Source organism: Chenopodium album, chromosome 9, assembly GCF_948465745.1.
Source record: "Chenopodium album chromosome 9, dcCheAlbu1.1, whole genome shotgun sequence".
Lineage (NCBI taxonomy): Eukaryota > Viridiplantae > Streptophyta > Magnoliopsida > Caryophyllales > Amaranthaceae > Chenopodium > Chenopodium album.
Window position 1 is genome coordinate 25,872,342 of NC_137842.1, and position 72,089 is coordinate 25,944,430.

General features: G+C 40.1%; 2 non-coding genes across 2 annotated transcripts; one reads left to right on the forward strand and one right to left on the reverse strand.

Moving 5' to 3' along the window:
- Positions 1-29,147: 29,147 nt before the first annotated feature.
- On the reverse strand, positions 29,148-29,254 carry LOC145560945 (small nucleolar RNA R71). The gene has a single exon (XR_014093536.1). It is a non-coding gene; the product is annotated as a small nucleolar RNA R71 (small nucleolar RNA).
- A 15,529-nt stretch (positions 29,255-44,783) lies between these two features.
- LOC145560924 (small nucleolar RNA R71) lies at positions 44,784-44,890 on the forward strand. Its single transcript, XR_014093516.1, has one exon. It is a non-coding gene; the product is annotated as a small nucleolar RNA R71 (small nucleolar RNA).
- The last annotated feature ends 27,199 nt before the right edge of the window (positions 44,891-72,089 follow it).

Here is a 72,089-nt window from a genome sequence, read left to right on the forward strand (position 1 = left end):
TACGAGCCAGGGTGGTGCCGGCTCAAGTTATGGAGGAGGCTACCAGTGGATGAATGAGGATGATGACGAGAAGTAGCTTCTCCTAGTTACACTACCAAGTCAATGAGGGCATTGCTTGGTTTGGCTTGGGAAGAGATATCTTGTACATATGGTAACTCTTTCTCTCTTTTATCTATTTATTGCTTTCTAGTATAGATTTTATTGCTTTCTAGTGTAGTTTTTATTGCTTTCCTTTAAGAAAAATTACAAAAAAATTCAAAAATATAAAAAATTCAAAAATATGTTCCAATGAATTGTAAATCATGCATCCCTGTGTAATACCGTCCATTCTGGCCCTCATATGATTGGAGATGTCCCGTATGTGCCTACTCATGCTTACGGGCATTATTCTCCTCACTTCATGCAGCCGGCCTTCTTTGGGGGTCAGGCAGCATATCCAAATGTCCAACCATTGGACTGGCAGCTTCGTCTGCTGCGCCTGGGTGAACAACCTTCTGCGTTCACTCGGGAGATAACCGAGGCGGCACAGCCGTCCAAGGTTAAGAATGTGTTGGTTGGTACCTATGATGGCACCACCAATCCGGAAGACCACCTCATGGCTTACACCAACCTCATGTATCTGCAGGGGTTGGATGATGCCGCTTGGTGTCGATGCTTCCCGGCTACATTGAAGGGCATTGCCCAACAATTGTTTGGCAACCTGCCAGCCGGGTCCATAGACAGCTTCAGGAAGCTTGCCTTCCTGTTTGCATCCAACTTCTCAATGAACATCCCTGCTAAGAAAACAAGCCTTGATTTGAGCACTATTAAGCAGGGAGAGAAAGAAGGGATGCGCTCATATGTCAGGCGGTTCAATCTGATAAGAATTCAGATTCAGGGATTGTCCGACGAGGTAGCTTTTACAGACTTTTTCAAGGGTCTGAGAGACGGGTCGACTTTTAAGTTCGACCTCGTCAGAAAAGGGGCTTTTACCCTACAGGCGGCCCTGAGGGAGGCGGAAAGCTACATTCAAGCTACCGACCTCTGCTCGCCTGGTAGCCTGTCGGACTCTAAGAAGTCCGACAAACAGAAAGTCAGCCGATCAGCTCAGCCGGCCAAAAACAAAGAAGAAAGCAAGAAAAGAAATGAAGTCTGGGCGGTTACTGAGTTTGACCAACCGTCCCAGAAGAAAAAGAAAGAGTTTAAATCGTACGTCCCCAAGTACGAGTTTAACAAAGATTGCAACTCCATCCTCATGGAGGTAAAGGACCGGTTGTCCATTGAGAAGCCGAATCCTATGAAGAGTTCTGTCCAGTCACGGAACAAAAATAAATTTTTTCAGTTCCATGAGGAAGTTGGCCATGACACCAACGACTGCTTTAGTCTTTAGCGGGCGTTGGACCGTCTGGCTGACAAAGGGCTGCTAAATTCCTACCTTTCTAAGTCCCCAGCCGGGGCAAAGAAGAAAAACAAGGGTCAGTCCTCCAAGACTACCCCCCAGCCTGCTAGTAGTTCGGATACCGACAAGGAGCCGGTCTACACCATAGCAGGCGGGTTCTCCTGTGGTGGCCCTACCATCCGGGGTACCAAGAGCCATCTTCGAAAGATGGACAAAGATGATGATGAACAGGCGGAAGCCGGCTCCTCCTTCCCAGACGTGTTGATCACTAAGAAGGATAGGGGCAGCGTCCGCCACCCGCATGATGACCCGGTGGTCATTGAATGTAAGGTTGTCAATCAGTTGGTTGGACGGATCCTTATAGACACCGGCAGCTCATCAGATATCATCAGCCTCCGGTGCCTGCAAAAGCTGAAATACAACGTCGGCAGCATGCATCCGGTCACCCATCCCTTGGTTGGTTTTGGGGGTGAAATGGTCTACCCAGCCGGGAGAATTGACTTACCCATCCGGCTGGGAGAGAAAGGCCAGGGACGACATATTGTCGTCAGATTCTTGGTCGTTGAGGAGCTGACCGCCTATAACATCATCCTTGGCAGGCCAACCCTCAACGTAGCCAAGGCAGTAATCATCCCGTCCCTCATGCGCATCAAGTATGAGAGGGATGACGGCTCTGTTGGTTCCTTGAATGGGGATCATAAGACGGCCCGAGAGTGTTATCTCTCAGCCGTTCGAGATACTGTGACCCCAGGCGGACAGGAACCAATAAACCTTGACAACGTCAAGGATGCCGACCCAGCTCCTGCCCCATCAGCAGCCGGGAAGAAAAGAAAGGCTCCCCTGCTGGTGGAGGTGAAGAAAGAGAAAAAATAGCAATCACTGACCGGTGAACGGTCAGATGAGCTCCGTCCCCAACCGGCTGGCAAAAGCATTGATCTCGTTCTGGACGACAGCCGTCCAGAACGTACTGTTAAGGTTGGGACGGTAGCTCATGCTACCTTGGGTGCAAGCTTGCACCTTCTGCTTAAGGAATTCAAAGACATTTTTGCCTTTGAAGTGGAGGAGATGCCAGACGTCAGCCCGGATCTTGCTGTCCACAAACTCGCCGTGGACCCCAAAAAGAAGCCCATCCGGCAAAAGAAAAGAAATCACGGCGAGGAAAGAAGTCAGGCGGCAGCTGCCGAAGTTAAAAAGCTGCTAGACGCCAGGTTCATCCGGCCCTGTAATTTTCCCGACTGGGTGGCCAATGTGGTCCTTGTCAAGAAACCGAATGGGACCTGGCGCATGTGTGTTGATTACACAAACCTCAACAAGGCGTGTCCAAAGGACAGTTACCCTCTTCCAAAGGTCGACAGTTTGGTCGACTCTACAACCGGTCACGCCTTGATGAGTTTTATGGATGCCTACTCCGGCTTCCATCAGATACCCCTGTGGAAGAAAGATCAAGAGCAGACGGCCTTCGTTACTGATCAGGGGCTATTCTGTTATACTGTGATGCCGTTTGGCTTGAAAAATGCGCCTGCCACTTTCCAACGGATGATTAATACGGTCTTCATTAATCAGATTGGGAGGAATGTGGAGGCGTACATTGATGACATGATAGTCAAATCCAAACAGCAGACGGATCACCTTGCTGATCTCCGAGAAACATTCACCACCCTCAGACGGCATAAGGTTATGTTAAATCCTAAGAAATGCGTCTTTGGTGTTGAGTCTGGGAAGTTTTTCGGATTCCTGATTGATCAAAGGGGGATAGAGGCTAACCCTGAAAAGATACAGGCGGTGATAGACATGAAGTCATCCCGTTCTGTCAAGGAAGTCCAGAGACTCACCGGTTGCCTGGCCGTCTTGGGGAGGTTCCTCAGCCGGTCAGGCGACAAATGCCTCTACTTCTTCCAAGCAATCAAGAAGAAGACCAGATTTGAGTGGGGGGATGATGCTGAGGCGGCGTTCCAGAGGTTAAAAGAGCATTTGCACTCTCTGCCTAGGTTGGTCAGTCCCTTGCCTAGAGAGACGTTGTACATGTACTTAGCCGTCTCAGACCATGCCCTCAGTGCCGTTCTCCTTACTGAGCGAGACGGCGTGCAGCTCCCGGTTTACTTCATTAGCCATGTTCTTAAAAATGCTGAACTCCGGTACCCCATGGTTGAGAAATTTGGCCTTGCTTTGTATATGGCACTTGAGGAATTACGGCTGAATCAGGTGCCCAGGTTGGAAAACAACCAGGCATATGCATTGTCGAAACTGGCATCTTACGCCTGCCATGATACGCCTCGGTCAGTCTTCTGGGAAGTTATTGAAAAGAGAAGCATCTATGAGGATCCCGTTGGAATTCAACTGCTTGACTATCCGCCTGGGTAATACTTAGACGGATTCTCCATTTATCAAACTAAGTTTGATACTTGCCTGTCCGTCTGGGTAATACCCAGACAGACTCGTTTGCTTAAAAAACTAAGTTCGATACTTAGTGTAAATTCAACACTGATTAAGAGACTAAGCACAAAAACGTTTAGTGGCTACACAACCGGTCTCAAACAAGACCAGAGGCTAAAATGGTCGGATGGTTGCTCTTTTTATAAAATCGCATGTCCCAACATGGACAAAGGCGTCCGGCGACACCCCTCCCGGTGCAATCGTCGCAGAGAACAAATTATCTGTCGGTTCTACGTATCCATGCAGACGGCAAAAATTGAACGGCCAAATTGGTCAACTCATAGCCGTTTAACCGAAATAACCTATGAAGAACGAATAAGTTCCTAAATACCGGATGCCCATAGGCATCAGTCGGTCACCGGCTGAAGTTCTCACTTAGGTTATTTATTCCAAAAATTGCACCTCACCCCAATTGGGGCAAGAGTTCAACGGCTATGAAATCTCTACCAAGACGGGCATAAGCCGTCTGGGTAGTGACTGAAACGCTTGTTGGTGTACGGCTGTGCACTTGGTTTGGGGCAATCACTACTGTGATTGATTAACTTACAAACATATCATGCTCTTTGCAGCATCAAACGTTTTCAAGTCAATCAACCAGCTCCAATTGAAACCAATCACACAGCCGTCCAGGGGCAAGGACAGCCAGACTATTGACTAGTTAGGCAAAAAATCACCGCATGCTTTTCATAAGATAGGCAAAAATTAAAAATTCAAATGCAAAATAATCAAAACCGACTAAGTCATTGCAATTCATAAAAGTCCATCCAACCAAACGGTTGTAATGGATCAAATGTTAACCGGACCCCGTCCGGGAGAAAGAAATTGTTAATTAACACGGCTCCACAGCCGGTAAATACAAGAATACTCGGCACGCAGGCCAGAAAAAGAAAGTTTTGGCATACAGCCGCTGAATAAAAAGGAATTAAAAAAGCAAAGACTGGCATACTGCCGCTGAGGGGTCACTTCTGGCCTGCAGACGGAGCCTCCTGGTTCTCCCCCTTCTCCTCATCATCTGAGAGAATTTGGTGCGCTTCGCCGGGACCAGGAAGCTCAGGCGCGGTCGGCTCATTGTTGCTGAGCCAGGCTTCAAAGGAGGAAGGCTCTGGCTCGCCTTGCTCTCTCAAGTACACCACGTACTCGGCATAGCTGTGTGCCATTGTCCAGATGATATAATCAGCGTCTGGATACAAGGCAGCCCAAGCAATCTTCATACGGGCGTCGTTGTCAGCATCACTCTCAGCAACAAGGCGTTTTTGCTCCGCCTCCAGGGTTGCTGCAAAGTTTTTCTGAGCTTGAGCAGCATCCTTCTCCAGCCTCTCAACCTTGGATTTCAGTTTGCCAAGGTCCGCCTGGGCCTTCTTGAGCGCCTCATCAGCCTGTTTGGCGCTCTCGTCTGCTTTCTTCTGGGCCTCCTCCGCCCCCTTCTTGGCCGTCTCAGCATCCGTTACCCGCTGGTCGGCCGCCTTCAGATCTAGCTCCAGCTGCTGGATTTTAGACGCCTGTGTCATAATTATTGCTTTAGTTTCAAGTTCATTTACGATAGTTGAGTGGAAAGCAATATTATCAGCTTCTATGGCGGACTTCTTGGCCCTTTTTACCTCTTCCCGTTTGCGGGAATAAGGACGTTTGAGCCCGTCCACCCGCAGCATGGCCTGCAAAAAGCAGGCGGTATAAGAATTACAGGCGGGATAATTACTTGGAAAAAATAACATGGAAGTGACAAGTTTCTTACCCCAGCCAGAAGGGATAGAATGCGTTCAAGATTGAACGTCTCTATCCCAGGGATATTGTCCTTATCCCTCTTCCGGACGGCATCAAGCATGGCCTTGGCGTGCTTCTGAACGTCTGGCCAGCGGGGAGATTGATCTGCACCACAATCAATACGTGATGAGTGCGAAACTAAGGCAGCACCTATCTGTTGCCGACCGTCTGAGGATGACGTCTGTAGGGAGTGGGATTTCACCCGTAAAGGCCACCCCAGCTCAAGCGGGGATTCAAAAGGGTTCTTACCTTCAGAGACGGCCAAGCGGGAACCGCTTGCAGGCGTGGTGAACCCTGCGGTTGCTGAGGGGATGACAAGATCAAGGCATAGGCTGCCGCCTACCTTCTCGAGTCGCCCCGCTATTCGCATCGTTTTAGCCCCGGCTGTGGCGCCAGGAGTGGACGTAGAGGCGGACTTTTTTATTTTGTTAAGAACGGCTGGGGCCTCCTCTCTAGCCCGCTTGAGGTTCTTCTCAAACGATTTCCCAACTTCTTTCCCCTGTGAAAATAAACAAGTCAAGGTTAGTATCCGGGATAGACAGTTTATAAAATAAACTTAAGAAAGGGTCAGGCGCTCATTACCTTGGCCCTGAGCTCGGCCGCAGCTTTCTCCGCAAGATCTTTGCGGATGGTCGCAGAAGACCTCTTGGGGGTGTTCTCCGACTGCAACATGTTTAGCGCTTCTTCTGCAAAAAGAAAGAAATTGGTCAGAATTATAAATAAATTCCGATAGAAAAATACTACAGACGGTGTGAACCCAGGCGCATACGTTTATTAAACATGTGCCCTAGCCAGCAGGCGGCTAGGAAACATTCAACCCTGAACGAGGTGCCCTTGGGAATCCAATTCTTAGGGACTTTTATTGTTTCCCCGGTTGACAGAGTTGCGTCTGTGAGGCCGAAAAAGTCTGCCCCGATTATTTTGTCAAAGTCTTCCTCTAGGATCCGGGGAAGAGCGCACTTCTTGCCCAACAAGTCAGGCTTCTTATTGTACAGACGGAATTCATAATTTTCCCGTCTAGTTGGGGCTGAGATCAGGTAGAACCTGTGCTTCCAGCCATCGAACTTTGAGACCTTGTCCAAGGTCATCATGTATTGCGGCTGTGTGGTTAGGGTATACCACGCTCTCCAGCCGCCTGGGCTTCTGCTGAGGTAATACATGCTTGCAAAAGCCTCCCAGCCGGGGTTAAGCCCTTGGAACTCGCAGGCGGCAACATACCCCAGAATGTTGGTACAGGAGTTGGGGGTAAGTTGCCAGAGCCCAAGGCCGTAGCCTCTCAAAATTGCCTTCACCGCCTGGTGAAGGGGGAAGCGAAGGCCGGCTTTGAACGCCGCCTCATAACAGCCAAAATAGCTGTTGGCGTTCTCTTGATCATCCCCCCAAGCGATGGTGCCCAGCTCAGGCGGCACCCGGATCCTATACCCGTCTCCTAGCGGGTGCATTTTCTTAAAGTTCTCTAAGTTCCCTCCCATCTGGATTCGGTCCTTGAAGGAGACGTGGATGCTGAAGGGATCGTCCTTCTCACTCCATTTTTTCCTTTCTTCCTCCTCGCTATCCGGAAGAGGGGGCAAGTCATCGCTGCTCTCGGAGGTAGAGGCGGAGCTGTCGCTCTCCGTCTCCCCCTCGCTTTGGTCTATGGGGGCAGAGGCGGCCTTGTCGCCGCCTCGATCGCACTCTTCCAAAAAAGAGTCTGCAGGGGTTGAAGGGGCGCGCGGAGGGGATCTCTCCAGAGACGTCTGGTTTCCCTGACCAGACGTTTCTCCCTCAGGCGTTTGGCCGCCTGAGCCTTCGCTCTTTTAATTCGGGTCCGTGGCCGTCTGCATTGTCCGAGCCATGTTGTCCTGCACAGACACATAACTGGTCGGAATCTATGGCAAAGGGTGGTCCCAACACCCCGAGCCGGCACTCCCAGTCCTAGACTCAGCCGACCCTGGTGACCGGCTGGACTCTAACCTAGGTCGTGCCGTGTGTGTTGGTGATGCATCCATTTATTGCAAGAAATATGTACAAGCGGTGAAAAAAGAAAAGAGCTGAGAGAGACAGAAACGGTACCTTTCGAGTTGGTATCTGAGTGTAGGCGGGACCGGCTGTATCGCTGAGGAACAAGCTTTTTGCTCACGTCTGACTCAAACAAGTGACTTCTGCTCTCTCAAAGTTTTTCTCTCTTGGAAATTTTTGTAAGCGTACAAAATTATGAGGGTAAAACGGCTATATATAGAGGGTAAATTTGGGGGCATTTCCGTAATTTACCAAGAAGGTGAACAGTTACTTTGTAACGGTAAAATTACCGCCAACCGGAGCGTGACATGTGTCACAGATGCCACGTGGCGTGCCACGTCACATCTGTGAGGGGCAAATGATTAGGGTAATTTTACCCCGCCACGTGGTTCAATCAGAGGATGACACGTGTCAGCCTCAGGATGGCCCAAAGTGGACCAATCTCTGCTTGACACGTGTCACTCAAGAAAAGAAGGGAAAAAAGGCGGCCTTCAGGCCCAAATCCCGAGAATGCCGCAAAACGGCGCTGCCCACCAATGATTAGGGTTCAGTGACCTAATCAAGGGCACAACTCCCAAAGACCCTATAAATAGGGAGATACCCCTCATTTTGAGGACAGAACGTTTTATCATTTAATACACCTGCATTCTCTTACATTAGAGAAACACCTGAGCTTGGAATCCGAGCAGATACCCACCTAAATTTCCGTACTCTTTATTCCTCTTCAAGTTACTAACTTGATCGTCGGAGGCGGAGCACCACCCAACCGGTGTCTCCGTTTGTTTTGCAGGTACAGCTCATCCCGGATCAGTCTTCGTGTTGTAACTCTCCCGAGGGAAAAAAACACCCAAAACACCTGGCATGTCAAGGAATTTGAGTACTGGTTTGCAACTATTATTAATGTTTGTATGGCTCAATATTATGCACATTGAGGAGGACAAAGGCATTTGTTCTCTTAGGTAGCTTTTAGATGATATTAGATACATTTGTTCCCTTCTTACTACCCATGTTGTTGCTTGTGCCCTTTTTATTAATTATTTACCCACATTACAAGCCTGTATGAGCCCTATTGGTTACTATTCACAAGCTTGGCTTAGGTTGGCTTAGGTTGGCTTGGGGCCGATTACCATTCGGGCCCGAGTTGAGGTCGAGACATCTCAGTTCAGTGCTAGGGGGATTCGCCGCTCGACTCTGGCAGCGGCTTTCGATGATGATGCGACCACCCGAGAGCAGCGGGTGCACATCTTTGCGCTGATTTCGTTGTCAGGGACATTCTCCCCTAACAAGGGTAGTACGACACTTCTTTACTACCTTCCTGCTGTCCGCGATCTACCCCGGATCGGGACTTATGACTTGGCCAGCTTGGCCTACGCTGACTTCATTCGTGCACTGAGGGACTCGTGTCGACACCGGTACTTTGGGACGAATGTTGCTTTGTCCGCCTTTTGGAGGGTCATAGAGGTAAACATTATTCCCTATAAAGTTTAGCTCTACAATTTAGCTAGCACTTGCTTATAATTTTAACTCCTTGCAGATCTGGTTCCAAGAGTACTTCCCTTCTGCTGCACCGGCGAGACCGTCGCCGCACGGATTTCCAGTGAGTGCTTCTTGGGGCAGCCGCCGTGTGGGGATGTCCACTACATATGTCCGAGATTGGATCATCGCGGTACAATTTTTTCTTATTTGTCATTTTCGTGATGCTCTTTGCAGGAGCCTGAGGTTGTGTACCGGCCATGGGTTGGCTAGGCAGTCCCTGGGTTAGCCGCACAGTACTCTGCTGAGCGTCGCTATTTCCTGGGGACTTACGGAGCGATTGCGTACTTGGGAGAGAGGGTTAATAGACAGCATTCCTCTGATGTTTTTGTCATTCCTGCTCCTCCACCACATCACATGTTTGACGTCGCGAGGTTGTTGAGCATGTCAGAGGGAGCTGGCACCTCTTGGCGATCTTTCACGATCCCCGGGCGATGCTATGCGGAGGACCTACTGCCGTTGTTAGCTCCAGCCCCTGTACCGGCTGAGGATGTGGGGGTAAGATTTTTCAGCTTTTACTTTCCGTTAAATAGCCCCCAAGTAGTGCTTTACTGATTTTGTTTTGCTTTATTAGGACGATGCTACTGAGTTCGTGCCACCCCGTATGTCTATCCATTACCAGGGAACATACGGGCCGATTCAGGAGATGATTCCTCCGGCTCCCGAGGAAGAGCGCTTCGTAGAGCATTCGATTCCTCGCCACCAGACTCGGGTAAGCTTATTTATTTGCAATTTTTGTCCATATATATTATGCATGTTTACTGACTTATTTCTTTTGACAGTTCTCAGGCGAGGTGGTTTTGGCGATGGCACGATGTATAGATGCCTTCCAAAGCAAGCTCGTCCGGATGAAGAATGTGGCTACCTACCGTCGGGACGACGCCGTCCAGGAGGTAGTCTTTCTTTCATATGTTTTTGCATTACCGCTTCGATTTTGCCTTGTTTCTGATTTAATTCTTTTTGTAGGGTCAGCCTATTGCTTCTCATACCCGCACAAGACCTGTGGTGCGGAGGGATCCGGCGAGGTCTTGCTCGAGACGTCGCCGCACTACGTCAGGGGGTAGAGGCGGTCGCTCCGAGGTTGCCCGTACCGATGTGGCGGAGGGCTCGGGTTCTTCTTCTGAGGGTTCTCACGTTGCACCGGTAGGCCAGGGAGAGGCTACCTTGGCTTTTAGAGGTGGTGGGATGTACGAGGTTGGCTCGTCATCGCAGCAGCCTTTGCAGCCTTAGCCTCAGGTTGATCTTGGGTGGAGTGCACCCACGTTGAGTTTTCCTCCTCCTGCGGAGACTGGAGCTGGAGCCGGAGCTGGTGGAGAGGTTACTCCTCGTACGGCGCATTTTTATAAGATGATGGGTGTACGTCCCCCAACACCGTAGTTTGTTCTTGTACTTTTTTATTATTTTAACTTTGTATAGAACTTTGCCTTTTAGTTAGACTCATTTTTTAGACATATTTTGTATATACATACTATTACTAGTTTATTTTAATTATCATGTTTTATTTTCATTTTTTATTATTTTCATTATTATGTGCATGTTTGTGTGTGCAAGAAAGTGTGACAAGTAATTTTGCGCAAAAATTCCAACATTTTTATTATTGATGGAGGGTATCCGACTTTCTCCCCCAAAAAAAATGAAAAAAAGAAAAAGTCAAATAAAAGCTTGGGTTTATAAAAAACTTGGAAAGTAACCTAAATGAAATCCAAAAAAGAATAATATAATAATATAATAGCTATGTTAATTAAAAAAAGAATAAAAGATGTTTGGAAAAGATAAGGGAGTCGTAAAGTCAATATCAAACATGAATCAAGGTAAAAACGCGATTTTAGAAAGTGTGCATGACGTGGCTGATTAGCGCCAGCTGACGCCACGCAATTGGGTGTGGCGCCAAGCTTTGGCGTCTGGCGCCAATCGCGACGTCTAGCGCAAATTAGTGCTGGCTCCGTATTCTACCCTAATTAAAACTGCTCCTAAATCGTGCATAAATAGCCCCCTGCCCAGCCGATTCTTTTCATAATTTCAGCAAATAAAAATAATATCATGTCTCTAGACACCAAAACTTTAACCCAATACACCAATGAATGGTGTCGGTCTCTTAATGCCAGAGAAAGAAAAGAATTAGATTTGTTTCATTTGGGGGGAATTTATGGTGTTAAAGGGGTAGATCTTGACTTAGATTTCATTCATACCGCTCTAGAATATTGGAATGTTGATACACATTGCTTTATAATAGGGTATGATGAAATTAGCCCTTTGCCGGAAGAATTTGGTTCTATTTTAGGTTTCCCTGCAATAGACCTCATAGTAATCCCTAGAATAGATGCATATTATTACAAGGATTTTGAACGCTTCTTGAATTTAAAATAAAGGGATTTATCAAGAATAGTAGATGGAAACATAGTTAATTTGAAAGAATTTGCTCGCCATTATTTTGATAAACCTCTTTCTGAATCTTTTCTTATTTATAGAAGAAGGGCTTTATTATTTTGCATGCTTAATCAATTTTTTCTTAGTAGTGGTAAAAATAATGACGGTCAATCAATTATAACCACCGTACTAGAACAAATTGAATCAGGGAGAAATCCAATGCCATTGATAGTTGGAGAGACTATGATTAGTCTTGATGAATTGAAAAGGAACCTAAAAGCACCTTTTCGAGGCTCTCCAATTTTATTACAGGTAGAAAAATAATATTTTTATTTACAGAAATCAAAAAATATATTTTTGTATAGTAATAATAATATATTTGCGTTGTAATTTTTTTTTTAGATGTGGCTAATGGAAAGGCTAGAATTAATTATCCCTCCGGACAACATTGAGAAGTACACTCCAAATTGCTTCGTGAGGAGGAAGAAACACTTCTCTAAAATTGGGCTCCATGAGTGTAGAAGGGTCTTTGAATCTCGCAATTTTGCTATCAAGTGGGTCGTCCCGTGGTGGAAAATAGAAAGGATGGTTGGTGTCAGCAAGCAACCTTTCTATCGTCTTCCAAGTTTGTCTCGTATGACTTACTACTATCCCTGCAGGGTAAAAAGACAATACGGCTTGCTTCAGAATATTCCTTCCGGAGATCTTCGTCCTCCCTACGAGTACCCTGACTCCCAGGAAGTAGACAGATTTGATGCTTATTGGAGTACAAGACCTTTATGGGAAGTAATTACCCAAAAGGTTCCTCCTTCATTGCCCAATGATGTGAAGAAGTGGTTGCTGAGGAAACCCTCAAAGGACTAGAAGAAAGATCAGGGTAAAACCGATGTGAAGAGTCGTCTAGGTGACAGGGTGATTCCTACCAAGGAACGCTTAGGTGAAAGAGTTGAATTCAAAACACCTGCAATGCCTAGGAAGAAAAGTACTACAAAAGATAAGGGAAAAAGGAAAGTTGACACCACAGATTAAAAGGTTTGGGTAGAAAAGAAGCATGGAGTCCTAGCTGAAGGAAAAACTATCTACTCAAATATTGAATGTAGGTCCTCTAAAGGATGCCTACTAGCTAAGGTTATGGATGAGGAGGAGGAAGCAGACAAAAATTGGAAAAGGGCTAGGAAAGAAAAGAAAGATTAGGAGCATTTCTTAATTTCCAATTACTAGACTTAGTTTATATTTTTTATTTAAAGTTAATTTATTTCAACTTTATTAAAATTCCATCAATAATGTAATTTTATTTTATTAACGAAATTTCAGCTTTTAATTAATTATTTACTTTAAATTTATTTTATTAAAGCAATAAAACCAAAAACAATTAATTTTCCAGAAATTCTTCAAGTACGGTAGTCGAAAATTTTTCGAAAAACACTGAAATATGCAAAGAATTTAGCTGTGAATTGGCGCCGCATATTTGCGACTGGCGCCGGCCACAACGGTCTGGCGTCAGGCGCAAGTGCCGTCGGCTGGCGTTGATGGTTGTTAGCTTGCGCCAGAATTTTCTCTGTGACGCCGATATTTCGCCGATCTTCTGTTGAATTTTTTATTAATTCTGGGACCCGAGAATGTCGAAAAATAAAGTGGTCGCACCCGTAAAGGGTTGCCTACGTATCCTTTCTTAAGGAATTAGGCCAAACGTAGCTCTCTTGAGTGTCCTACTCAAGTAATTATGGGTAGTATTTCTTAAGTTGGTCAAGATTTGTCATGTTCGAGAACTCATTGCCATCCATATCAGTTAGTTTTGCTGCACCTCCTGACAGGATTGTTTTGATAATGTAGGGTCCAGACCAATTAGGTCTAAATTTTCCTCTTGGATCTAAAACATTTTTCCTTAATGCTTTTAACCCAAGTCTCCTACTTTGATGTTTCTTGTCTTGACCTTCTTATTTAAATGCCTAGCCATACGAGTTTGATAACACTGAGTGTGATGTAGAGCTTCTAGTCGTTTTCCATCGAGTAAAATTAGCTCTTCATATATTGCCCTAGTCCATTCAACTTCATCGAGTTTGCTCTCTAACGCGATACATTGAGATGGAATTTCTAGTTCGACAGGTTGTACGGCATCCATTCCATATACTAAGGAAAATGGCGTATTTCTTGTTGATGTACGGATTGACGTGCGGTAACCCCACAATGCGAAGTGAAGTTTATCAGGCCTATCTTTATAATTTTCCGTCATTTTTTCGATGATAGTCTTTAGATTTTTGTTAGCTGCCTCTACTGCTCCATTTTCTTGAGGTCTGTAATGGGAAGAATGATGATGTTGAATGCCATATTTTTGTAACAATTCTTCACATTCGGCTTGAAAGTGTGTTCCGTTGTATCCTATCATTTCATGTGGGACTCCATATCGACAAATAATATTCCTCTCGATAAAGAGTGCTACATGTTTTTGCAGTGAGTTTAGCGTATGATTGTGCTTCGACCCACTTTGTGAAGTAATCAATTGCTACTAATATATATTCGTGGCCTCCTGTTCCTGGCGGAGTGATTTTGCCGATGATGTCAATTCCCCATGTAGAGAATGGCCATGGCGACATATAGGTGTAGAGTAAGGATGGAGGAACATGTTGTAAATTGGCATAGATTTGACACTTAGGGCATCTTTTTGCATATTGATGGCAATCCCTATTCATTGTGGTCCAATAATATCCTTCTCTCATTATTTTTTGGACTAACATTTTGCCATTTATATGAGTGCCACAGATTCCTTTGTGGACTATTCTCATTGCTCTTTGTGCATCCTTTTTTCCTACACACAAGAGAACTCGACCCTTAGGTACCCTTTTATGTAGCTCGTTGCCTATGAGTACATATTGGAAAGCCAAGAGTCTTAATGCTCGTTTTGCTCTTTTGTCAGCATGGGGAGGATATTCTCCTTTGGTGACATAATTGAGTATATCCGTGTACCACGGTTCTTCTTCTTCTTCCTCTTCGTCTTGGACTACTTCGTCGTCTTCTACAACCTGGATGTATGTTGGTTTGTGCCTTTTCTCTATAGTTAGAGGCATTTGCTCGATTTCCGTGGGAATCCTAACCATTGAGGCTAGTCTTGCCAAGGCATCAGCAAATTGATTTTCTTCCCTAGGTAGATATGTGTATTCTACCTTCTCTAACTGATCGGTAAGAGTTTCTAGATAGGTTTTGTAAGGGGCTAGACTTTCGCTCCTTACTTTCCACCTTTTAGATATTTGATTGATAATCAAAGAAGAGTCTCCGAATATCCTTAACTTTTTTACTCCCAATGCCAAAGCTGTTTCAAGGCCTACCACGCACGCATCATATTCAGCAGCATTGTTGGTAACGTCGAAATAAAGCTTTATGGAGATTGGAACATGCTCTTCTTTAGGTGATACTAGTAAAACTCCAACGCCACATCCTTTTTGGTTTGAGGCTCCGTCGAAGTATAAGGTCCAGGTATCATCTTCAGTGACCATTATGTCTTCATCTGGAAATTCATTGTCTTGTATTGGCGTCGAGTCTTCTATTAGGAAATCTGCTAGAAAGTCTGACACCACGGATCCTTTGATAGCTTTTTGTGGCATAAACCTTACATCAAACTGGGCTAGATTGACTGTCCATCTCGATATGCTTCCATTGAGTGTAGATTTCTCAAATAGATACTTGAGTGGATCTAATCGGGAGACTACGAAAACGGTATGCAATAGGTAATGTCTTAATTTGGTTGTGGCCCACACCAAGGCGAGGCACAACTTCTCGAGTGGTGTATAGCGTTCTTCGTATTCGAGCATCTTCTTGCTTAGATAGTAGATTGCATTTTCTTTACCTTCTACTTCTTGTGCTAGCATAGCTCCTATTGTCTCTTTGGTAACCGTCAAATATAACCTAAGAGGTATTCCGGTAAGTGCTGGTGCTTATACGAGATGATTTGCAAGATAGGCTTTGATTTCACAATAATGTCGTCGACGTATACCTCGACTTCTTTATGCATCATGTCATGAAGTAAGGCAGTTGCTGCGCGTTAGTAAGTAGCACCCGCGTTTTTTAACCCGAATGGCATTACCGTGTAGCAGTAAGTGCCCCATGGTGTTATAAAAGTTGTTTTCTCCATGTCTTCTTCTGCCATGAGAATCTGGTTGTAACCTGCGTACCCATCCATGAACCAGAGGAGCGCGTGATATGCCGTGTTATCTACCAGAATATCGATGTGTGGCAAAGGGAAGTCGTCCTTTGGACTTGCCTTATTTAGATCTCGATAGTCGACACACATTCTTACCCTTCCGTCTTTCTTCAGAACTGATATGACGTTGGCGACCTATTCGGGGTATTTGGATACCTTGATGAAACCTGTAGCTATTTGTTTTTAAACTTCTTCTTTTATTTTAAGAGCTACGTCGGGTTTCATTCGACGTAACTTTTGTTTTACGGGTTTCATTCCTAGAATTAGTGGTATAGTTTGTTGAGCTATTTCTCTATTAATGCTGGCATATCCTCGTATGACCAAGCAAATACATCGATAAATTTTTTAAGTAAGTTAATTAAATCGGTTCTTTCTTGTTCATTTAGTGTTAATCCGATTTTAACTTCTTTTTTATTGGTTGAATCATTTGAGATATCAACCTTTTCAGTTTCTTCAATTACCGGTGTTTTCTTTTCGAGTGTTTCCATTACTTTAATAAGTTCTTTGTCTTTTTCATTGTTAGTTCAGAAATACTCGTCATCTTTTGTTAGAGAAGAACACAAGAAATAAGGAGAAGGAGAAATATTATTATACTCTGAGATCATTATATCAAAGAGTGATATGTCCTCAGGGACTTGATCACTAACTAATCTAGGAAAAGAAATAGGAAGGGAAGGTGCTACTACTAAAGACCTAGAAGACTCTATAGGGAGAGAATCCGACTCAGACGACTCTTCAAACATTGGTCCTTGCCTTGTTGTTATGGATATTATTCTTCCGCTTGGAGTGGTCACCTTGATAATCTTGCGCCACCCTTGTAATGATCCTTCAGCTGGAGTGATTAACTTCGAGGGATTGAAGTTTTCGCTTTGTAGGACGGTTTGAATGAGCGAGGAGTTGTGTTCTTTGTAAGTTGGCTCATTCTTTTATCGCCCAAATAGTAATCCCATGACGTTAAAGTCAAAGCATGGGGGTGCTTTTTCCTTATGGACAAGAGTTGGGATTTCATGAGTGAAATAACAATCCATGAAAATCTCGAATCCCGGTTGCCTTATGCTGTTTACAACGAATGGCTCGGGAAATTCATGGCATGGATAGTCTTATCCTTCTTTTATAAATTGGCCATTAAGTGTAAGAGGGTACTAATCCATTGGGATTGCTTTCTTTTGAATACGAGCATCTCTACGTGCCTTTGACTTTTCCTGGGCTCTCTTGAGATCTTTCCGAGTTGGTTCGAAACCAAGTCCGAATGTGTCTAGCTTAGGGAGGCCAGGTGACTCCAGCGATTTTGCTATTCCTTTCTTCTTTCCTAGGGTCATCCCAAGAAAATGTCCTTGTTTCTTCAGCTTAGCATTTACAATCATGTTGGAATGGGGGTCATGGCAAAGAGGGGTCCTTTCATCCTCCTGGATTAAGGAGACTTCTTCGTTAAAGCCCCATAAGTCTTCATCATCCTCGTCGTGCTCCACATTAATGATTGGATTTTCTATAGACTTGATCCTCATAGGCGAAGCATCGATGGTGATAGGAATTCCCCCAACTATAGCTTTTACTTGTTGGTGGAGAGATAGGGGGACGACCTTTAGGTCATGAAGCCAAGGGCGCCCAAATAGTAAATTGAACGAAGCTTTAATGTCTACAACTTGGAAATTAGTAGCATGTTCTATTGCTCCCGCTGTTACGTTCAGAGTAATTTTACCAAGAGCTTGACGTCGAGTGTTGTCGTAGGCCCTTATTCCTTGTGTAGACGGAGTTAAATATAAATCGCTTATGCCTAGAATTCTCGCAGTTCTAAGTGGACAGACGTTGATGGCCGATCCATTGTCTACAAGAGTCATAGGAACATTCATTCTCTTGCAAACTACTGTGAGGTTTAATGCCTTGTAATGTTTGTCACCTTCTGGAGATAAATCCTTGTCGGAAAAGGTGATCAAATTAATTGGACTAGGAAGATCACTTGTGAGAAAGTTGGCTAACCCCTCAGGAATAGTGTCAGAATCTATCCCAATTTTGTCCAAGGCATTCATTACAGCCAACCTATGTTCTCCAGATGTCGCCAAAAGTTTCCATACGTTCATCTCAACTTTTGTCTTCTTAAACTGCTTAACAATATCATTGTCTTCAATGATAGGTACGGGAACTTGTTGTGTGGTCGGCATAGGTTGTGTTGATCTGGGAGGTTGCATTCTCCCGGATCTTGTGAGGACGTTTATCGATGAGTCTTCTTCAGCCCAAAAGTCATCCATGGCGTACAACACAGAAGGTGGAGATCCTACTATGTCTTTCAAATAGACGTCTTCTTCATCACTGTCCCAAACTCCATTAATGGCTGCATCGTCTTCTTGTGGAACTTGGACTAGTTTCTTTTCATCAATCATTTTCTGAACTAAATCCTTGAATTTGAAACAGTTTTCGATAGTGTGACCCCCCTGATTGATGATACTGACAGTAATACCTATCTCTCCTTTTCAATGATTCGAATGGTCTTGGTTCGAGAAATTTGATCTCGCCACTCTCGGAGAGCATTTCGAACATTTGTGCATATGGGATCCCAATTGTTGTGTAAATTCTATTACTCTTCTTGGGTTTTTCAGTGACTTGTAAAGGAAAACGCTTTGCCTCATAAGTCCTTCTCATGGGTGTGAATTCTCTCTTGAGTTTGCTTTTCAGGAGTGGAACCTCGTCATATTTCTTTTGAAGTTCCTTTATAGCTTTGAGAGTTTCACGTAGCAAATGCGACCCTTCAATCATAGACAGTGTGAGCGATCGTATGTCCTCTTTACTCGCCGGTTCTGAAAGGCTATCCACGGCGTCGAAGAATATCTTCTCGTCTTCTTCAATGACATGGATTTCTTTGACAGGTTTAATGAGAGACGAGGGGTCAACCTCGTTTTCCTCATCAGAGATAGCCAAGGCATGAGCGAGAGGTGCATTATCAATGCTTGGCTTCTTACTGGCAGGGGGCAATGGCAGCTTGTTGTTATCGATTAAGTCTTGGATAGCTTCCTTAAGCTTCAAACAGTTTTCGGTGAGATGACCCCTACCTTGGTGATACGTATAGTGTGCATTGGGGTTCCAATTAGCCGACCTCTGATCTTTTCGACTGGTGGGTCTCCTAATGTTCCAATAGGAGTTATAAGACCTTTTGCATTTAATCGATCAAATGCGGTGTCATAACTCATGCCAATAGGAGTAAAGTTTCTCCTAAATAGTTTCTTTTGTACTTGATTGTTCATAGCAAGGACTTCTCCTAAATTAAAAGTGCTAACGTCGTTTGAGTGGGTGGTTTTGGAAGAAGGATTGTCGTTCTTCAATCCTTTCCAGCCACTATTGGAGTTATTATTGGCAGCTTTTAACTTAGCAAAGTCGGTCTTAAATATTGATCCCAATGTCGTAGACGGCCTTGAAGGTATGGAGAATATTTTGATACTTGAGATGCTTGGAATATTTTTCCGGAAGGTTTTTGATGAACAACCTTACAGACTCTTTTTCACTTGGCACCTCGATCATCTTAGCTTAGGTTTCCCTCTATTTGTTAAAGAAAGAGGTGAAGCCTTCGTTCTCTTTCTGCTTGAGGATTTCAAGTTCCCTATGGTCAGTCTCAACTTGAATGTTGCACTTGTATCAATCAACGAAAGCGTTCGCTATGGAATCCCAGGTAGAGGTATTTTCTTTCTCGAACCATTGTTGGCAAACGGTCTCGAGAGATAGTGAGAACAGAGAGGGGAAAACCTTCTTATCGATACCCTTAATACTCATTATCGTTTCAAATGCTCTTAAATGAAAATAAGGATTATTAGTTGCTCTAAATTTCAGAATGTCATTGGCATTGAACTTCTGCGAAAGAAGATCTTTGTCCACCAAGACCCCTTGTGAAGTAAACCCTTGAAACTTGTAGTCACTAGATAGCTTGCTTAGACTCTCTTGCATGAGGTCGATCTGTTGTTTTTTCACGGGATCATCGACCTTAAGTGTGAGGAGCTTCAGTGTTTCAGTCATGGTTACCAGTTGGTTCCTAAGCTCATTAACTTCTTCTTGTGTTGCCATTTTGGTCTTAGCTTTCCTCTTACGAGCTATGGGTTTGTCGAAAAGTTGAACTTGTACAAAGAGGTTGTCTTTGATTAACCGTCCTTCCTTTCTTGACCACGCGCTGTAATTTAAACCATTTTGCGTTTTAATTACTTGACTCAAATCGACTTGACTTTACGGTTTTTTTAAAGATGAAAAAAAATAAAATAAAAAAATGGGTGCATATTTTTTCCAAAAATAATGTACATATTTTTAGGGAACTAAGTATAGTTTTTAAATTGGAGGATTAATATACGACTTACCCTCCTAAAAAAAATGACGGAAAAAACGCGCATGCAAGACTCCCTTAGACATGGTCAAAGTGTGTGTATTGGTGTGTGCGTTGAGTGTAAGTGACATGTTTGAACTCTTGTGTAAGACCATGGGACTTAGTGCCTAAAATCGATTAATGACTCAACCAAGTACTATTGACAGCGAAAATTAACCGAATTAATTAGCAAACGGGTTAATTAGACATTAGGTGATGACTCGACCAATAATCCGAACTGTTGGCAAAACGACAGGACTGGCGTCGCACTGTGTAGCATAGCGCCAGACGACAGAGCTGTCGCCAGGCGCCACACTCCACAGAGTGGCGCTACAGTCCAGACTTTAGCGCTAATTCTGGAGCTTCAATCTGGGACTGTTTTCGGTGTTATTAATCAACAGGGTTATGCCTAAAGTCAACTAGGTCAATTCTGATTAAAATATTAGACTTTATTGACTCTAATTAATTAATTAATTAATTAATTAGGCAAAGTTCTTTAAGTCATTAATTTATTTAATCTCAACACAAGTCAAACAAACGGTTAAGAAAACATAGAATATATGCACAACAAATAATGCACAATTAGTCAAGTAGGCACAATATGATGCAATGAGTTTGCAACCTAATCATGGCTCTAGTTCTCTAAAGTTCGGGAACTGGTTTAGTCAATAGAGGGTCAATGGTTAATTTTCCGGATGCACCGCGCAGAAGCCTAACCGTGAAGGGTTGGCGCGAGTGGATGGGACACCGCGAGTTTTAGGAAAAACTCGCTTCCATGGTTTGTGAATTCAACAATCTCGGATGTACCCTTTGTTGCTCAAAGCGTTCAATTAGGTAGATGGAGCATGAATTCCCAGAGAGTTATGTCCATATGTAGAACACATATGGGTTTCAAAAAAGTGAGAAAAAATTCAATTAGGAAGTAGGATCGAGCAAACAATACGAAAAACTGGTCAAAATTAGAACGCATATTTATGGCTTGGTATTGGAAGAATTTGGCGCCACGAACAGAGACTGGCGCCAGGTTTTAGCTGTAGCGCCTGGCGCCAATGCTGGCGTCTGGCGCAACAGTTAATATTCTGGCGCCAATGCTCTGGCCCCTGGCGCTAATTCCTACATGCCTCAGCAGCTTTCTGTGCTCGATAAAATTTTCCTGTTTCGCGCGGTGTTATTTCGGTCCTAGTTGTGAAAGGTATTTCTGAAATTTCCTACGTGTAAAATCCTACGTTTTTAAATCATTACGGATGGTCTTTCCAATGAGATCTTTTTTATGCATATGACAATAATGTTAATCAAAATTACGCACATGAAATACTTGGAACTTTTCGAGTCTCATTCACTCATTCTAAATCATTGCCGAAACAAATTCTGGAATTAAAATAGAAATCTTACCCAGTGGAGTCGCCAAAAACTGTAGGGAATAATTTCAAGCGTTAACCCCTAGCATGAACCCCACTGTGATCATACACTAAAGTACGGTGGCGTCCAAAGGGTAGAAGATAGAGCAAAAGAGTCGCCAACAAGTTTTAGGTACTTGTAAACCGTTCACAGGGTGAAGGTTACACCCCGTAACGATCCAAGAGATCGTCAACTCCATAAGGTCTTGAACCAAATAAGGGTTCGGGGATGAAGGTACAAATCCAACCTAAAAGAGATTGAACCTCCCTAATAATAGGCCTCTACTTTATTCTGATCGTATTCATGTGCGCTTTTTGACTAACATGCAATCAATATGTTTACCCTAAACCTGTTTATCTATGTTGGTTGAATTTAATGCACAAATAAATCTATTATTGGCGATCACTTGAATTATAATAAAATTAACCCTAAACAAGATTATCAATTATCTTATTAAGTGTGATTACAAGTAAAAATTCCCTTTAAGCATGCATAAAAGGCGTGATCAAGCAATAAAAATAAATATATATATCAAGCAACATAATAATAATCAAAACAATAATCATAAAAAATAATCATCATAATAATTATAACAATTATAATCATAAATCATAAAGAATAATCATAATAATAATAATCATTATAATATCAATCATATTAATAATAATAATAATCATGTTAAAGCATAGCAACATCCTAGGCATGATACTAATAAGATTAATAACAAACCCTAGCATGTCACTAAACAATAAAAATTAAATCTTTAACCCTAACATGATACTAACAATCATAAGTATTAGGAAGAATATAAAAAGCATCGTAACAATCATATTTGATATTAAAGTTACCCTAGACATGATACAAGGAATCAAAATAACAATCTAAACATGATTTCTACATCATAACATCAATAAAAACTATTCAAATACTTACTTTGATGCCTCGTACCTCTTTCTAATAACAAAATACACACGTTAGTAACTTCAAGGGAAATAAGAAAATCAACAATTAAATTAAATAATGGAAATAGAGATTTGGGACCAAACCCTAAGAAATTAAACCTTTCACGTCTAGGACGAAGGCAATTTCGAATATGGCTAGATTTTTCTAGATCTAATGAATGCGGAATTTTGTATGTAAAAGCTAGTTTAGAAAAAGAGAGAAAGAGTAATCAAGAGAATCTTGATGAGAGTTGGCGAATGATTATTGAAAAGAATGAAACCTGGTTGTAGGTGAAATCTGGTGAATGAAAACGGAGTTTTTAGCACGTTATTTATAGAGAAAATCAGCCAAAAAGATAAAATATCATAACAGAGTCTGGCGCACAAAAAACAAGGTTGGCGCCAACGCTGGCTATAGGCGCCAGACGCTGACCCTGGCGCCAGGCGCGCGCCAAGCGCTATAGCTAGCGTTTGGCGCTGACCTGGAAATTCACGCGTTTTCTTAAAATCAGATAAAAATTGCCGTACAGGAGGATAAAATCGTATTTCCCTCAAAAATGCTCTTTGATTTTAATAAAAACTCTGAAAAGTCAACAAAACTCAATTTATCAATGCTAATTGAATTAGGAAAGAAAAGAACCTTCTAGAAGAATCTAGAAGACTAAAACCATTCCTAATTGCATTAGGAATGATAAATCTATATTAGGCCCTCCCCTAGATCATTGGGCCGCAATATAAGGCTCAAACCGGGCCCAGTTTAGTAAATTGGCCATAATTTCCTCAATATTCATCGGAATTGGGCTTATAATATATCGTTGGAAAGCTCTCGTCAAGCCCCATCCAACTACACTACTATTGGACCCATATCATGGAACACCCAAACTGGATAGGCTGTTTTCTTAAAATAAGTTTTCAAAAACAGGGAGAAGAGAAAAGAAATTAAAACTATCCGCAACACTAAATTTTCCACACTTTCACTTCATTCGATTATGATTCAACGTGAAAGGTTCTCATTACTCGGTTTGGTTTTGGGGAGACACAAATGGGTGTCTACAGGTAGCGATAGGGACAGAGAATGATTCAGAACGTTCTACATTCTTAAATCATTCTTGTAACGCCGACACCTGCAAACTAGCGTAAGTTAAAAAAGATAAGAGAGTTGAGAAACGCGTATGTTGCACCGTCGAGCACATGTCTCTTAGGGTAATCGATTTATTGCTACATTTGTTGTTGTGACAACCTTCCACAAGCTAGGGAACACCATATTGCTGTTTTTGATGTTGTGGTCGTGCTTTGTCGCTATTGATGTTCACTCGTCTTTGAAAAAAAATAGCTTTATTTTTTAGGATTGTTCACTCGTCTCTGACACAAAAGAGCTTTGTGATGCAGAGGCTAAGTACTTCATACTTTAGGTAACTTAGGCGCAAAGGCTATCCTAGTTGACTTGATAATGAAAGTATTTAGGTAACTTAGACGCAGAGGCTAAGTACTTCATACTTTGTGATGCAATGATGATTGATATAGATATGAAAAGTCGTGCTTCAACGTTGTGTTAAGATTTCATGACAAATGGTTCCTAAGGGAAGTATATTTGTCATGTATCTATGATGTGTGTGATAGTGACACTAAAGTTAGGTCGCAAGGGCTAAGTGTGTGGAAAAATATATTGAAAAGAGTCAAATGGTGGTGACTCTTAGGCTGGGTAGGCTAATAAATTAAGGATCAAGCCCCCAAGTCTAGCTCTAAATGAATAAGGATGAGCATTGGAGATCCTTTGATATGGTCATGGTGTGAGTGTGTGAATGTGATTATGATTGCATGTTTATTACGGCCGCGCCTCGATTTGAGGTTGAATTGGCTACGTATCCGATAGGAATCAGGCCGACCGTAACTCTAGCCGAACCTCACACAAGTATGTGTATACCTCAAAGAGGTCTTTTAAGGGTTGTAATGTGGTTAGGCTAAAGGTTGAAGAAGAAAGGGATAAAGGCTCAAGACCCTAGATAAGCCCCCAAGGTGTGCAACCTTGCTTTTGATTCTTTGTATCATTATGCTTGAGGTTTCTCACTTTTGAGCTCTTTCTTTTTTTATTTTGCTCTCCTTTTTTTTATTTTACATTTTTCATATTTGAATCTTTTCTATAAGTGTGGGCAATTCTGATCATGCGTTCTATCACTCACTCGGCATTCATGTTTCTCAGGTACGGTACCGAGCACTCGATAGAAGACGCACTCTGAGACGTGTTCATATCAAAGAGATGTTCATGTCAACGACATTGGAACACTTGCCCTTTTGTACACTTTTATTGTTTTTGCTTTTTTTTAATCTTTTGATTCACTCAAGCTTTTGTTCTTTGAAAATTGCATAAGTTACACACCATCCCATCCCAAGGTTAGGTAGATGTGGGTTGAAGAAAGAAAGGTCTATCATTAGACGAGGCCTAAAGTGGTTTATCAAGAAATAATCTATATTTGGAAGGTGAAAGGAGATGTGATGCGGCTACAAGGGGTGCCTCTCATCATAAGTATACCTTGTGCTTAGTTCGACATGAAATTTTTTTTTAATGCGATGTAATGAAATAATCATATGCAAGAAAAGAAATGCTCATTTTATTAAAAAGTGAAGGGTAAAAATCAAACTCTAAGAGATAAATTCAAGGAGGATAAAGGGTTCCTATGCTAGACTTGTTGGGGAAGGGTTTGAAAAAAAAAAAAAGAAAGCATGAAATCTTGGTGAGAAGCTTGCCTTGTGCATTTGTTTCATCATTACCCTCAATTTTTTTATTTTTTGTCAATCACATGACTCTAAATCGTTCAACATGCATGGATGGAAGAAGGTAGGAAGAATGAAGTTTGTGATATGGAGAAAGCATGTAGAGAATGGAAAGATGATGTAGATGGAGAGATATGGAAAAATTAGGAATAGAATGTACCCCCAACTCAAAGGACGAAAAAAACTGACTCATGCATGAACCTAAGACATGGTCATGGTGACATATACACAAAGTGTGTGCTACAACTAGTGATTGTAGGTGACATTCTAATACTTGTGTCATGACCGTATGCCTATACTATGTGACTAGACTCGAACAAAGATTAAGTTAAGACTTCACGTATGTGCACTAAACTGGACAGGCTGTAGTATTTTAGTCATAACTTTTTATCTATGACTCCAAACTGAGCGAAACCAACGCCAAATTAAAGATAAAACTAGGGGCTACATAACCATAGGTAGTAAGACTCGTAAATCTTCATATAGCTCCGGATAACCAAATCAAGGTTGATGCTTGTGCTACATACGGGAATAAAAATCCGGGTTGACTCAAAGGAACTATGACTCTATTTTAGACATATTTATTAGTTTAAATTAATTAATTAAGCAAAGTAATTTAGTTTACTTAGAGTCATACAAAAGTTAAACAAACGATTAACTTAGTCACATAATAAGTATGCATAAGTAAGAGATGCACAAGTAGACAAGTAGTCACAACATGATGCAATGAGTCTGCAACCTAACCATGGCTCTAGTTCTCTAGAGTTCAAGATATGGGTTAGTCAAATAGGGTCCATGGTTATGAGTTTGGATGCACCGCGTGGAAGCCTTACCTTTGGAAGGATTGGCGCGTGTGGATGGGACCCCGCGAGTTAAACTCGCTTCCATGGTTTGGTGTGTTCAACAATCTCGGATGTACCCTTTGTTGCCAGGAGCGTTCGATTGGGTAGATGGAACGTGAATTCCAATAGATTTATGGCCATATATAAAACACATATGGGTTTCAGAAAAAAAGGAAAAAACTCAATCAGGAAGTAAAATCGAGCAAATAGTACTAGAAAACTAGTCGAAACAAGAAGGTAGATTTTTGGCTCAGTAGTGGAAGAATTCGGCGCGAGAAAATAACGTCGTCGCCAGACGACAAGCTTGTTGCTAGGCGACGACGCCATCGTTTGGCGCTGACACTGTTTTATCAGCGCTAATTCCTACATACCTCAGCAGCTTTCTATTCTTGAATTTTCCAGTTTTTTTCGTAGCATTATTTCGATTTAAGTTGTGAAATATATTTCCCTAAATTCCTACGTGTAAAATCCTATGTTTTTTACTCATTACGGATGGTCTTTCCATTTAGAATATTTTTATGCTTATGCCAATAGGTCTGGAACAATGACTGGAAGTTAAGGGATGAAGGTACAAATCCAACCTAAAAGAGATTGAACCTGCCCTAAAAATAGGCCTCTACTTTATTCTTCTCGTATTCATATGCTCTTTCTGACTAACATACAATCAATAGGTTTAACCTAAACCTGTTTATCTATGTTGGTTGAATATTAATGCACAAATAACACTATTATTGGCGATCATTTGAATTATAATCATATTATCCCTAAACAAGATTATCAATTAACTTATCAAGCGTTATTACAAGTACAAATTCCCTTTAAACATGCATAAAAGGAGTGATCAAGCAATAACAACAATATATATCAAGCAACATAATCATAATATCTATAACAATTATAATCAAAATAACAATCATAATTAAAAAAATCATATTAAAGCATAATATTAACAATCATAATCATGTTAAAACATAACATTATTAGAAAGATCCTAGGCATGATACTAACAAGATTAATAACAAACCCTAGCATGTCACTAAACATAGAAATCAAAGCTTTTTCCCTAACATGATATTAGGAAAGAAATAGGAAGCATCAAAATAATCATACTTGATATTAGAAATATTAATTAACCCTAAACATGATACTAGGAAGCAATAAAACATTCTAACATGATTTCTATATCAAAATATCAATGAAACAATTAAATTACTTACTTCGATGCCTCGTATCTCTTTCTAATAATAAAATACACGCGTTAGTAAATTCAAGGAAAAATATTAATCAAACAATTAAATTAAATAATTAAAATAGGGATTTGGTACCAAAACCTCATAAATATCAAACATTTCACGTCTAGGGCGAAGGAAACTTCAAACTTGGCTAGGTATGTCTAGAACTAATGTATGAGGAATTTTGTAAAAGGGAAGGTTTAGAAAAAGAATAGAGAAAGAAGGAAAGCTTCTAGCTTTTAGAGAGAGATGATTGTTGTTAATGATTAAAAACGGGGAGATAAGACCCCTATTTATAGAAAAAATAGCACGGAAATGATAGAAAAGAGTTCGAGTCCTATTCAAAATTAAAGACCTCTTGTCGCAAACGACATCAGAATTTTATGTGTCCAATTTATATAGTGTTTTACCCCCGTCCCTTGGTCATAATTAGTAGTGTTTTTTGGCTCTTTAGATCCACTTTTATTACTAATTGGTGTTTTCTAGTGTTTTTGTAGTTTTGTAGGAAATTGCACATTTGGAGCGTTTTCCGGGTTTTTCATGGAGCAACTACGAACATTAAGAGGACACGACCATCTTTGAAGCCCAGGACCGGTTAGAACCGGTGATTAAGGGCTCGGTGTGTGATACCAGGTCATTTGGATTAGTTTAGATATAATTATGCGTGAGTAGTTTAATTTCTACGGTTTATGGGGATCTAATAAATAATATAAAGGAGTAATTTGTGATTGTTGATTATAAATGCTTGATTATTTTCCTATTGATTGATTTAATGCTATGCTATTAGGTTTGGCCAGATTTAATTGTATGAGTTTAGCAATATTGATTCGAGATTCGAGAGATGAGAATTGATGTTTAGGCTTAGTTTCAATAGGCGGACTAATTTATAAATGGTTAAGTCGAGATTCGAGAGATGAGATTTAATACCAGTAAATTAACTTTGTGATTGTAATACGTGGCAAAAGACTTTTATAATCTGATTAATTGATGCATTGATGATTGCTTATTATGATTTACCCTGGAATATTGTTTATTGGTGAACCTATGCCCTAGGTTTTTTCCTTCATTGATTAACCTCTTATTTTACTCCCTTCCTACTCTTACCTTTAATAGTTTAATTACCTTTTTACGATAATTTGTTTACTTGATAATTAAGATTGCTTCTAATTAATTAGGAATAAATTGACTTGTTTCCCTGTGGTTTGACCCTTCTTCCCTATGTACATAGTTAGTGGATTTAGGTTTTATTTTTGATTAGGTGAATAAATTGACTTGTTTCCCTATGGTTCGACCATTTTTTTTTAATTTTCTTATTATTTTTTGTAGCATAAATTATCCCCTCTTGTCTCAGAGAACGTTAGTTCTTTGAGGCAATTCTCATATTTGTCTTTTAGTTCCTTGTTTATGCCCAGGTGTTCCCGATCAGGTTACATCCCATTCGATCCTGAGATCGAGCGCTCGTTTCATAGGCAAAAGAATCTTTATAGACAAATCCTGGCGGGTTATGAGGAAAACAATAATCGAAGAGACCCTCCAACTGATTCTAGTGTCTAAAAAATTCCTTTAGATACAGAATCAGAGATGACGGTTGAAAAGAAGCTCAGTGACTATTCGCAGCCAAAGCTCAAGGATTTTCAACACCTTACTCCCACTCCGGCTCTTGATGGAGTACAATTTGAATCAAGCCCCAATCTATCACCATGATGGAGAGGAAGCAATTTAGTGCAGCTAAGGGTGAATATCCTAATCTTCACATTGCAGATTTCTGCCAATATTGCAACACCATTAGACATGTCGGGGTCACGCAAGACCAAATCAGGGAGATTCTTTTTCCCTTTTCATTATGTGGCAAAGTTAAATTATGGTTTAATGGTTTGAATAGAACTGCACTTGGTATTACTGACTGGGAAACTCTTGTATTGAATTTTTATAATAAATATTACCCTGCATAGGGAACAGTTGTACTAAGAAGTGCTATTCAGAATTTCGCTCAAGAGGACGATGAAACTTTATATGAGGCTTGGGAGAGGTTCAAGGATCTATAGAGAGAATGCCCCCACCACAATCTGGCATAATGGCAATTGATCCAAGCTAAGCTTTCTACAATAGACTTGGAAATTCATCTAGATTAGTTTAAGATTCTGCAGCTAGTGGGAGATTCATGAATTTAAATGTGGTCGATGCCGGACATGTTATCGAAGATATGGAAATACACAATTCCCAATACGGGAATCCGAGAGGGTTTATGAATAAAGGAAAACATAATGTTGATTCCGTATCCTTTTTGCAAGCTCAATTAACATCTATTTGTCAGAAACTAGATAATCTTACTACTACTCCTAACTCTGTAGCTAATGTTTCTGCTGTTGCTAACAATGAAGCTTTATGTGAAAAATGTGGAATTGTAGGGCATTGGGAGCATGATTGTAGGAGTTCCGTGGAACAAGTTAATGCTTTCCAAACCTATAGGCAAAATAACCCATATTCCAACTCTTATAATCCTGGTTTCCAGAACCATCCATATCTTTTTTACCTCAGTACCAATGTACAAAACCCTCCACCTTCACAACAACCACAACAGCAACCTCCACCATAGCAGAAATATTACAATCCTAATTCTGGCCAAAAAAACCAAGCACAACCCTCATCATCTTCGTACCCTGCTATGACAGAAATTAGAGCAATTCTTACCTGCATGTAAAAGCATATGGAGAGTAGGGATGCGCAAATTGATTCAATTATAGCTCATAATAAAATCATGGATAATCAAATTGCACAACTTTCATCTACCCTATAAACCCGTCAGCAGGGAGCTCTAAAATCACAACCAATCCATCCAACAGATCATGCCAATGCAATCACTCTAAGGAGTGGTTCACAATATGATGGACCTTATATGCCAATGGAAGATGGACCAGTTCCTGATCCTTATTCCTCTATACAAAATGCTAATCCTGCTAACCCTGCAGGGCTACAAACAAATACTAACCCTTCTAATGTTTCTTTGTAGGGTAAATCTAAGGATAAGGGAGGAGATGTGCAGAGCCTAGTTATCAAACTACCGTTCCCTAATAGACAATTGAAGAGTAAGTTTGATAAGCAATTCAGTAAGTTCTTGGAGGTTGTGAAAATATGCAGGTAACAGTTCCTTTCACTGATTTAATCACTTAGTTTCCTGCATATGCTAAATTTATGAAAGACATTATGTTTAGGAAAAGGACCTTTAATGAGGTAGAAACTGTAGCTTTTACAGAGGAATTTAGTGCCTTATTGCAAAATAAATCCCCTCTTAAATTAAAGGATCCTGGTAGTGTTTCTATCCTATGTCATATAGGGAATGTTTTTATTGATAAAGCTTTGTGTGATTTGGGTGCCAGTGTCAGTGTTATGCCATCGTCTGTCTGTGCTAAACTTAATATGGGTGATTTAAAAGTTACTAATATAACTTTGCAAATGGAAAATCGTTCTGTAAAATACCCTCTAGGTATTTTAGAGCATGTCCCTGTAAGATTTGGTAAATTTTTTATCCTTATTGATTTTTTAGTTTTAGACATAGCTGAGGATACACAAATTCCCATTATATTAGGTAGGCCTTTCCTCCATACTGCAGGAGCCATTATTGATGTAAAAAATGGTAAACTAACCATTTTGGTTGGTGATGATAATGTTACTTTTAATTTAGGGAAAGTTTTGAAAGGACCTATGCTAGAGGAATATTGTTGTCTTATTGATGTAATTGATATAATGGATGATATTTGTGATGATAGCTTGCCGCAGGTTCTGTCAAGGGATCCCTTGGAGGAAATTCTTTGTGGGAATTTATCTGCCGATAATACAAGCGTATGGGGTAATGAAGTACAAGATATTGAAAGAGCTCTTTCCATAAAATAGTTAGACCCCAAGGAGACAATGAAGGTAGTAAATTTAGTTCAGGAATCGAAACCTGTAGAGGTCAAGAAACCTGGACTAAAACCTCTCCCTTCTCACTTAAAAAATATTTTTCTAGATGAGCAGGAACTATACCCCGTGATCATCAGTATTGCACTTGATGACCTACAAACTTCCAAAATTCTAGGGGTTCTTCAAACTCATAAGAGAGCAATTGGGTACAATATTGATGAACTCAAAGGTAGTAGCCCTGACTTTTGTATGCACAGGATACATTTTGAGGATAACTATAAGCCCTGCATTTAACCTCATAGAAGGTTAAATCCTAATATGCAGGAAGTAGACAAGAAAGAGGTTATGAAATTACTCGATCCAGGTATTATCTATCCTATTTCTGACTCCAAGTGGGTAAGTGCTGTGTAGGTAGTGCCTAAAAAAGGTGGGATGACTGTGATTACAAATGAGAAAAATGAATTAATCCCCACTAGAACTGTAACAGGGTGGCGTATGTGCATTGATTATCGTAGACTAAATATTGCCACTAAAAAGAACCACTTTCCCCTCCCCTTTATAGATAAAATGCTTGAGAGGTTAGCCAACCATAAGTTCTTTTGCTATTTGGATGGGTATTCGGGATTTTTCCAAATTCCAATTCACCCTAAAGATCAGGAAAAGACTACCTTTACATGCCCTTATGGTACTTTTGCATATCGTTGGATGCCTTTTGGTTTATGTAATGCCCCCGCTACCTTTTAACGTTGCATGATGAGCATTTTTTCTGATTTCATAAAGTCTATTATGGAAGTCTTTATGGATGATTTTAGCGTGTATGGTTCTTCATTTGATTCATGTTTAATAAATCTCGCTAAAATTTTAAAACGATGTGAAGAATGCAATTTGGTACTAAACTGGGAGAAATGTCACTTTATGGTGACAAAGGGAGTAGTTCTAGGTCAAATTGTATCTGATAAGGGCATACAAGTAGATAAAGCTAAGACTTCAGTGATTGAGCAATTACCTCCCCCAATTAATGTTTAGGTGTTAGAAGTTTCTTAGGTTAGGGTTTTATCGTCGCTCTATCAAAGATTTTTCTAAAATTGCTAAACCACTGACTCAGCTTTTACTCAAGGATGCCCCTTTTATTTTTACTAACGAGTGTCTTGAGCGTTTCAACAGGATTAAGCAGGCTTTGATATCGGCACCCATCATATGTGCTCCCGATTGAAATCTACCTTTCGAGATTATGTGTGATGCAAGTGACTTTGCACTAGGAGTTGTGCTCAGACAAAGAAAGAACAAAGTTTTGCATGCTATTTATTATGCAATCAAACTTTGGATGAAGCCCAAGTCAACTATGCCACTACGGAGAAGGAGTTTCTTGCTGTCATATATGCTTTAGAAAAATTTAGATCATATCTTGTTAGTTCTAAAGTCATTGTTTTTACTGACCATGCAGCTTTGAAGTACTTGATAGCTAAGGCGGAATCAAAGCCTAGGCTACTCCCTTGGGTTCTTTTGCTCCAAGATTTCAATATTGAGATAAAAGATAAAAAGGGAGCAGAGAACGTAGTGGCATGCCACTTGTCACGTATCAGGTATGATGAGGGTAAGGATTCTCTTCCTATAGATGATTCTTTCCCTGATGACAACCTGTATGCAGTTGTAGAGAAAAACCCTTGGTATGCTGACTTTGCTAATTATTTAGTGGGTGGTACTCTACCTCCTGACTTGTCCTACCAACATAAAAAGAAATTCCTTTCTGATGTTAAACATTATTTTTGGGATGATCCTTTTTTGTTTTGTGAGTGTACAGATGGATTATTTCGCAGGTGTGTTCCCGAATGGGAAGTTCACGGTGTGCTTACTAGTTTCCACAACTCACCATATGGAGGACATCATGGCCCCACCAAAACGGTGGCCAAGATTAATGAGTCAGGTTTCTATTGGCCTACTATGTTTAAGGATGCTAAGATTTGGGGTGTTGATTACATGGGACCGTTCCCTTCTTCAAACGGGAATTGCTATATACTTGTCACCGTTGATTATGTATCCAAGTGTATTAAGGCCATTGCTACTCCTACTAATGATGCCAAGGTGGTCCACAGACTTTTCAAGAATACTATCTTTCTAAGATTTTGGGTGCCTAGAGCTATAATTAGTGACGGAGGATCTCACTTTCATGAGCGAAAGTTAACACCCTCCTCAAAAAGTATGGTGTCTACCACAGGACAGGTTTAGCCTGCCATCCCCAAACTAGTGGCTAAGTTGAAGTTTCCAACCGTGAGATCAAGGCCATTCTAGAGAAAGTGGTGTTAAAATCAAGGAAAGATTGGAGCGATAAGGTGGATGACACCCTTTGGGCATACAGAACTGCGTTTAAGACCCCAATAGATATTACTCCATATAGACTCGTGTATAGTAAAGCATGTCATCTTCTGGTGGACTTAGAATACAAGGCATATCGGGCTATTAAGGAGCTCAATTTGGATGCCATATTAGCGATAGAAAAGAGGTTACTTCAACTTAACCAACTCGATAAGTTTAGGTTGACAACCTATGATAGTGCTGGTATCTACAAGGAGAAGACAACGAGATGGCACGACAAGATGATCCTTCCGAGAGAATTCAAAGATGCTGATAAAGTGTTGTTGTTCAACTCTAGACTTAAACTTTTCCCAGGAAATTTAATTCAAGGTGGTCGGGTCCTTTTATTATCAAAAGGTCTAACAAATTTGGTTTTGTGGAGGTATTCGATGAACATGGTAACAAGTTCAAGGTAAATGGCCAGAGACTCAAGCTATATCATGAGGGGGCTACGATTGGTGTAGTTGAACTACTTCACCTAAGCGGTTCCGGTTCATTTTGAGCTTCAATGTGGTAAGAGGGTCGTGCAAGACCTAGATAAACAAGCGCTTTGCGGGAGCCGACCCGTATTTCTTGCTTTCTAGACTAATTTTTCCTTTATTTTATTTTTATTTTTTTTAGAGAGATGAGGAGAGTGCAATTTTACCTTTCTTAAGTGTTTTTATAAAGGTATTAGATCATAAAGTAAGAAGTTTTAAAGAGAAAAAGTTCGAAGAAAAGAACCATCCGATTTGGGTACGGGCGCGCACCTAAGGGTTCAAATCGAGCAAATATGTGCCCGATCGGGCAAGGAGTCCCGATCGGGTGCGCAATTTGAGTTTTATCGGAGCTTTAATTCGCCCGATCAGGCGCGCAATGAAGGAAGAAAAATCAAGGGAAATTCGCCCGATGGGGCGAAGCTGCCCGATCGAGCGGATTTTTGGAGAAATCGAGTGAAGTAAAAAAGAAATGTCGGGCGAGCAAAATGGCGAAATTCATGTTCGAGTTCGCGCCCGATCGGGCGGAGGTCGCCTGATCGGGCGCGCACTTCAAAATTTAGTAGAACATATCTTCGCCCGATCGGGCGAGGCTCTCCCGATCGGGCGCGTCTATTTGATGGTCGGGCTTAAATTTCTTTTCTCCTCCTTTCTTTTCTTTTTCCTTCTTACTTCTTCTTATTCATTCACACTTTCTCTCCCTAAATCCTCAATTTTCAAACCTTCAAACTCACTTTCCTTTCAAGATCTCCTCAAATTCATCCATTAAAACTCTAAAATTTTCAAATATTCTCCATCCTTACACCTTCCTCTACATTCTCCACTAAATTTCTACCACATTCTCTCAAGATTTCTCAAAACCCTTAGAGAGAGAAAGCTTCAAATCCTACCTTCTACACATAAAATGGCTTCAAAGAGATTAAGACAACAAAGAGGTGAAGGTTCGAGGCAACAACAACAACCTATGGTCGACCCGGAGCTTCAAATTCCGGGATGGGAGGAAGTTGTCATAACCTCAACCAAACAACGAGCTAGGATGCTTAACCTTATCCATAGCCAGGTAATTTCTACTCGATTTGTACATCATCCTACTTTGTCTATGCTAGGAATTGATAAACCGGTAGAGAAATTGTTCAAAGGTATAGAAATGAGTGGATTCTTTCAAATGCATTATGACACCTATGATTATTAGACTTTAGAATTTGTTTCTAGCTTCAATGTTATTAAAACTAATGCTTTGATCACTCATGTCCAATTCCGATTGCTAAACAATGATGTGCGTTTAATTTTAAAAGAATTTGGTAAATTGTTGGAGCTTAAATCGGATAACCCTATTGAATCCTCCCAAGACCTTATTGCCGTAGTCTATAAAAGACTCACCAGGGAGGGTTTACTTAACCTCCAACATGCCAAAGGGACGTGGATTCAACATCCTGTCCCAAATTTTGGCAAAGGTTTGCCGGCCTCACAATCTTTGGGAGGCATGAACCGACAAACGTTAGGAGGGATGAACTTGAATTGTTGGCTTCCTATATGATCCCCAATGCTGAAAAACTGAACATACCACATAGGATAGCCCAACATTTTCATAGGGTGGCCAATGCGGCTGATGGGGGTAGGTCTAGGGCGCCTATCTATTTTGGGGGGGTTGGTGACCAATATAGCAGTGAAACACCTAGGATAAAACCCGACCGAGCATAGGAAAGTGGAGAGTTCTACCCTCATGGACCTAGCATACTTAGGGGGCCTTAACTAGGTGCAACCTATGGGAGGTGAGACTTGGTTGATAGTCCACCGAGAGTCGGGTAGAAGAGATCAAGCCTTAAAGCTACTCAACCCCGCCTTGACCAAATTTGAGAAGGGGAGGCCTTTCTACACTTTATAGTTAGATGGTCAAGGCGAGGTTCAAGAGCCTCACCATTAACCACAACCCCACCATTCACCCCAATACCAACCACCACCCGAACCCTACACATATGGCATACCCACCTCCTCCGTCGATTATAACATCAACCCCCATGCCCCTGATGACTTTTCAGCTTTTAGGAGCCACCTAGACCGTATTGAGAGAGGGCAAGAGATAGTGGAGGGCATAGTGCACAACCTAGACTCTAGGTTAGACACCCTAGATAGGAGGGTTGGCCATGTTGAGAGGAACCTCGAGAGGGGTTTGTACCCCATGTATGACGATTATGCATGCCGAGGGGCTATTCCCCTGAGGCATTAGTTCTCGATTGGTTCTAAATACCCCCAAGGAGGGTATTCAACCCCTGGAGCCTATCGTACTTATGTGGACTACTCTTTAATCCATGGTTATGGGGCTGATGCTCCTTTTGTGGGGATGAGGGGAAATGTAGAAGCTAACTACTTTGCAGATGGTTCGGGCTATGGTGGTGCTGGTACGAGCCAGCGTGGTGCCAGCTCAAGCTATGGAGGAGGCTACTAGAGGATGAATGAGGATGATGACGAGAAGTAGCTTCTCCTAGTTACACTCCGAAGTCAATGAGGGCATTGCTTGATTTGGCGTGGGGGGAGATATCTTGTACATATGGTAACTCTTTCTCTCTTTTATCTATTTATTGCTTTCTAGTATAGATTGTATTGCTTTCTAGTGTAGTTTTTATTGCTTTCCTTTAAGAAAAAATACAAAAAAATTCAAAAATATAAAAAATTCAAAAATACGTTCCAATGAATTGTAAATCATGCATCCCTGTGTCCCATACTTGGAAAATATTGTTTTGATTCTTGGTATATGATAATGAGTTTTGTGAATTTGTTGATCATGATTTGAAGTTCTAAACATGCGTCAATTTTGCCAACTATTTGTGAATATAGTGCTTGACTAGTTGATTTGGTTAGGAAATGTATGATAGTTCCTGGTATGTCAAGGAATTTGAGTATTGGTTTGCAACTATTAGTAATGTTTGTATGGCTCTATATTATGCACATTGAGGAGGACTAAGGCATTTGTTCTCTTAGGTAGCTTTCAGACGATACTGGATACATTTATTTCCTTCTTGCTACCCATGTTGTTGCTTGTGCCCTTTTTATTGATTATTTAGCCACATTACAAGCCTATATGAGCCCCATTGGTTACTAGTCCCAAGCTTGGCTTGGGTTGGCTTGGGGCCGATTACCATTCGGGCCCGAGCTGAGGTCGAGACATCTTCGTTCAATGCTAGGAGGATTCGCCGCTCGACTCTGGCAGCAGCTTTTGATGATGATGCGACCACCCGAGAGCAGCGGGTGCGCATCTTTGTGCTGATTTTGTTGTCAGGGACATTCTCCCCTGACAAGGGTAGTAGGGCACTGCTTTACTACCTTCCTGTTGTCCGCGATCTACCCCGGATCGGGACTTATGACTGGGCTAGCTTGGCCTACGCTGACTTCATTCGTGCACTGAGGGACTCGTGTCGACACCGGTCCTTTGGGACGAATGTTGCTTTGTCCGCCTTTTGGAGGGTCGTAGAGGTAAACATTATTCCCTATAAAGTTTAGCTCTACATTTTAGCTAGCACTTTCTTATAATTTTAACTCCTTTTAGATCTGGTTCCACGAGTACTTCCCTTCTGCTTCGCCGGCGAGACCGTCGCTGCGCGGATTTCCAGTGAGTGCTTCTTGGGGCAGCCGCTGTGTGGGGATGTCCACTGCATATGTCCGAGACTGGATCATCGCGGTACGATTTTTTCTTATTTGTAATTTTCGTGATGCTTTAAGTAGACTCTCGCCTGATTGATGCTCTTTGCAGGAGACTGAGGTTGTGTACCGGCCATGTGTTGGCTTGGTAGTCCCTAGGGTAGCTGCACAGTACTCAGCTGAGCGTCGCTATTTCTTGGGGACTTACGGAGTGATTGCGTACTTCGGAAAGAGGGTTGCTAGACAACATTCCTCTGATGTTTTTGTCGTTCCTGCTCCTCCACCACGTCACAACGTCGCGAGGTTTTTGAGCATGTCAGAGGGATATGGAACCTCTTGGCGATCTTGCACGATCCCCAGCGATGCTATGCGGAGGAGCTACTTCCGTTGTTAGCTCTAGCCCCTGTACCGGCTGAGGATGTGGGGGTAAGATTTTGTTTTGCTTTATTAGGACGATGCTGCTGAGTTCGTGCCACCCTGTATGTCTTTCCATTACCAGGGGACATACGGGCCGATTGAGGAGGAGCGCTTCGTAGAGCGGTCGATTCCTCGCCACCAGACTCAGGTAAGCTTATTTATTTGCAATTTTTGTCCATATATATTATGCATGTTTACTGACTTATTTCTTTTGACAATTCTCAGGCGAGGTGGTTTCGGCGATGGCACGATGTATATATGCCTTCCAGAGCCAGCTCGTCCAGATGAGGAATGCGGCTACCTGCCGTCGGGACGACGCCGTCCCAGAGGTAGTCTTTTTTTCATATGTTTTTACATCACCGCTTCGATTTTGCCTTGTTTCTGATTTAATTCTTTTTGCAGGGTCGGCCTATTGCTTCTCATACCCGCACGAGACCTGAGGTGCGGAGGAATCCGGCGAGATCTAGCTCGAGACGTCGCCGCACTACGTCAGGAGGTAGAGGCGGTCGCTCCGAGGCTGCCCGTGCCGATGTGGCGTAGGCCTCGGGTTCTTCTTCTGAGGGTGCTCACGCTGCACCGGTAGGCCAGGGAAAGGCTGCCTTGGCTTTTAGAGGTGGTGGGATGTACGAGGTTGGATCGTCATCGCAGCAGCCTTTGCAGCCTCAGCCTCAGGTTGATCTTGGGTGGAGTGGACCCACGTTGAGTTTTCCTCCTCCTGCGGAGACTAGGGCTGGAGCCGGAGCTGGTGGAGAGGTGATCGAAGTTTCAATAGGTCGTTGGTTCTACTAACCCTAATCAAATTAACAATTTATAATGCCTAAACTTACACTAAACTAGTTAGTGGCAAGTAAAGGGTCGAACCACTAAGGAAGCTCACTCGTCCAACATCAATATCACTAATGCAAGAGTCAAGAGGGGAAATGTTTTTGTTGATATATTGGATAAAAAGCACTAAAACTACGAATAAGCAAAGATAAAGATGAATAAAATCAATAGAAAATTACGCTAGGGATTCGAGGGTGTCAAACATGACTAGAAAGAGGAGAATAACGGTGATTATCATGAAACATATGCCAAAGAACACAAGGTCCTACCTAAACAATTCATTCTCATGCAATAGTCTAGGCAAATCAATGAAAGAAGTCCATGCTAGTTAGGATCATTCTCATGCATCCTATTAGACACAAGCAAATCAAGAGAATAAAGAAACACAATTCATACAACTCAATTTTAACAACTCATTCTCATGCAATCATTAAAATAGAGGTGATCTTAATCTAGTTCAAATCACTTTCATGCATTTAAACTAGAGGGAAATCAAATAAAGTGTAACAATAATCTCAAGCCATCAAAAATCATATCTTTCATCAATTTAAGGCATGTATTCAATCCAACCATCATCATTAATCCAACATTCAACACATATTTTCCACCCCCTTCCCCTAGCTAAGAAATTAGCCTAGAGAACAGAGATTAAACATAATAGCAAAACAAAAAATAAATTCAAAAAACACAAAACAAAACATGATTAAGAACAATGAAAACAATAATAAATAGATAAACTAAAAGGATAACAAAAATAAGCAACAATAAAGCAAATAAATAAAGCTAAGGGAAAGGATTAGAGATTACTAGAGAGAGGATTAATGAAAGATGAAAACTTGAAGGAATTTCTTGATTGGAAATTAAACTTGACCAAAAATTGATTCCTTGGAAGAAAATTGAGCAATAATCTACTTTATCTCTCTAAAAACTATCTAATCTAACCTTAAGAGAGAGAAGCTCTCCTAAACTAACTAAGAAAATAACATAATGGCCTCCTCCCTAATTACCCCAAAAATGGGTATTTATATACAAGCTATGAAAATAAAAGAAAAGAGAAAATGAAATGGAAAATAAAATAAAACAAACAAAAGAAAAAAAGAAAAAGGAAATAGAAAAGGAAAATAAAAGTAAAATTAAAAGAAATTAAAATCCCAAAAGCCCCAAAATCCCATCAGACCCGATTTCCCCTTCTCTTCTTCCTTAAATTCCCTACTCTTGATTTCATCATCAACATCACCACCACGCATTATCAACGGCTCAAATCGAAACACCATCATCACCGACATCTTCATCAACCAGCAAATCAATCAAGGCCGTTAAATTTTTATTAAAACTCGCGTGAGAAGCTCGTGATTGACCCACAATTGCGCGCCCGCACAGACATCGCACAGAGGTCGCGCAAACTTACTGCCTCGACTCTGAATTTGGACTCCAATTGTGTGCGCCTTCTGACAGGGCTGCGCGGCCGCGGAGGAGGCTTGAGATGGTATGAGTTGCGCGGCTATGAGGTGAGTAATTTGGTGGTGATTTGGGTGGTTGTTGTTGATTGGAGGTGGTAATTGTTGGCAATTTGGTGGCGAAATGGGAGGTGACGGTGGTGTTGGTGGTTTAATTGGGAGGCGTAGCAGGTGTTGCGGGCTGGTCGTTGTTGTGGGGTTGCACGATGGCTGTGGTGTTGGTTGCGGTGATGCTGGGCTGTGAGAACGGCTGATGGTTGGATTGGGGTGATCGGCGGTGGTTGAAATTGGTGCTGTTGGAGTTGTTATTGCAGATTGTTGTTGCAGATGGTGTTGGTGTTTGTTGTTGTAGCTGTTGGTGTTGCGTGGTGGTGTGTTGCTGGTGGGAGCAGGGGAAGTGCAGGGGAGGTTGTGTGTTGTTGCTGTTGTGTTGTGGTGTAGGGTAAGGGGATTGTGTGGTGAAGGATAACAGGGCAGCAGCTAGGGTGTTGCTTGGAAGCTTGTGAATTGTGCTCGAACCTTGGACCCCGAACACAAACTTGACTTTGAAACCCGGAACACCTACAACCAAAAACAACACGAGGGGAAATCGGAAGATAAAATAAAATAAAATAAAATAAGATAAATAAAGTAAAATAAAATAAAATAAAATGCTAAAACTAAAGAAATAATAAAATAAAATAAAATAAAATAAACTAGAAACTAAAAGAAAATAAATAAAATGAGAGAAGCGGGAAATTATTAACTAAAACTACAAAAATAAACTAAAAACTAATAAAAAGGGCAAAAATACACAAAATAAAGATAAAAGACGAGAATAAGAAAATAATAGAAATAAAGGATAAAATGATGAAATTATTAGAAAATAAGCCGGAATACGACTCAATAAACACCCTAAAAGTGACATAAAAGTCACTTATCAAACTCCCCCAAGCTAACCTTTTGCTCGTCCTCGAGCAAATTAACATAAAACACGGGAGAAGGAGAATGATTTATTCAAGCAAAGCTAAGACACTAAAGGAGACAAGAATGTACACTAACTCACTTTCGTAGGAATCACGGTCAATTTTAGCAACTAAAGACAAGCCCTTTAAACCCCTAGATCGCCCTAGAGGACGAGTGTGCTCTCGTGAGGGTGTCCTAAGAGTTTAACCCACAACTCTAAACAAAACCAAGGCAAAACAAAAAGAAAAAGAAAAGCAAAAACAAAAAGCAAGCACAACCACGACCAACATGACATGACAAGGCTTAAGGAAACCAAACAAGCTTTTAGATAGAAAATGCTCCATTTGGACTCAAAACATAGAGATATGCACCAAAGAATGCTCACCTTTCTTAATTAAATGAGGGAATAAACGTTCCAAGATGCTCATGGTTGAAAGAGACAAACCTAAGCTAAGCATAGAGAACTAATGATTTCACTCTCCGCCCTAGCCCCATCCAAGACGGTCCACGCTCTCTCCACTAGCTTCAAATCATCCCTTAGTTAGCTCCTCATGATTCCTCGAGGGAATCGGAAAAAGAATTTTTTATGTGGAATCATAAGGTCATCCCGACATCTCAACTATGCATACTCTCTCCATAGGGTTGAAATCTATCTCCCTCCACCGGTCATTGACCTCACCCCTCTAAAGTCAAAGGGTCTTTACTAGGGTTGTAACGTAAGGCTAAGGGTCAAGGCGGGGCAACAATTTGAAAATTTTGGTGATATTTCCTAAGTGAAGCAAAAGGGTGATCAAACCTCAAAAACAAACTCAAGAAATCACCAAACATCAAACAAAAAAAAAAACAATAATGCCATCTCCCCCAAGCTTATTCGACACCCACACTCAATAAAAACAAAAACGACGTAACGCTCCCCCCCAAGCTTGAACAAAGCATTGTCCTCAATGCTAAAGCTAGGGAAGAAAACGAAACCAAACTAGTTTAGTTTTTTTTTTTTTTTTTTTTTTTTTTGTTTTTTTTTTTTTTTTTTTTGTCTTTGCCCTTTTTTTTTAAACTTTGGACGGCTTTTTCTTAAAATTTGCTTTGTTACAAACAATATATACAATTTACTTTCTTGCTTGGTGCAAAGAGCATAATACTTTCTCATTTTATTACAACACAAAACAAACTCTTAAACCGAAATGCTTCACAAACTAAGGGATAGGGAAACGAAAGGTCATAAGGCTTGTAATGTGGCTCATAATCAAGAAAGGGAATAGGCTCAAAGGGTTGGCAAGAGGAGCAAATGCAAAATAAGAACAAAATAAGTAACAAAACAAAAAGAAGATAAAGAAAAAAGAGAAAAATGGTGCCCTTTTCCTCCCCTAGAATTGCTTGGTCACGATCTTGGGAGCTAGAAAACAACACAAGGATTAAGTTATGCATAGTTAAGGATCCTAAATGCCGCTCACAAGAATGATGAAGGCTAGAACAAATGACGCTCACACGGGATAAGAAATAAGCAAATACCAACCAAGGGAATCCTATTCACCATAGAGAGCAACACCATCTTACCACTTTCCCGTGAACTAGGGGTTCAAACGTCCTCAAGAGTTCTAAATCGGGCTACCTTAGCTTACAATGTGTCTAATTCAACCTTAAGCACTCTCAAACCGTGTAAACCCTCATCAACTAGGAAGATAAGCATTCAAAGACACATCATCATGAAAGGCACACAAATCCAAATGAATGAGCAATTCCAAATCAAAATAATTTCAACTCGTCATAGCCATGTTTGTCAGATAAAAAGGGAAAAACAACACAAAAACAAGAGGAAGAAATAAAAAGGTTCACAAATGAGGCATGTAATTCAAGTAAATCCCAATCGTCATACAAATGACCGTTGATAACAACATCAACGATCCCAGGTTCCTTAGAACCAATGCAAACAACCTCGAACCATTCAACTTCTTCCTAAACTAACCTTAAACTAAGCACTCAAAGAAAAATTAAAAGAGTGAAAACAAGAACGGTCTCACCGAGAGGTTGGCTTAAAAGAATAATGGAGCATAAAATCGAGTTCACCAAATGTCACTCCGCTCCAAGCTTCCAAAATGCAACCTACAAGGCAAGATAAGACATAAAAGAAAACATTAAAAGAAAACAAAGAAAGAAAACAAAAAAGAAAAAGAAAAGGGGGGGGAAAGGGTAGAAATCCTCCGGGTTGCCTCCCGGGAAGCGCTTGTTTATGGTCTCTAGCTTGACCCTTCACCTCCTTCAAGGTGGAATAAAGAACATCACCCTCATCAACTTGAGGAGTGAAGCATAGATGCCCCCAAGCTTGAGAACTAGCACTCCTTGAGGTCTCAAATCACCACAAGGGAAAGGAGGGAATGAATCAAGAGCCAATGGTGGCTCATCTTTTCTTTTTCTCTTCTTCTTGTCGTTTCTTCTTCTTTTTTCTCTCTTCTTTCTTTTCCTTCTAAAAGGGCGATGAAGCTTGGAATCCTCGATATTAGGAAGGGTAACCTCACCTTCCTCAAGAGAGCCTTCAAACCAAGCGGGAACTTCAAGAAAGTCATCATACCTCATTGTCACCTTACCATCACATGGAGGTAAGCTCTCATTATCCATCACACCATCGACCACATCAACTCTACATACGCTCACCGCCATAGGGCTCTTCAAAACAACATTCTCAACTAGCCTACAAGGGAAGGGAACCGGGCCTTCAAACTTGCTTGGTTCACTAAAATCTAATGGCTCCTCATTTTGTTCTTGAACCTTCTTCTCAACCACATCCTCCACAACCTTGCCTTCCTTACTTTCATCCTCCTTGCAAGTTTCGAGATGATAAGCATATGAAGGGTTAGTAGATGATTGTAAGGGGAGTTTTGCGGTTAAATGGAGAGAAGAAATGTTGGCTAGTTGGGAGTCAACAACTTCATTGTGAGATTTGATCTCTTGGAATTGTTGAGTGAGAATTTGACGTTGTTGAAGAATTTGGGTTTGTGTGTGGTCGGGTGGTGATTGTTCTTCATACTCTTGAGGATTTTGGTCATGATGTTGACCTTGAAAGTTCCCCATTTGGATGTAAGGGTAAGAAAAATTTTCGGTTAGAGGATTGAAAAGAGGTTCATCTTGGAGGTAGGAGTTTTCTTGTTTTGGAGGTTGTTGAAGTTGTTGAGATTGAGCTTGGGTTACAAACTCTTCTTCCCTCTAAGTCAAAGCCTCACCTTGCTTAGGATTGAACTCTCTACAATACGATGCATCATGATCCGTCCCACCACAACAACCACATGAGAAATCAATGATTTGTGACGGTTTTGAACCCAAACCTACACTTGAGTTCAACTTGGAAAGACCTTCATTCAAGAGTTCAACTATGTGCTTAAGTTGACCGACTTTCTCCAACTCATAAAGATCACCTTGCTTTCCTTGGGACCTTCTTTGACCTCCCCAAGAATAGCTAGTAGCCACCTCTTCAATTATAGCTTCAACTTGGCTTTGAGGGATCTTAATTAATTGGCCACCGGCACCCGCATCTAGATTGGTTCTTGAAATTGGCTCTAAGCCATCATAAAAGAATCTCATGAGCAAATTATGGTTGAATCCATGGTTAGGACATGCTCTAATCATATCCTTAAACCTTTCCCATGCTTCCCCAAGAGTTTCATCCGGTTCTTGCTCAAAAGAAGCTATCTTCCTCCTCATTTTTGCGGTTTGCTCATCGGAAATGAACCTCTTGAGAAAGGCCTTCGCAACATCTTTCCATGTGGTGAGAGAGTTGGGCTTCAAAAGCTTGAGCCATTTCTTTGCTCTTCCGGTGAGAGATTGCCGAAAGAGATGCATACGAATGTAATCTTGGCTCACTTCATTTGTTTGCATCATTGCACACAACTCAAGGAATCGGTCCAAATGCTCAATGGGGTCTTCACTTGCACTTCCGGAAAATTGCTCAACTTGTACCATCCTAGCATATTGTGGATGGATTGTGAAATTAGACTCGGTGGTTGGGAGAAGTATACCACTCGTGAGCTCATAGACTTCCGGATTTCCAAACTCCCTAAAAAGAAGGTCATCCTCTTGTCTTGCCATATCTCTCTTTGAATACAACAAAGCTAAGCACACGATTAGCAATGACAAGTAGGATTAAAAAAAGCAAAATAATAAAAAGAAAGCAAATAAAATGACTCTAACAATAGCAAAAATAAATGCTAAACAAGCCGCTTCCCCGGCAACGGCGCCAAAATTTGATCGAAGTTTCAATAGGTCGTTGGTTCTACTAACCCTAATCAAATTAACAATTTATAATGCCTAAACTTACACTAAACTAGTTAGTGGCAAGTAAAGGGTCGAACCACTAAGGAAGCTCACTCGTCCAACATCAATATCACTAATGCAAGAGTCAAGAGGGGAAATGTTTTTGTTGATATATTAGATAAAAAGCACTAAAACTACGAATAAGCAAAGATAAAGATGAATAAAATCAATAGAAAATTACGCTAGGGATTCGGGGGTGTCAAACATGACTAGAAAGAGGAGAATAACGGTGATTATCATGAAACATATGCCAAAGAACACAAGGTCCTACCTAAACAATTCATTCTCATGCAATAGTCTAGGCAAATCAATGAAAGAAGTCCATGCTGGTTAGGATCATTCTCATGCATCCTATTAGACACAAGCAAATCAAGAGAATAAAGAAACACAATTCATAAAACTCAATTTTAACAACTCATTCTCATGCAATCATTAAAATAGAGGTGATCTTAATCTAGTTCAAATCACTTTCATGCATTTAAACTAGAGGGAAATCAAATAAAGTGTAACAATAATCTCAAGCCATCAAAAATCATATCTTTCATCAATTTAAGGCATGTATTCAATCCAACCATCATCATTAATCCAACATTCAACACATATTTTCCACCCCCTTCCCCTAGCTAAGAAATTAGCCTAGAGAAGAGAGATTAAACATAATAGCAAAACCAAAAATAAATTCAAGAAACACAAAACAAAACATGATTAAGAACAATGAAAACAATAACAAATAGATAAACTAAAAGGATAACAAAAATAAGTAACAATAAAGCAAATAAATAAAGCTAAGGGAAAGGATTAGAGATTACTAGAGAGAGGATTAATGAAAGATGAAAACTTGAAGGAATTGCTTGATTGGAAATTAAACTTGACCAAAAATTGATTCCTTGGAAGAAAATTGAGCAATAATCTACTTTATCTCTCTAAAAACTATCTAATCTAACCTTAAGAGAGAGAAGCTCTCCTAAACTAACTAAGAAAATAGCATAATGGCCTTCTCCCTAATTACCCCAAAAATGGGTATTTATATACAAGCTATGAAAATAAAAGAAAAGAGAAAATGAAATGGAAAATAAAATAAAACAAACAAAAGAAAAAAAGAAAAAGGAAATAGAAAAGGAAAATAAAAGTAAAATTAAAAGAAATTAAAATCCCAAAAGCCCAAAAATCCCATCAGACCCGATTTCCCCTTCTCTTCTTCCTTAAATTCCCTACTCTTGATTTCATCATCAACATCACCACCACGCATTATCAACGGCTCAAATCGAAACACCATCATCACCGACATCTTCATCAACCAGCAAATCAATCAAGGCCGTTAAATTTTTATTAAAACTCGCGTGAGAAGCTCGTGATTGACCCACAATTGCGCGCCCGCACAGACATCGCACAGAGGTCGCGCAAACTTACTGCCTCGACTCTGAATTTGGACTCCAATTGTGTGCGCCTTCTGACAGGGCTGCGCGGCCGCGGAGGAGGCTTGAGATGGTATGAGTTGCGCGGCTATGAGGTGAGTAATTTGGTGGTGATTTGGGTGGTTGTTGTTGATTGGAGGTGGTAATTGTTGGCAGTTTGGTGGCGAAATGGGAGGTGACGGTGGTGTTGGTGGTTTAATTGGGAGGTGTAGCAGGTGTTGCGGGCTGGTCGTTGTTGTGGGGTTGCACGATGGCTGTGGTGTTGGTTGCGGTGATGCTGGGCTGTGAGAACGGCTGATGGTTGGATTGGGGTGATCGGCGGTGGTTGAAATTGGTGCTGTTGGAGTTGTTATTGCAGATTGTTGTTGCAGATGGTGTTGGTGTTTGTTGTTGTAGCTGTTGGTGTTGCGTGGTGGTGTGTTGCTGGTGGGAGCAGGGGAAGTGCAGGGGAGGTTGTGTGTTGTTGCTGTTGTGTTGTGGTGTAGGGTAAGGGGATTGTGTGGTGAAGGATAATAGGGCAGCAGCTAGGGTGTTGCTTGGAAGCTTGTGAATTGTGCTTGAACCTTGGACCCCGAACACAAACTTGACTTTGAAACCCGGAACACCTACAACCAAAAACAACACGAGGGGAAATCGGAAGATAAAATAAAATAAAATAAAATAAGATAAATAAAGTAAAATAAAATAAAATAAAATGCTAAAACTAAAGAAATAATAAAATAAAATAAAATAAACTAGAAACTAGAAACTAAAAGAAAATAAATAAAATGAGAGAAGCGGGAAATTATTAACTAAAACTACAAAAATAAACTAAAAACTAATAAAAAGGGCAAAAATACACAAAATAAAGATAAAAGACGAGAATAAGAAAATAATAGAAATAAAGGATAAAATGGTGAAATTATTAGAAAATAAGCCGGAATACGACTCAATAAACACCCTAAAAGTGACATAAAAGTCACTTATCAAGAGGTTACTCCTCGTACGGCGCAGTTTTACGAGATGATGGGTGTACGTCCCCCGGCACCGTAGTTTGTTCCTGTACTTTTTTATTATTTTTACTTTGTATAGAACTTCGCCTTTTAGTTAGACTCATTTTTTAGACATATTTTGTATATACATACTATTACTAGTTTATTTTATTTATCATGTTTTATTTTCATTTTTTATTATTTTTATTATTATGTGCATGTTTGTGTGTGCAAGAAAGTGTGACAAGTAATTTTGCGCAAAAATTCCAACATTTTTATTATTGATGGAAGGTATCCGACTTTCTCAACCAAAAAGAAAAATGAATAAAAGGAAAAGTCAAATAAAAGCTTGGGTTTATAAAAAACTTGGAAAGTAACCTAAATAAAATCCAAAAAAGAATAATATAATAATATAATATCTATGTTCATTAAAAAAAGAATAAAAAGATGTTTGGAAAAGATAAGGGAGCCGTAAAGTCAATATCAGACATGAATCAAGGTAAAAACGCGATTTTAGAAAGTGCGCATGACGTGGCATATTGGCGTTAGCTGACGCCACACAATTGGGTGTAGCGCCAGGCGCTACACTTAGCGTGTGGCGCCAAGCTTTGGCGTTTGGCGCCAATCGCGGCGTCTAGCGCCAATTAGCGCTTACTCCGTATGCTACCCTAATTAAAACTGCTCCTAAATCGTGCATAAATAGCCCCCTACCCAGCCGATTCTTTTCATAATTTAAGCAAATAAAATAATTCTTGGACTTCGAAAAATAATATCATGTCTCTAGTCACCAAAACTTTTACCCAATACACCAATGAATGGTGTCTGTCTCTTAATGCCAAAGAAAGAAAAGAATTAGATTTGTTTCACTTGGGGGGAATTTATGGTGTTAAAGGGGTAGATCTTGACTTAGATTTCATTCTTACCACTCTAGAATATTGGAATGTTGATACTCATTGCTTTAGAATAGGGTATAATGAAATTAGCCCTTTGCCGGAAGAATTTGGTGCTATTTTAGGTCTCCTTGCAATAGACCTCATAGTAATCCCTAAAATAGATGCATATTATTACAAGGATTTTGAACGCTTCTTCAATTTAAAAGAAAGGGATTTATCAAAAATAGTTGATGGAAACATAGTTAATTTGAAAGAATGTGCTCGCCATTATTTTGATAAACCTCTTTCTGAATCTTTTTATATTTGTAGAAGAAGGGCTTTCTTATTTTGCATGCTTAATAAATTTTTTTCTTAGTAGTGGTAAAAATAATGAGGGTCAATCAATTATAACCACCGTACTAGAACAAATTGAATCAGGGAGAAATCCAATGTCATTGATAGTTGGAGAGACTATGATTAGTCTTGATGAATTGAAAAGGAACCCAAAAGCACCTTTTCGAGGCTCTCCAATTTTATTACAGGTAGAAAAATTATATTTTTAATTATAGAAATAAAAAAAATATATTTTTGTATAGTAATAATAATTTATTTGCATTGCAATTTTTTTTCTTTACAGATGTGGCTAATGGAAAGGCTAGAATTAATTAGCCCTCCGGACAACATTGAGAAGAACACTCCAAATTGCTTCGTGAGGAGGAAGAAACGCTTCTCTAAAATTGGGCGCAATGAGTGGAGAAGGGTCTTCGAATCTCGCAATTTTGCTATCAAGTGGGTCGTCCCGTGGTGGAAAATAGAAAGGATGGTTGGTGTCAACAAGCAACCTTTCTGCCGTCTTCCAAGTTTGTCTCGTATGACTTACTACTATCCCTGCAGGGTAAAAAGACAATATGTCTTGCTTCAGAATATTCCTTCCGGAGATCTTCGTCCTCCCTACGAGTACCCTGTATCCCAAGAAGTAGACAGATTTGATGCTTATTGGAGTACTAGACCTTTATGGGAAGTAATTACCTAAAAGGTTCCTCCTTCCTTGCCCAATGATGTGAAGAAGTGGTTGCTGAGGAAACCCTCAAAGGACTTGAAGAAAGATCGGGGTAAAACCGATGTGAAGAGTCGTCTAGGTGACAGGGTGATCTCTGCCAAGGAACGCTTACGTGAAAGAGTTGAATTCAAAACACCTGCAATGCCTAGGAAGAAAAGTACTACAAAAGATAAGGGAAAAAGGAAAGCTGACACCACAGATAAAAAGGTTTGGGTAGAAAAGAAGCATGGAGTCCTAACTGAAGGGGAAACTATCTACTCTAAGATTGAATGTAGGTCCTCTAAAGGATGCCTACTAGCTAAGGTTATGGATGAGGAGGAGGAAGCAGACAAAAATTGGAAAAGGGCTAGGAAAGAAAAGAAAGATTAGGAGCATTGCTTAATTTCCAATTACTAGACTTAGTTTATATTTTTTATTTAAAGTTAATTTATTTCAACTTTATTAAAATTCCATCAATAATTTAATTTTATTATATTAATGAAATTTCAGCTTTTAATTAATTATTTACTTTAAATTTATTTTATTAAAGCAATGAAAACCGAAAAAAATTAATTTTCTAGAAATTCTTCAAGTACGGAAGACGAAAATTTTCCGAAAAACACCGAAATATGCCCAGAATTTAGCTGTGAATTGGCGCCGCTTATTTGCGACTGGCGCCGACCACAGCGGTCTGGCGTCAGGCGCAAGTGTCGTCGGCTGGCGCTTATGGTCGTTAGCTTGCGCCAGCATTTTCTCTGCGACGCCGATATTTCGCCGATATTCTGTTGAATTTTTAATTAATTTTGGGACGCAAGAATGTCGAAAAATAAAGTGGCCGCACCCGTAAAGGGTTGCCTACGTATCCTTTCGTAAGAAATCAGGCCAAACGTAGCTCTCTTGAGTATCCTACTCAAGTAATTATGGGTAGTATTTCTTAAGTTGGTCAAGATTTGTCATGTTCGAGAACTCATTGCCATCTATATCAGTTAGTTTTGCTGCACCTCCTGACAGGATCGTTTTGACAATGTAGGGTCCAGACCAACTAGGTTTAAATTTTCCTCTTGGATCTAAAACATTTTTCCTTAATTCTTTTAACACCAAGTCTCCTACTTTGATGTTTCTTGTCTTGACCTTCTTATTAAAATGCCTAGCCATACGAGTTTGATAACACTGAGTGTGATGTAGAGCTTCTGGTCGTTTTTCATCGAGTAAAATTACCTCTTCATATCTTGCCCTAGTCCATTCAAATTCATCGAGTTTGCTCTCTAACGCGATACGTAGAGATGGAATTTCTAGTTCGACAGGTTGTACGACATCCATTCCATATACTAAGGAAAATGGCTTATTTCCTGTTGATGTACGGATCGACGTAACCCCACAATGCGAAGTGAAGTTTGTCAGGCCAATCTTTATAATTTTCCGTCATTTTTTCGATGATAGTCTTTAAATTTTTGTTAGCTGCCTCAACTGCTCCATTTTCTTGAGGTCTGTAAGGGGAAGAATGATGATGTTGAATGCCATATTTTTGTAACAATTCCTCACATTCGGCTTGAAAGTGAGTTCCGTTGTCACTTATCATTTCATGTGGGACTCCATATCGACAAATAATATTCCTCTCGATAAAGAGTGTTACATGTTTTGCAGTGAGTTTAGCGTATGATTGCGTTTCGACCCACTTTGTGAAGTAATCAATTGCTACTAATATATATTCGTGGCCTCCTGTTCCTGGCGGAGTGATTTTGCCTATGATGTCAATTCCCCATGTAGAGAATGGCCATGGCGACGTATAAGTGTAGAGTAAGGATGGAGGAATATGTTGTAAATTGGCGTAGATTTGACATTTAGGGCATCTTTTTACATATTGATGATAGTCTTTAAATATCCTTCTCTCATTATTTTTTGGACTAACATTTTGTCGTTTATAAGAGTGCCACAGATTCCTTCGTGGACCATTCTCATTGCTCTTTGTGCATCCTTTTTTCCTACACATAAGAGAGCTCGACCCTTAGGTACTATTTTATGTAGCTCGTTTCCTATGAGTACATATAGGAAAGCCAAGAGTCTTAATGCTCGTTTTGCTCTTTTGTCAGCATGGGGAGGATATTCTCCATTGGTGACATAATTGAGTATATCCGTGTACCACGGTTCTTCTTCTTCTTCTTTCTCTTCGTCTTGGACTACTTCGTCATCTTCTACAGCCTGGATGTATGCTGGTTTGTGCCTTTTCTCTATCGTTAAAGGCATTTGCTCGATTTCTGTGGGAATCCTAACCATTGAGGCTAGTCTTTCCAAGGCATTAACAAATTGATTTTCTTCCCTTGGTAGATATGTGTATTCTACCTTCTCTAACTGATCGGTAAGAGTTTCCAGATAGTTTTGGTAAGGGGCTAGACTTTCGCTCCTTACTTTCCACCTTTTAGATATTTGATTTATAATCAAAGAAGAGTCCCCGAATATCCTTAACTTTTTTACTCCTAATGCCAAAGCTGTTTCAAGGCCTACCACGCATGCTTCATATTCAGCAGCATTGTTGGTAATGTCGAAATCAAGCTTTATGGAGATTGGAACATGCTCTTCTTTATGTGATACTAATAATACTCCAACGCCACATCCCTTTTGGTTTGAGGCTCCGTCGAAGTATAAGGTCCAGGTATCATCTTCAGTGACCATTAAGTCTTCATCTGGAAATTCATTGTCTTTTATTGGCGTCGAGTCTTCTATTGGGAAATCTGCTAGAAAGTCTGACACCACGGATCCTTTGATAGCTTTTTGTGGCATTAACCTTACATCAAACTAGGCTAGATTGACTGTCCATCTCGATATGCGTCCATTGAGTGTAGATTTCTCAAATAGATACTTGAGTGGATCTAATCGGGAGACTACAAAGACGGTATGCACTAGCATGTAATGTCTTAACTTGGTTGTGGCCCACACCAAGGCGAGGCACAACATCTCGAGTGGTGTATAGCGTGCTTCGTATTCGAGCATCTTCTTGCTTAGATAGTAGATTGCGTTTTCTTTGCCTTCTACTTCTTGTGCTAGCATAGCTCCCATTGTCTCTTTGGTAACCGTCAAATATAACCTAAGAGGTATTCCGGGAAGTGCTGGTGCTAATACGGGAGGATTTGCAAGATAGGCTTTGATCTTTTCAAAGGCTTTTTAACACTCATCATCCCATATCACTAGTACATTCTTCTTAAGCTTTTTGAAGATTGGTTCACATATTGTTGTCAATTTTGTTATGAACCTACTTATGTATTGCAACCGGCCAATAAATCCTCGAATTTGTTTCTCAGTTTTGGGCGGTGGCATTGACATGATTGCTTTGATCTTGGTTGGGTCTATCTCTATTCCTCGAAAGCTTATGACATAACCTAAAAGCTTGCCTGAAGTGACTCAAAAAGCACACTTAGATGAATTCAACCTCGTATTATACTTTCTTAGCCTTTCGGAAAATTTCCTTAAGGCTTCTTAATGGCCTGGACGGTCTTTTGATTTCACAATCATGTCGTCGACGTATACCTCGAATTCTTTATGCATCATGTCATGGAGTAAGGCAGTTGTTGCGCGTTGGTAAGTAGCACCCGCGTTTTTCAACCCGCATGGCATTAACGTGTAGCAGTAAGTACCCCATGGTGTTATAAAAGTTGTTTTCTCCATGTCTTCTTCTGCCATGAGAATCTGGTTGTAACCTACGTACCCATCCATGAACGAGAGGAGCGCGTGATTTGCCGTGTTATCTACTAGAATATCGATGTGTGGCAAAGGGAAGTCGTCCTTTGGACTTGCCTTATTTAGATCTCGATAGTCGACACACATTCTTACCCTTCCTTCTTTCTTCGGAACTGGGACGACGTTGGCGACCCATTCGGGGTATTTGGATACCTTGATGAAACCTGCATTTATTTGTTTTTGAACTTCTTCTTTTATTTTAAGAGCTACGTCGGGTTTCATTCGACGTAACTTTTGTTTTACGGGTTTCATTCCTGGAGTTAGTGGTATACTGTGTTGAGCTATTTCTCTTAATGTCTGGCATATCCTCGTATGACCAATCAATTACATCGATAAATTCTTTAAGTAAGTTAATTAAATCGGTTCTTTCTTGTTCATTTAGTGTTAATCCGATTTTAACTTCTCTTTTATTGGTTGAATCATTTGAGATATCAACCGTTTAAGTTTCTTCAATTACCGGTGTTTTCTTTTCGAATGTTTCCATTGCTTTAATAAGTTCTTTGTCTTTTTCATTGTTATTTAAGCAATACTCGTCATCGTTAGTTAGAGAAGAGCACAAGAAATAAGGAGAAGGAGAAATATTATTATACTCTGAGATCATTATATCAAAGAGTGATATGTCCTCAGGGACTTGATCACTAACTAATCTAGGAAAAGAAATAGCAAGGGAAGGTGCTACTACTAAAGACCTAGAGGACTTTATAGGGAGAGACTCCGACTCAGACTCTGGCTCAGACGACTCTTCAAACATTGGTCCTTGCCCTGTTGTGATGGATACTTTTCTTCCGCTTGGAGTAGTCACCTTGATAGTCTTGCGCCACCCTTGTAGTGATCCTTCAGCTGGATTGATTAACTTTGAGGGATCGAAGCTTTCGCTTAGTAGGATTGTTTGATTGAGCGAGGAGTTGTGTTCTCTGTAAGTTGGCTCATTCTTTTCTAGCCCAAATAGTAATCCCATGACGTTAAAGTCAAAGCATGGAGGTGCTTTCTCCTTATGGACAAGAGTTGGGATTTCATCTGTGAAATAACAATCCATGAAAATCTCGAATCCTGGTTGCCTTATGGTGTTTACAACGTATGGCTCGGGAAATTCATGGCATGGATAGTCTTCTCCTTCTTTTATAAATTGGCCATTAAGTGTAAGAGGGTATTGATCCATTGGGATTGCTTTCTTTTGAATACGAGCATCTCTACGTGCCTTTGACTTTTCCTAGGCTCGCTAGAGATCTTTCCGAGTCGGTTCGAAACCAAGTCCGAAAGTGTCTAGCTTAGGGAGGACAGGTGACTTCAGCGATTTTGCTATTCCTTTCTTCTTTCCTAGGGTCATCCCAAGAAAATGTCCTTGTTTCTTCTGCATAGCATTTAAAATCATGTTGGAATGGAGGTCATGGCAAAGAGGGGTCCTTTCATCCTCCTGGATTAAGGAGACTTCTTCGTTAAAGCCCCATAAGTCTTCATCATCCTCGTCGTGCTCCACATTAATGATTGGATTTTCTATAGACTTGATCCTCATAGGCGAAGCATCGATGGTGATAGGAATTCCCCCAACTATAGCTTTTACTTATTGGTGGAGAGATGAGGGGACGGCCGTTAGGTCATGAAGCCAAGGGCGCCCCAATAGTAAATTGAACGAAGCTTTAATGTCTACAACTTGGAAAGTAGTAGCATGTTCTATTGCTCCCGCTGTTACATTCAGAGTAATTTAACAAGAGCTTGACGTCGAGTGTTGTCGTAGGCCCTTATTCCTTGTCTAGACGGATTTAAATATTCATCGCTTATGCCTAGCATCCTCGCAGTTCTAAGTGGACAGACGTTGATGGCCGATCTATTGTCTATTAGAGTCATAGGAACATTCATTCTCTTGCAAACTACTGTGAGGTTTAATGCCTTGTAATGTTTGTCACCTTCTGGAGATAAATCCTTGTCGGAAAAGGTGATCAAATTAATTGGACTAGGAAGATCACTTGTGAGAAAGTTGGCTAACCCCTCAGGAGTAGTGTCAGAATCTATCCCAATTTATTCCAAGGCATTCATTACAGCCAACCTATGTTCTCGAGATGTCGCCAAAAGTTTCCATACGTTCATCTCAACTTTTGTCTTCTTAAACTGCTTAACGATATCATTGTCTTCATGATAGGTATGAAAACTTGTTGTGTGGTCGGCATAGGTTGTGTTGAACTGGGAGGTTGCATTCTCCCGGATCTTGTGAGGACGTCTATCGATGCGTCTTCTTCAGCCCAAAAGTCATCCATGGCGTACGACACAGAAGGTGGAGATCCTACTATGTCTTTCAAATAGACGTCTTCTTCATCACTGTCCCAAACTCCATTAATGGCTGCATCGTCTTCTTGTAGAACTTTGACTAGTTTCCTTTCATCAATCATTTTCTGAACTAAATCCTTGAATTAAAAACAGTTTTCGATAGTGTGAACCCCCTGATTGATGATACTGACAGTAATACCTATCTGTCCTTTTCAATGATTCGAATGGTCTTGGTTCGAGAGGTTTGATCTCGCCACTCTCGGAGAGCATTTCGAACATTTGTGCATATGGGATCCCAATTGGAGTGTAAATTCTGTTACTCTTCTTGGGTTTTTCAGTGACTTGTAAAGGAAAACGCTTTGCCTCATAAGTCGTTCTCATGGGTGTGAATTCTCTCTTGAGTTTACTTTTCAGGAGTCGAACCTCGTTGTAGGGAATAATTTCAAGCCTTTAAAATCCCACTAGCTTGAACCCCACTGTGATCATACACTAAAGTACGGTGGCGTCCAAAAGGGAAGAAGATAGAGCAAAAAAGTCGCCAACAAGTTTTTTTAGGAACTTGTAAACCATTCACGAGGTGAAGGTTACACCCCTTAACGATCTAAGAGAGATTGAACCTGCCCTAATAATAGGCCTCTACTTTATTCTGATCGTATTCATGTGCGCTTTTTGACTAACATGCAATCAATAGGATTAACCCTAAACCTGTTTATCTATGTTGGTTGAATATTAATGCACAAATAAATCTATTATTGCCAATCACTTGAAATTATAATAAAATTAAACCTAACAAGATTATTAAATATCTTATTGAGCGTGATTCCCTTTAACATGCATAAAAGGCGTGATCAAGCAATAAATAATAAATATCAAGCAACATAATAATAAATATCACAACAATAATTAATTATAATAACTATAAAAATAATCATCATCACAATAATAATAATAATATTCATAATCATCATAAATTATAACAATTATAATCATAATCATGTTCATGTTAATATTAAAAAATAATAGTAGCAAGATCCTAGGCATGATACTAACAAGATTAATAACAAACCCTAGCATGTCACTAAGCAATAAAAATCAAATCTTTAACCCTAACATGATAATAACGATCATAAATATTAGGAAGAACATAAGAAGCATCGTAAGAATCATATTTAATATATTAAAATTACCCTAGACATGATACTAGGAATATCATAATAACAATATAAACATGATATCTACATCATAATATCTATAAATCAATTAAAGTACTTACTTTGATGTTTCGTACCTCTTTCTTTAACGTCTAGGGCGAAGGCAACTTCGAATATGGCTAGGTGTTTCTAGATCTTGTGAATGCGGAATTTTGTATGAAAAAAGCAAAGAAAAAATTGAATGTTTTAAGAGAGATGAATGATTTAGAGAATGCTAAAGAATTAATGATTGTTGATGAAAACTTGCAAATGAGGAGAATTGGTGAATGAAAACGGAGTTTTTAATACGATATTTATAGAGAAAATCGGCCAAAAAGATAAATTAACAAAACAGAGTCTGACGCTCAGAAAACAGGGCTGGCGCCAACCCTGGCTAGCTGGCGCCAGGCACCAGCACTAGCGCCAGGCACCAATGGCTAGCGCCAGGTGCCAGGCACCTGCACTAGCGTCAGGCGCCAATGGCTAGCGCCAAGCGCCATACCTGGTTCCAGGCGCCAAGGCCTGGGGTCAGACGCTAAGCTTGATTCCAACGCGTTTTCGAAAATCCGATAAGTTTACCGTACTGGAGGATAAAATAATATAATTTCCTCGAAAATGCAATTTGATTTTGATTAAAACTCTAAAAAGTCGACAAAAGTCAATTTATCAATGCTACTTGAATTAGGAATGAAAAGAACCTTCTAGAAGAATCTAGAAGAATCATTGGGCCGTACATAAAGATCAAACCTGGCCCAGTTTGGTAAATTGGCCATAACTTCCTCAATATTCATCGGAATTGGGCCTATAATATGTCGTTGGAAAGGTCTTTGCAAGCCCCATCCAACTACACTATTATTGGACCCATATCATGTACCAACCAAACTGGATTTTCTTTTTTCTTAAAATAAGTTTTCAAAAACAGAGAGAAGAGAAAAGAAAATAAAACTTTCCGCAACACTAGACCTTTCCACACTTTCGTTTCATTCGATTATGATTCGACGTGAAAGGTACTCATCACTGAGTTTGGTTTTGGGGAGACACAAATGGGTGTCTACAGAAGCCCCCACTTTGACTTAGTTTGGAGAAACCCAAGTTTCGAAAACAAAAGTCAAAGTATCGATAGGGAGGGAGAATGATTCAGAACGTTCTGCGATCCTAAATCAATCTTGTAATGCCGATACCTGCAAAACTAGAATTAGTTAAACAGATAAAAGAGTTATGAAAAGCGTATCTTGTACCGTCGAGCACACGTCTCTAAAAGTAACCGATTGTTTTGATGACCTCCTGCAAGCTAGAGAATGCCATCCCGCTTGAAAACCGCTACGCCTGTAACTGTTTCCAAATTTGGAAGATTGCTTCGCCTGAAACGATCCTCCTCTGCAATGATAATATTCCACATCCTAGGGAATACCATCGAAGATTATTTCTCTTGAAACAATCTACATCCGCATTGATAATATTCCACATCCTAGGGAATACCATCGAAGACAACTTCGCCCGAAATTACCTCCAGTTGTTCGTGACAACTTTCCGCAATCTAGGGAATGCCACCTTGCTGTTTCGATGTTCTGAACAAAGAGATTCTCTTTGATATGACTCCAATTTCTGCTGTGATAGTCTTCGAAAAGATCACTGCTTCTTAATGTTTGGTATGCCAGTTTGTCGGCGCTTTGCTTCCTGTGAACCAGTATGTCGGTGCTTTTGCTGTGATGACAATCCTCTTTTCTTTGGGAATAGTTGCCAACACAACTCTTGTATGATGTATGACAATCCGATTTAGGGAAAGTTGTCAATGCTTCGTAAGAATCCATCCTTGGAAATGTTGCCACGATGAAGCGACAATCCGTATCTCGGAAAATTTGCCAAAATCCAATTTTTTTAAAAGTTGCCAATGCTTCGTAACAATCTTTCATAAGAACTTTGCTACGATCGACAATCCACATCTTGGAATATAACTCTCGAAAGCAATCCATCTTGGAAATTTGCCAATGCTATGCGACAATCCTTTTGGGAAAATATTGCCACTATTGACAATCCGCGTCTTAGAACATTTGCAAGAAAGAGTCGACCGACAATCCACTTCGTGAAAATTTGCCACTTGCTGAAATGAATGACAATCCACGTTGAGGAACTTTTGCCAAAATTTATGATGAATAGAGACCTACAACAATCCTTTGGGAAATTTTTCCATAGGGAACTGGGTGTATGACAATCCAATCTCGGAAAACTTGCCAGCGATCTACGAATTTATGACAATCCGAACTTGGAAAAACTTGCCAATAAAGAAGGAGCACGACAATCCACGCTTGGAAACTTTGCCAGAGATGACAATCCAATCTTGGAAAAATTGTCGTTGAAGAAGGTGCACGACAATCCATTTTTGGAACTATTGTCAGTTGGGGGTGACAATCCAATTTTTGGAAAACTTTGTCGTTTAATAAGAATGCGCGACAATCCATATCAGGAAATAATGTCGTTTAAGTTCTTGCTTTTGAACCGATGCTTTGGTGCTTGTAATGAGCCAATACTTAGGCGCTTAAGCTAAGTGAGACGATCTTTCGTCAGGTCAATCACTTATTGCGATTATAATCAAACTGACTACTTAATCATGTCAAATTGCTTATAGGGTCTAACTGGCGTACCAAGGAACCCAAAATTGCTGTATGAGGTCGAAATCACCTTTCTAAGAGGCTTCGAGCTCTGTCGCTGCTGAAATATCTCTGGCGCCAAGAATTAGAGTAGGGTCCTCCCTATTCTGCTGCACCTGTATTTATTTTTTACTATAGAACTTTGCCAATCTCTTTAATTATCTTAGGGTTGACCTAAGGTTTAGCGTTGCTTGACTCATTGACTTGACACGACTCAAGGTATAAACTTGATTCGATGTGATCGACTGACTCGAGGTTGACTCGACTCGAAGTGAAATGACACGTGTGACTCATGACCCGTGTGTGCATAGTGTTGATTATGTGACTCAAAAATGCAAAAAAGCAAAAATTTTCCGTCATTTTTGTGGAGGGTACCGACTTTCTCCCGAAAAAGAAAGACGCGAAAAAGAAGAATCGAAATTTGAAGGTGCATGTTGAATGAGCTTTGTCAAATGTTGTTTGATACTATCTCTCAAGGTGATAGGATTAATCCATCCTAGGCTATCTCAACTGTTGACTCCATGATGAAAGCATTTGGGTAACTTAGGCACGAAGGCTAAGCACTTCATACTTTGTGATACAATGATGATTATGAGTGATGTTTATATGATAAGGTATGCTTCAACGTTGTGTTAAGATTTCATGACAAAGGGTTCCTAAGGGAAGTATATTTGGTCATGTATGTGTGATGTGTGTGATAGTGGCACTAAAGTTAGGCCGCAAAGGATAAGTGTGTGGAAAAATATTATTGTTAAAAGAGTCAAATGGTGGTGACTCTTAGGCTAGGTAATCTAATTATGTAGGGATCAAGCCCCCAAGTCTAGATCTAAATGAATAGGGATGGGCATAGGAAATCCCTTGATATGATCATGGTGTAAGTGTGTGAATGTGAATATGAATGCATTTTTATTACGGTCGCACCTCGAGTGAGGTTGCCTGCGTATCCGTTAGGAATCAGGCCAAACGTAGCTCTAGCCGAACGTCGCACAAGTGTGTGTATACCTCAAAAAGGTCTTTTTAAGGGTTGTAACGTGGTTAGGCTAAAGGTTTGAAGAAGAAGGGGATAAAGGCTCAAGACCCTAGATAAGCCCCCAAGGTGTGCAACCTCGCTTTCGAATCTTTATATTTTTGTGCTTGAATTTCTACTCTTTTTTTTTTAGCTCTCTTTTATCTTTTGCTTTAGCATCTATTTTATTTTTATAAGTGTGGGCAATCCCGATCATGCGGTATATCACTCACTTGGCATTCATGTTTCTCAAGCATGGTACCGAGCACTCGATAAGAGACGCAATCTGAGACGTGTTCTTATCGAAGATATTTTCATATCAAAGACATTGGAACACTTGCCCTCTTGTACACTTTTATTTATTTTTTATTATTGCTTATTTTTTGCTATTTTAATTTTGATCTTTTGAAATCACTCAAGCTTTTTAGAATTGCACAAGTTGCACACCATCCCATCCCAAGGTTAGGTAGATGTAGGTTGAAAAAAGAAGGGTATATCGTTAGACGAGGCTCAAAGTGGTTTATGAAGAAAGGATTGTAAATTTGGAAGATGAAAGGAAATATGATGTGGCTACAAGAGGTGCCTCAAATCATTGGTATACCTTGTGCTTAATTCGACACGGACTTTTTTTTTTTTTTTTAATGCAATGCAATGTGAGGATCATATGCAAGGAAATAAATGCTCATTTTATTAAAAGAAAATAAAGAATCTACAAAATTAATCTAAGGAAAGGAAAGGGTGCCTATTCTAGACTTATTGGGGAAAGAAAAGATGAAAAAGAAATAGAACAAGAGGCCATGAGATCGTGTCGTTGCAGCTCACCTCTTGTCTTGTGTCATTCGCTTCATCATCACCCAGTCTTCTCGCTAGCTAGAGGCAATGGGACCTTGTTTGCTTCTATGAGATCTTGAATGAGGTTTTGAAACCTGTAGCATTCATCAGTGATATGACCGTTTCCTCGATAGTACTTGCAATAGGAATTTGGATTCCATCTCGAAGATCAATTTTCTAGTGTTGGATCCTCGGTAGGGCCGATAGGTTTTATTAATCCTCGATCATAGAGACGATCGAAAGCAGCATCGTAGGTCATTCCAATGGATGTGAACTCTCGCCTGGGTTTCATTTTAGATCCTTGATTGTCCATGGCTAAGACATCATTATGGTCAAAGGTACTAACATTATTACTAGAGTGGGCGTTTTCGGAAGAAGAAGGATTGTCGCTCTTCTTTCCTTTCCAGCCACCGTGGTTGTTGTTGTTAGTAGCTTTTTGCTTTGCGAGGTCGTCTTTGATTTCAATTCCGATGTCATAAACGGCCTTGAAAGTATTCAAGTTGTGTTGATATTTCAAATGCTTCGAATACTTCTCTTAAAGATTCTTGATAAACATCCTCACAGACTCCTTTTCGGTGGGGACCTCAATCATCTTGGCGGAAGTTTCCCTCCATTTACTAAAGAAAGAAGTAAAGCCTTCATTCTCCTTTTGTCTTAGCATCTCAAGTTGTCTATGATCGGTTTCAACTTGAATATTGCACTTGTATCTATCAACGAAAGCGTTTACTATCCATTCCCAGGTAGAGGTTGTCTCCTTGTCGAGGGAGAAGTACCATTGTTGGCAAACGGTTTCAAGAGATAGTGAGAACAGAGAAGGGAAGACCTTCTTATCGATGCCCTTAATGTTCATTATAGTTTCGAAAGCTCTTAGATGAAAATAAGGATTATCTGTTGCCTTGAATTTAGGGATGTCAGTGGCGTTGAACTTATGTGGAAGAATTTCCTTGTCCAGCGAGACACCTTGTGAACTCATGCCCTGAAATTTATAGTCACTAGACAGCTTGCTTAGACTCTCTTGCATGAGGTTCATCTGTTGTTGCTTCGCGGGGTCATCGACCCTAAGTGCGAGAAGTTTCAGTGTCTCAGTCACGGTAGCCAGTTGGTTCTTAAGATCATTGACTTCTTCTTGAGTTGCCATTATCTTCTTAGCCTTCCTCTTTGGACGAATCGGTTTATCAAACAGCGAGACCTGAATAAAGAGGTTGTCCTTGATTAATCGCCCTTCTCTCCTTGACCAAGTACTGTGAAAAAGGAATTTGGGGATACTTATTGTTAATTATTTGACTCAAACTTTATTCAACATGCAATGGATGGAGGAAGTGAAGAAAGCTTGGAATAGAATGTGAAGAAGATTTAGATGGGGGGATATGAAGAATTAGGAGTAGAATATACCCCCAACTCAAATGACGGAAAGACCGACTCATGCATGAACCTAAGACATGGTCAAGGTGACATATACTCAAAGTGTGTGCTAAGACTAGTGAGTGTAGATGGTGCGTTAAGACTCGTGTCATGACCATGTGGCTAGACTATGTGACTAAGACTCGATTAATGACTCGACAAGGTGTTATTGACAGCGAAAATTAACCGATTTAATTAGCAAACTGGTTAATTAGACACTAGGTGATGACTCGACAAATAATCCGAACTGTCGGACAAGCGACAGGACTGGCGTCACACTGTGGAGCTTGGCGCCAGACAACATAGCTTTCGTCAGGCGCTACACTCCATAGGGTGGCGCTACAGCTCAGACCTTGGCGCCAATATTTGAGCTTCGGTCTGGGACTGTTTTCGGTGTTATTAGTCAACTGGGGTATGCCTAAAGTCGTACTAGGTCAATTCCGATTAAAAAAAATTAGACTGTATTGACTCAAATTAATTAATTAATTAGGCAAAGTTCTTTAAGTCATTAATTTATTTAGTCTCAACACAAGTCAACAAACGGTTAAGAGAAACATAGAATATATATGCACAACAAATAATGCACAATTAGTCAAGTAGGCACAATATGATGCAATGCATTCTCAACCTCACCATGGCTCTAGTTCTCTAAAGTTCGGGATATGGTTTAGTCAAAGAGGGTCCATGGTTAATTGTCCGGATGCACCGCACGGAAGCCTAACCGTGAAGGGTTGGCGCGAGTGGATGGGACACCGCGAGTTTTAGAACAAACTCGCTTCCATGGTTTGGTGAATTCAACATCTCGGATGTACCCTTTGTTGCACGGAGCGTTCAATCGGGTAGATGGAGCATGAATTCCCAGAGGGTTATGTCCATATGTAGAACACATATGGGTTTCAGAAAAGTGAGAAAAAATTCAATCAGGAAGTAGGATCGAGCAAACAATACGAAAAACCAGTCAAAATTAGAACGCATATTTCTGGCTCGATATTGGGGGAAATTGGCGCCAGCAAACAGAGACTGACCTAATAATAGCCCTCTACTTTATTCTGATCGTATTCATGTGCGCTTTCTGACTAACATGCAATCAATAGGATTAACCCTAAACCTGTTTATCTATGTTGGTTGAATATTAATGCACAAACAAATCTATTATTGGCGATCACTTGAAATTATAATCAAATTAAACCTAACAAGATTATTAAATATCTTATTAAGCGTGATTACAAGTATAGATTCTCTTTAACATGCATAAAAGGCGTGATCAAGTAATAAATAATAAATATCAAGCAACATAATAATAAATATCACAACAATAATTAATTATAATAACTATAAAAATAATCATCATCACAATAATAATAATAATAATAATAATAATAATAATAATAATAATAATAATAATAATAATAATAATAATAATAATAATAATAATAATAATAATATTCATAATCATCATAAATTATAACAATTATAATCATAATAATGTTCATGTTAATATTAAAACATAATAGTAGCAAGATCCTAGGCATGATACTAACAAGATTAATAACAAACCCTAGCATGTCACTAAGCAATAAAAATCAAATCTTTAACCCTAACATGATACTAACAATCATAAATATTAGGAAGAACATAAGAAGCATCGTAACAATCATATTTAATATATTAAAATTACCCTAGACATGATACTAGGAATATCATAATAACAATATAAACATGATATCTACATCATAATATCAATAAATCAATTAAAGTACTTACTTTGATGCTTCTTACCTCTTTCTTTCACGTCTAGGGCAAAGGCAACTTCAAATATGGCTAGTTGTTTCTAGATCTTGTGAATGCGGAATTTTGTATGAAAAAAGCAAAGAAAGAATTGAATGTTTTAAGAGAGATGAATGATTTAGAGAATGCTAAAGAATTAATGGTTGTTGATGAAAAGTTGCGAATGAGGAGAATTGGTGAATGAATTCGGAGTTTTTAATACGATATTTATAGAGAAAATCAGCCAAAAAGATAAATTAACAAAACAGAGTCTGACGCTCAGAAAACAGGGCTGGCGCCAACCCTGGCTAGCTGGCGCCAGGCACCAGCACTAGCGCCAGGCGCCAATGGCTAGCGCCAGGAGCCAGGCCTGGTTCCATGCGCCAAGGCCTGGGGTTAGACGCCAAGCTTGATTCCAACGCGTTTTCGAAAATCCGATAAGTTTACCATACTGGAGGATAAAATAATATAATTTCCTCGAAAATGCTATTTGATTTTAATTAAAACTCTAAAAAGTCAACAAAAGTCAATTTATCAATGCTAATTGAATTAGGAATGAAAAGAACCTTCTAGAAGAATCTAGAATACTAAAACCATTCCTAATTGCATTAGGAATGATAAATCATATGAGGCCCTCCCGTAGATCATTGGGCCGTACATAAAGCTCAAACCTGGCCCAGTTTGGTAAATTGGCCATAACTTCCTCAATATTCATCGGAATTAGGCCTATAATATATCGTTGGAAAGGTCTTTGCAAGCTCCATCCAACTACACTACTATTGGACCCATATCATGGACCAACCAAACTGGATTGGTTGTTTTCTTAAAATAAGTTTTCAAAAACAGAGAGAAGAGAAAAGAAAAAAAAAACGTACTCATCAACTACACTAGACCTTTCCACACTTTCGTTTCATTCGATTATGATTCGACGTGAAAGGTACTCATCACTGTGTTTGGTTTTGGGGAGACACAAATGGGTGTCTACACTCGTCATATTTCTTTTGAAGTTCCTTTATAGCTTTGAGAGTTTCACGTAGCAAACGTGACCCTTCAATCATAGACAGTGTGAGCGATCATATGTCCTCTTTACTCGCCGGTTCTGGAAGGCTATCCACGGCGTCGAAGAATATCTTCTCGTCTTCTTCAATGGCATGGATTTCTTTGACATTTTTAATGAGAGACGAGGGGTCAACCTCGTTTTCCTCATCAGAGTAAGCAAAGGCATGAGCGAGAGGTGCATTATTAATGCTTGGCTTCTTACTGGTAGGGGGCAATGGCAGCTTGTTGTTATCGATTAAGTCTTGGATAGCTTCCTTAAGCTTCCAACAGTTTTTTGTGAGATGGCCCCTACGTTGGTGATACTTACAGTGTGCATTGGGGTTCCAATTAGCCGACTTCTTTTCGACTGGTGGGTCTCCAAATGGTCCAATAGGAGTTATAAGATCTTTTTCTTTTAATCGATCAAATGCGGTGTCATAACTCATGCCAATAGGAGTAAAGTTTCTCCTAAAGAGTTTCTTTTGTCCTTGATTGTTCATAGCAAGGACTTCTCCTAAATTAAAAGTGCTAACGTTGTTTGAGTGGGTGGTTTTGGAAGAAGAAGGATTGTTGTTCTTCTTTCCTTTCAAGCCACTGTTGGAGTTTTTGTTGGCAGCTTTTAACTTAGCCAAGTCGTCTTCAATATTGATCCCAATGTCGTAGACGGCCTTGAAGGTATGAAGATTATTTTGATACTTGAGATGCTTGGAATATTTTTCTTGAAGGTTTTTTATTAACAACCTTACAGACTCTTTTTCACTTGGCACCTCGATCATCTTAGCTGAGGTTTCCCTCCATTTGTTAAAGAAAGAGGTGAAGCCTTCGTTCTCTTTTTACTTGAGGATTTCAAGTTCCCTATGGTCAGTCTCAACTTGAATGTTGCACTTGTATCTATCAACGAAAGCGTTCGCTATGGACTCCCAGGTAGAGGTCTTTTCTTTCTCAAGAGAAAAGAACCATTGTTGGCAAACGGTCTCGAGAGATAGTGAGAACAGAGAGGGGAAAACCTTCTTATCGATACCCTTAATACTCATTATCGTTTCAAATGCTCTTAAATGAAAATAATGATTATTAGTTGCTCTGAATTTCGGAATGTCGTTGGCATTAAACTTCTGCGGAAGAAGATCTTTGTCCACCGAGACCCCTTGTGAAGTAAGCCTTTAAAACTTGTAGTTGCTAGATAGCTTGCTTAGACTCTCATGCATGAGGTCCATCTGTTGTTGTTTCACGGGATCATCGATCTTAAGTGTGAGGAGCTTCAGTGTTTCAGTCATGGTTACCAGTTGGTTCCTAAGCTCATCAACTTCTTCTTGTGTTGCCATTATGGTCTTAGCTTTCCTCTTACGAGCTTTGGGTTTGTCGAAAAGTTGGACTTGTACGAAGAGGTTGTCTTTGATTAACCGTCCTTCCTTTCTTGACCACGCGTTGTAATTTAAACCATTTTGCGTTTTAATTACTTGACTCAAATTGACTTGACTTTACGGCTTTTTTAAAGATGAAAAAAAATAAAATAAAAAAATGGGTGCATATTTTTGCCAAAAATAATGTACATATTTTTAGGGAACTAAGTATAGTTTTTAAATTGGAGGATTAATATCCGACTTACCCTCTTAAAAAAAATGACGGAAAAAACGCGCATACAAGACTCCCTTAGACATGGTCAAAGTGTGTGTATTGGTGTGTGCGTTGAGTGTAAGTGACATGTTTGGAGTCTTGTGTAAGACCATGGGACTTAGTGCCTAAACTCGATTAATGACTCAACCAAGTACTATTGACAGCGAAAATTAACCGAATTAATTAGCAAACTGATTAATTAGACACTAGGTGATGACTCGACCAATAATCCGAAATGTCGTCAAAACGAAAGGACTGGCGTCGCACTGTGTAGCGTAGCGCCAGACGACAGAGCTGTCGCCAGGTGCCACACTCCACAGAGTGGCACTACAGTCCAGACTTTAGCGTCAATTCCGGAGCTTCAATCTGGGACTGTTTTCGGTGTTATTAATCAACAGGGGTATGCATAAAGTCGTACTAGGTCAATTCTGATTAAAATATTAGACTTTATTGACTCAAATTAATTAATTAATAAATTAATTAATTAGGCAAAGTTCTTTAAGTCATTAATTTATTTAATCTCAACACAAGTCAAACAAACGGTTAAGAAAACATAGAATATATGCACAACAAATAATGCACAATTAGTCAAGTAGGCACAATATGATGCAATGAGTTTGCAACCTAATCATGGCTCTAGTTCTCTAAAGTTCGGGATATGGTTTAGTCAATAGAGGGTCCATGGTTAATTGTCCGGATGCACCGCGCAGAAGCCTAACCGTGAAGGGTTGGCGCGAGTGGGTGGGACACCGCGAGTTTTAGGAAAAACTCGCTTCCATGGTTTTGTGAATTCAACAATCTCGGATGTACCCTTTGTTGCTCAGAGTGTTCAATCAGGTAGATGGAGCATGAATTCCTAGAGGTTTATGTGCATATGTAGAACACATATTGGTTTAAGAAAAGTGAGAAAAAATTCAATCAGGAAGTAGGATCGAGCAAACAATACGAAAAACTGGTCGAAATTAGAACGCATATTTCTGGCTTGGTATTGGAAGAATTTGGCGCCATCAAACAGAGACTGGCGCCAGGTTTTAGCTGTAGCGCCTGGCGCCAATGCTGGTGTCTGGCGCAACAGTTAAAATTCTGGCGCCAATGCTCTGGCCCCTGGCGCTAATTCCTACATGCCTCAGCAGCTTTCTATGCTCGATAAAATTTTCCAGTTTCGCGCGGTGTTATTTCGATCCTAGTTGTGAAAGATATTTCTGAAATTTCCTACGTGTAAAATCCTATGTTTTTAACTCATTACGGATGGTCTTTCCAATGAGATCTTTTTTATGAATATGACAATAATGTTAATCAAAATTACGCACATGAAATACTTGGAACGTTTCGAGTCTCATCCACTCATTCCAAATCATTACCGAAACAAATTCAGGAATTAAAATAGAAATCCTCCCCAGTGGAGTCGCTAAAAACTGTAGGGAATAATTTCAAGCGTTAACCCCTAGCTTGAACCCCACTGTGATCATACACTAAAGTACGGTGGCGTCCAAAAGGGAAGAAGATAGAGCAAAAGAGTCGCCAACAAGTTTTAGGTACTTGTAAACCGTTCACAGGGTGAAGGTTACACCCTTTAACGATCCAAGAGATCGTCAACTCCATAAGGTCTTGAACCATATAAGGGTTCGGGGATGAAGGTACAAATCCAACCTAAAAGAGATTGAACCTGCCCTAATAATAGGCCTCTACTTTATTTTTATTGTATTCATGTGCGCTTTTTGACTAACATGCAATCAATAGGTTTACCCTAAACCTGTTTATCTATGTTGGTTGAATTTAATGCACAAATAAATCTATTATTGGCGATCACTTGAATTATAATCAAATTAACCCTAAAAAAGATTATCAATTATCTTATTAAGTGTGATTACAAGTACAAATTCCCTTTAAACATGCATAAAAGGCGTGATCAAGCAATAAAAATAAATATATATATCAAGCAACATAATAATAATCAAAACAATAATCATAAAAAATAATCATCATAATAATTATAACAATTATAATCATAAATCATAAAGAATATTAATAATAATAATAATCATTATAATATCAATCATTTTAATAATAATAATAATCATGTTAAAGCATAGCAAGATCTTAGGCATGATACTAATAAGATTAATAACAAACCGTATCATGTCACTAAACAATAAAAATCAAATCTTTAACCCTAACATGATACTAACAATCATAAGTATAAGGAAGAATATAAGAAGCATCGTAACAATCATATTTGATATTAAAGTTACCCTAGGCATGATACAAGGAATCAAAATAACAATCTAAACATGATTTCTACATAATAACATCAATAAAAACTATTAAAATACTTACTTTGATGCCTCGTACCTCTTTCTAGCAACAAAATACACACGTTAGTAACTTCAAGGGAAATAATAAAATCAACAATTAAATTAAATAATGGAAATAGAGATTTGGGACCAAACCCTCAGAAATTAAACCTTTCACGTCTAGGGCGAAGGCAACTTCAAATATGGCTAGATGTTTCTAGATCTAATGAATGCGGAATTTTGTATGTAAAAGCTAGTTTAGAAAAAGAGAGAAAGAGTAATCAAGAGAATCTTGATGAGAGTTGGCGAATGATTATTGAAAAGAATGAAAACTGGTTGTAGGTGAAATCTGGTGAATGAAAACGGAGTTTTTAGCACGTTATTTATAGAGAAAATCAGCCAAAAAGATAAAATATCATAACAGAGTCTGGCGCACAAAAAACAAGGTTGGCGCCAACGCTGGCTATTGGCGCCAGACGCTGACCCTGGCGCTAGGCTGGCACCAGGCGCTACAGCTAGCGTTTGGCGCTGACCTGGAAATTCACGCGTTTTCTTAAAATCAGATAAAAATTGTCGTACAGGAGGATAAAATCGTATTTCCCTCAAAAATGCTCTTTGATTTTAATTAAAACTCTAAAAAGTCAACAAAAGTCAATTTATCAATGCTAATTGAATTAGGAATGAAAAGAATCTTCTAGAAGAATCTAGAAGACTAGAACCATTCCTAATTGCATTAGGAATGATTTATCTATATTAGGCCCTCCCCTAGATCATTGGGCCGCAATATAAGGCTCAAACCGGGCCAAGTTTAGTAAATTGGCCATAATTTCCTCAATATTCATCGGAATCGGGCTTATAATATATCGTTGGAAAGCTCTCGTCAAGCCCCATCCAACTACACTACTATTGGACCCATATCATGGAACAACCAAACTGGATTGGCTGTTTTCTTAAAATAAGTTTTAAAAAACAGGGAGAAGAGAAAAGAAATTAAAACTATCCGCAACACTAAACTTTCCACACTTTCACTTCATTTGATTATGATTTGGCGTGAAAGGTACTCATTACTGGGTTTGGTTTTGGGGAGACACAAATGGGTCTCCACAAGTAGCGATAGGGACGAAGAATGATTCATAACGTTCTACAATCTTAAATCATTCTTGTAACGCCGACACCTGCAAACTAGCGTAAGTTAAAAAAGATAAGAGAGTTGAGAAACGCGTATATTGCACCATCGAGCACATGTCTCTGAGGGTAATTGATTTATTGCTACATTTGTTGTTGTGACAACCTTCCACAAGCTAGGGAACATCATCTTGCTGTTTTTGATGTTATGGTCGTGCTTTGTCGCTATTGATGTTCACTCGTCTTTGAAAAAAATAGCTTTCTTTTTTAGGATTATTCACTCGTCCTTGAACAAAAGAGCTTTTGGAAGAAATGTCCACACGTCTCTGAACAAAAGAGCTTTTGGAAGAAATGTGCACGCGTCTCAGAACAAAAGAGCTTTAATAGGATGCCCATGCGTCTCTGATTAGGAGATCTTGAAAGTCATGTCCTCGCGTCTCTAAACAAAGAGCTTTGAATGATATGCCCACGCGTCTATAACCAAAAGAGCTTTTTGATATGTCCACACATCTCTGAATAAAAGAGTTTGAAAGGATTGTCCACGCATCTCCGAACAATAGAGCTTTGATACTTGAATGTTTGTTGCGATCGTTCGGTTGGCTGCGATCAGGAGCTTTGCTGAATGGTTGTATCCTGTGAAAATCAAAATATTGCCAAAAGACTTTGCTAGTGTTTTTCTTAGAATTGACTTAAGGCTTGATGTTTTTCTTAGGGTTGACCTAAAGTGATTGCCTGACTTGAGGTTGACTCAATGTGACTAATTGACTTAAGGATGACCCAAGATGAATTGAAACGTTTGACTCATGACTCATGTGTGCATTGTATTGTGATGTGCTTGACTCAAAATGCGAAAAAACTCTTTTCAAAAGTTTTCCGTCATTTTTGTGGAGGGTACCGACTTTCTACCGAAAGAGAAGAACAAGAAAAAGAATCGAAGTGTTTAATGGTGCATGTTGAATGAGCTTAATCCGTTAACGTTGTCTCTCATAGTACAAGGATTGTAACGTCATTTTTGAAACGTGATGCAATGATGATTGATATAGATATGAAAAGTCGTACTTCAACGTTGTGTTAAGATTTCATGACAAAGGGTTCCTAAGGGAAGTATATTTGGTCATGTATGTGTGATGTGTGTGATAGTGACACTAAAGTTAGGCCGCAAAGGCTAAGTGTGTGGAAAAATATTATTGTTAAAAGAGTCAAATGGTGGTGAATCTTAGGCTAGGTAATCTAATTATGTAGGGATCAAGCCCCTTAGTCTAGCTCTAAATGAATAAGGATGAGCATTGGAGATCCTTTGATATGATCATGGTGTGAGTGTGTGAATGTGATTATGAATGCATGTTTATTACGGCCGCGCCTCGATGTGAGGTTGGCTATGTATCCGA